Here is a 71037-nt window from a genome sequence, read left to right as displayed (position 1 = left end):
CTGGTGTTGCAGTTCAGAACATGGGCTGTGGAGCTGCTGTTTCAGTTGGTTTTCTGCCATTAAAATGCCCTGGGCTGCCCTGAGAGGGCAATTTTCAGCAGGGAATGGTGATTTGGAGGCCCTTGCATTACCGAGGGTGGCTTGGCAGAGCCCAACTTTCAGAAGTTTCCTCCAGAGGATGTGTTTTCAGCAATCAGGCCTTTCCCAGGTACTTCAGAAGTGGATATCAATTTCTGCTGGTGTCCTTGGCTTCAGAGTGAAGAGATTTATTGAAATTTCGACACAGGCTTCAGAGTGAAAAGATTTATTGAGACTTCAACAGAAATTTTGCTTCAGGAAGCAACCATGCTCTGAGATTCACCCAGTCTCATGGAGGGCAGGAGCTGTGGCAGTGGCATCAGGAGCACGGTCACTTTGGGTTCCCTGTCGTGCCAGAGATCCTGAATCCAGCATTGCTCCAGCCAGGGCTGCAGCTCCCTCCTCTGCACCCCATAACCCTCAGTCCCATCCTAACCTGCCATGTGCAGTGCTGAAATGTCACTGTCCCCAAGAGGAGGGAGCCTGGGCAGGTACTTTTGCTCTCCTGGGACACTGACCCAGCTGTAGGACAGCGGGAACACACCAGGGTGGAAGGACAAGGCCGGATGTGGGAGAGCACCCAGCCCTGGAGGGAACGCTCTCCTCTGAGAGTGGAAGGGGAGTGTTAACGCCTTGTCTGGGACGCTGTGGTTTCATTTACAGCTTTGTTTGTGCATCTGTTCGTGTTCTGAGACAGGCACAGATGGAGCTGGATGGTAGGGGGGGCTGTAGCCCCTCTTTTGGGAGTTCTCAGCGCTGCCTTCAGCTCTAACTCATCCCCCCCAGGCTGGGGCTGCCATTCCGCTGTCAGGCGGGTGCAGTTCAGCCCTGCTGCCCCAGAGTGAACCAGGTCAGTGTTTCTTTGGGACCAAAATCAAGGATGCAGGATCAGAAGCACACAACTCTTACAGCCTAAAAGATCTCACAACCTTTAATACCGGGGACAAATTTATCAGGGCCGTTTGAACAGAGAAGGCAACAGGACAGGGAGGAGTCTCCAGTCCCATCTGCATCCCTACAGGAGCTGGGAGCCTTTGTCATCCCTTATCATCCTCAGCCCCTCCCGACAGTGCATGGCAGCCTGGCAGCTTCCCTCGGGTTCTGCCTGAGCCTGGCATGAGGCATCACCCCCAGTAACACCCTGGGAGCTCAGGGATGCCACGGCCAAAGCTCCCAGGAGGGGACAAAGCGTGGCAGCCGGGGGGGAGGAACGCAACAAGCAACAAGAACACGATTTTTAATGAGTGCAGTATGTGGCCCGGGTCTGCAGGAAATCTGTTTGCAATCATCCTGTACTAAAGACAAATGACAAGCTGTTTTCCAGGCACAAACCTCTGCCTCTCTTCTCCAGAATGCCAAGACAATTATTTGTGGCATTATTATTTTTTCCCCTCGCTTGCTCTCCTTTTCTCCAAGGGTCTCCCACACACGTGGAAACTCGAGGCACTGACAGTGGCAGGAGTCAACCAACCCAGTGCTGCACTAAGAAATATCAACAAGCTGCAAGGCAAGGAGGAGAGCAGGGCCTCCCCACTGCTCAGCAATGCTTTGATTCAAACTGAAGTGAAAGAAGGCAAGGCAGGGAAATTTGCAGTCTCCAAGCAGCCCCATCTGTTGTCACCTTGCCCTGTTTTTGTGGCACAGAACATTGTACATCCCCAGGGCTCCCCGGGCCCCACACGCTGTGCAGGGTGCTGACGAGGGGGTGTTAGAGCTGACAGGTTGAGGAGCAAAAGATGAGCAAGAGAGAGCAAAACAGGCATTTAATTTTCTGAGCAATTGCTCTTCATCTGGCTTTACACACCCCTGCAGAGCAGCAGCCTTGCTCCCCCCATCAGGGCCTGCGTCAGGTCTGTGTCCAGTCTCCACCTTGAACAGTCAGATCTGTGAATTCAGCTTCCATTTGCTGTGGCTGGAGGAAGCCCTCCTGTGAGGGGTGAAAACTGGGGGAGTGCAGGAGTCAGGAGTGAAGGGAACCCGAGTGCCCCACACCCACGAGACGTGGCCAAAAGGGACGGTGGACACACAGCCCAGGGCTTGCTGAGGATCAAGGGCTCTCGTGGGCATCTCTGAACACCAGCAGCAGCTTTTCCTTGCCTGCACAGTCTCCTTCTTACTCCTGATAAATCCACAGCCGCCCACCCACTCAGGAATCAAAAATCTGAAGTGATGCAATGCTCTTCCTTTGAACAGTGCTGTGTGCAAGGGTTGAGATTAAAGCCAGCTGAAATAACTGCATCATTCCCTTCCTGCCTTCTTTCCACCTCTAGATGTTCATTTAAGCACAGAGGAAGACAAAACCTTTTAACCTGTAATATCCTGAGAGTGAGAATTGTTAACACTGCTCAGAAAAAGGAAAGAAAGACATGGAAATGCTGCACCTGACACACAGCTCTGAAAGCAACTCCCAAGTGATGGGATGGGAATAGTGGAGTGGCATAAAGCAGGTGGATGGCAGCATAGACACCCAGGTAAACAGACAGACCAGGCTCTGTGTCTCCAGCTGCAAGCAGGCAATTGACTCTCGAAGAAACAAAAAGCAGTAATTCAAATTACCTTGGAGAATGGAAGTTTCTGTCAATAGAAAGAGCTGATTCTGTGATTCTGTGAGGCACAGTGAGATCTGGTGTGGATTCCTCACCTCGGTCACGGCAGCCCAGCTCCCTCCTGGAGCCACGGCTTCGTTTGGCGTTCTGAGATGCACAACTCGCTGCTGGCTGGACATCACCAGCTCTTCCAAAGTTGATTGACATCACCCATCTGGGCCAGAATCTCAAAGGAATGTTGCCTCCTTGGAGACAGGGAGCAGATTGCTTGTCACAGCGCTCCTGGAGGGGATGGGGATGGTTTGAAAACCTGACCACGAGTGACACAAGAGAAGCAGCTGGTGGCTGGGCACTTACAAATAGGATCCTAACCCTTGCAAAAACCTGGATTAGGCATTTGAGGGGCTCTGCAATCGACATCATCTGTTGCAAATGTCACCACAAAGCAATATCTTCTCTGCTTTCAGCTTTTGACACCAGAACCTGCGTGCCCACCTCACTGACTGCAGTGCAAGGGTCTGTTTTCACCCTCACCCCCGTGAAAACAACAGGGCTGCTTGCAAGAAAAGCCTTTGAACACTGTGATTTCACCCATTTACAATGCAGGGAACCTGTGGGTATCTCAGATGAAGGCTTAACCCCAAATAATGCGATTGTTTCTTTCCCCAAATTACTGATTTACACAGAGGAAGGGAAATTTACATCGAGAGAGAAAATAGGAACAGGTTATTGGGGGTGGGAGGGAGAAGGGAAGGCAAGCTAGGCACAGAACAGGCCAGCTATTTTTCCTCCTTTCTTTCAAAAATTCCTGCCAATATGCTCGCTGTGCCATCTGGCACCCGTGATAAATTTGCCTGTGTGTAATTGCAAGCTGCAGAGAATTTTAGAGGGGTTGGAAATTTCTCTGTCTAGGTTCTTGTGTAGCCATTATCATTTTAATCGTTGAATACAGGAAAGGGAAATTTTCTTTTCTCGTACTCTCCTGAAATGAGAAAAAGCTCTTCAGTCACTCGCTGTCCTCCTCACTTCAGTTTGTTTCATTTGAGTAGCAAAGCCAAGGTGATGTGAATCCCCTCCCCATCCTCCATGAATATTTCATGTAATTTCAAAACTGTAATTTCAGTGAGGCAGAGAACATAACATTAATCCATTGCTAAACAAATCCCCCCACCATTACAATTCCCCATTTGTAAATGAGGGGAGAATTTTAAACTTTGAATTTACATTTCAACTTCTCTCCCTTTCTTTTGCTCCGCATTTTCTTTACACGTTTTTCTTTACATTTTGACTGATGAACTTCATCAAGCAGCCTCACTCCTAATTCTAACTATTTAAGCTACTTTCTGCTATTCATGTATTATTTTTGCATTTCATTTTGCACATGAGACTTTCTTTCCTCAGTGAAGTAAAGCAGAAGCAGAGAACAAGGATTCAAAGGAGGCCTCGCCAAATCCTTTTCCATATGGATGCTTGCTGAGATTTTTTTCCTTGCTAGAATTTACCCAGATAAAAGATAAAGACTTTATTAACCATTAGGTCAGCTGAAAGAGGTAGATGGGGTGCAATTTAGGGATTTTTGTGCCCTGGAGAAGAGCTGGACCTCACAAAGCTCTTCCACACCCAGCAGCTGCCTGGGGATGCTCCATTTCCCACTGTTTGGCCACCATCCCCCTGAGCTCATCCCGCAGCTCCACGTGCTGCCTGTCCCCATCCCAGCACACCTCCAGTGCTGGAGTTAGGTGGATGCTGGTGAACAGATTAGTTCTGCACCACCTGCCAGTCTGTGCCATGCCAGAAAAACCCTCCCTGAGCCGGCTCTGGATGCCTTCCAGGGCTGGTGGGCAAAAGGGCAGGACAGCAGGGGGACTGGGGCACCCCAGGACACAGGCACAGCCAAACCAGGCCCTGCTGCCCTCCAGGCACGGGAGAGCTCTTGTGCTGTTCCACTGACCCCGTTCCCTCGGAAATTCCCTGCCCAAATCCACAGGGATGCTGCCCTGTCACATGGTCCCTCTGCTCCTTTCTGTGTGCGGAGCTAAACCAAGGCTGGTCTCAGGGTGTTCCTTGGTGGTGCCACGTGTGCAGCTCCTGGGCTGGAGCAGGGACGTGGATCAGAGCAGTGAGACAGGGAAAATTCAGCCTGAACATGCAGAGTTCGTGAGGAAAAACTCCACTGTGCAGTGACTGAGCCCTGGAACAGAGCCCAGAGAGGCTGTGAAGTCTCCTCCCTGGGGATATTCCTGTGCCCTGTGCTCTGGGATGGCCCTGCTGGAGCAGGGAGGTGGCACCAGTGACCCACTGTGGTCCCCTCCAACCTGACCCATCCTGGGATTCTGTGAGTGAGCTAGAGTGGGGCAGAAGTTGTGTTTAGACTGTCCAAAAAGAACAATTAAATGTATTTAGTGTAAATAATGGGATATCCTGGGAGGGGGGATGTGTGAGTGACAGCTCTATGACAAATCCTGTCCCACCAGCAGGTCACAGCCAGCCTCCCACCTCTGCCTGCCTGGGCTCCTCTGGCAGCTCTTTAGGCTATTCCAGAGAAGATGAGCTCGTTTAAATAGCAGATCCCAGCTAAATGAATGTGTTTTAATTGAAGGTCATCAAGCAGTGACCACACCAGCAGCTCAGCCACAGCCAAAGGGCAGTGGGGACTGGGTGGCAGATGGTGGGGACACTTTCCAGCCTTCACAGTCAGTGCCAGAAGAAGACCTGTGTCCAACAGAGTCAGTCCCAGCTGCTCAGGGAGGTGCTTCAGATCCAGGGCTGCTTTTACTCAAATCCTTCCCCCAATATCTGCATCAACCCTTTCCTGCTTTCTCAGTGTTAATGTACAGAGAAACAAATGCTGAACACCTTCCTATGGAATAATTTTGATGTTGAGGAGGAAAAAAACTCGAGAAGGGGGGAGGGCTGCGTTTTCCAGGCAAGCAAAGGCTGTGTTGTGAGCCCTGGAGAAGGTGAGGAGGCAGAGAGAGAGAAAAAGGAGTGAGAATTGCATGAGGTCCACAGCTGTGCAAAGGCCTGTGCCCATGGGCAGTGCAGGGAGCTCCCATTCCTGGGCTGCCTCTGTGGAATCTGTTTGAAGTGGAAGCATCTCCTCTGCTCCTGATCTCTCCCAGCAAACCCTGAGCCTCGGGGAACATGCTCAGAAATCATCACACAACCTCTGTGGGGAAAAAGTCAGTATCTAGTTCAAACAATGTCACCGTCTCCCTGCTGATAAAACAGCCACAGAAGTCAGGAGTGGTTTAACAACCTCCTTTCTCCGAAGTTCCCGACCATCAAATTTCAAGGGTTGCTCCTTTGATCTCAGAAGCACCAGAAAGATGTTTTTCTTTTTTTTTTCCCCTTCCTTTCCCATTTTTATTTAAATTTCACTAGCACGCTGTGGCTCAGTACCTAACCCAGCATAGCCCAGAAGACTTCTGCTACTCTGGTTAGGTTTTGTGTCTAGTCCCTAATTATTCTGGTCTTGCAGAAGGGAGAAGGGGAAGGGAAGGTGGGAAGGAAGTTTGAGCATCTCACTAAGTGAAAAGGAGAAAGCTCAGAGGGGAAAAAAAGAAAATGGTACAGTTTGTAATTGTTTTTGTTCTTCAGTCACTCAGGAAATAAATTGCTGTAGGGGAAAAAAAAGAAGAAAAAGAGGCTTTGAACATCCAAAGCAGAAGAGAGCCAATAAAGGCACTGCATTGCTTTCAAAAGCAACTCCTTTTCCTCAGCCTATTTCCACTCCTTCTCATTAGTTCAGATGACTCTCGGAACGCTAATTCATTAGGCTCTTCCAGGATTATTTCCCTTCAAACAGCTGCTGAGAAAATAGAAATAATCTCCATGTCGCTGTTGGACCCCCTGATAGCGGCTGCCAGCAAAACCTCTCCTGTGGGGAGTGCCAGGGCCCAGCCCTGGGGGGCTGTTTGATGTTCAGGAGAACAGAGGGAACGAGGGCAGGAAACCTGGTTTGGGCTCAGTTTTGTGGCTGGGATTTATTTCATTTCTAATTGGTGATTTCAGGGAGAATCCATCCCTGGCTGAGAGCGAGGAACGGGCTCTGCCGACAGCGCTGGGAAAGATTTCTGGAGGGGGAGGTTTAAATGGATCCTAAGCAATGGGGGGGTTCCCTTCCTTTTTTTCCCCCCCTTTGAAAAGCATCTCAGGAACTGTGAGTGGCGTTTTGGTACCTGGGAATGGCCCTTTCCCAGTGGCTCCTTCCCAGTCCCTCTTGATCTCTTGATAACCAGGGAGAGGTCTCTGCATCCACCTTTAATGCAAAGCAGGAGAAGAGTGGGGATTTAAAACACCCCTTTTTAAGCCTTTTTCTTTCTGAAAACAGGGTCAAAAAGGCTTTCTTGCAACCCAGCATAGAGCAGTGAGGGCGACTGGAGCTGCAGTGGGTTTCTTACCTCATACGACAGCAGCACGTTTCATGGGAAGAAAAGGGACAGGGAAAACCATAAATCAGCTCCGTTTTCTTGCAGTTTGTTGCTGGTCTGTAGAGAAACCCTCAGTCCTGGCAGCAACACTGAAGAAATGAGGTGATTTGTTCAATAGGTATTTTTAATTCAAGGGGACATGGCCCGTGGTGGGATCCAGCCATGGTTTTCCTCAGCCAGGCTCTTCCTGCCTCAGTTCCACCACCTGTGGATGAAAGCAGGAGGGGAAACACGATCTTGTGAGTTAGCAGAGGCATGGATGAGGCACTTGGAACAGGAAAAGTGCTGCTCATGGATTTCCTTTTACACCTGCTGGGTTCTCCGTATGCAGCAGCCCAGGAACCCCCAGGGCTGGGTGACACGGGTGGCTCAGCAAAAGGGACTAAAATCTTGTGTTCCCAGGGGGGATGGGAATCATTCCTCTGCAACCAGTTTTCACTTTTCCACTCCATTTTCTTGCCTTCTCCCTGGTGAGATCATCCAAACCCAAGCCCCACGTGAGGATCTCGTGGCCGTGCAAATGCCAGGAGCTTCTCATCCCACACTTGCCAGCCCTTCACAGGGTAGCTGGTGCACCAGAGCTGCTCCCAGCTCTTTTCTGGCTGTGGCAGAACACAAGACAAATTATCAAGGATCCAAAATAGCACAAAAGGTGACACTTGATATTCATTAGCCAGCCAGATATTCCATTATGATCCCACATATCTTCTGCCTATTTAAAGAAGCAGAAACACACACGTTCATATTCCCAAGCTTTTCCAGGCTTTTCTGGTCATAACCCAATGACCAGAGGATCCAAGAACTGGAATATCTTCCTTCCTTCCTCCCTTCCACTGTCCATTCGTCCCCCCTCTTCCCAAAAAGATAAAAATAACCCACCATGTGAGCTGCAATTTGCTGTGAGGTTTCCAGCAGCTCTGGGATGTGTGGAAGGCAGCCAGGTAGCCTAGCAACAGGGTGCAGCTATTTGAGGCTGGTCCAGACAAAAAGGAGAGGAGGATTGATTTTCCTGGGGGTGGGAGCAGTAGGAGCAGGATGGGAAGAGCTCTCCATCCATGCCCAAAAATCAGGATTAACCCAGGGTTGCTGCTGCATTTCTGGCTCCATCCTGCTGCCAGTTTTCTGTGGAACAGAGGGATTTTCAGCTTGTTCTCATGAGTGTTGGGTGCTGATGTACCACAGGCACTCAAGGGGTGGGAAGCAAGACCTGAAGGGTGTCAGGACTGGGCAGGAGAGGGTTACACCTGCAGAAAAGTGCCTGTGTTGTCACAGCATCTTGTTACAGTCCCTGTGTGCTCTGTGCCACCAGGACGCTCTCTAATCCCATCCCTCACACACACAGAGCAAAGATTCAGTGATGACCAGAGGGAACCTTCTGCAATTTATGGTCCTTGCAGGATGGAAAAAAATCCATGGGGCTTTTGCTGGAAGCTTCAGTGGTGCTTCATCCTGGAGTGGCTCCCTGATGGGGCCACCTTTTCAGCCCCTGCCTGCCTCTCAAACCACTCCTGGCCCTTCTTCCAAATGCTCTGCTCTTCCAACCTGCCCTCCCCCTCAGCCTGGGCACGGGAGGAAGGCTGGAGCCTTTCCTCTGACCCTCACCTGGAGGCAGCTCCTTGATCTCCCCAGTTCTCTCTCTTGTGCCATTTTTTGAGGAGGAACAATGAGATCTCCCTCAGTTCATGAGACATTCTGTGAGCCAGACATGAGGAACACCTCTCAAAATGCAAATCATGGCTGTGATTTATTTAACAGCTTCTCCACCCCAGTCCTCAGCCTCTTCATTACCAAGACTGGCAACTGTGCTGGATGCAATTCCTGAAATGAGCCCCAGCTCCCCCTCGAAGGGAGAGCAAAGCCCGGCCCCAGGGGAGGAATTTTGGCACGTTAGCAAAGGGATGGCCCGGTTCAAAGGAGGCACCTTTGTCCCAGGGTGTGGATCTGCGCCCAGGAGAGCAGAGCTGGTGTTGACAGAGCCCTTCCCTTGCACTGCACAAACCACAGCCCAGATCTGCTCCAGGAGGGAGGGAGGGACGTGGACAAAGCAGCACAAACCATGACCTGGCCCAGGATTCCAAACCAAGGAGTTTGATCCCTTTTCTAGGCAGACTGGGCCATTTATCATATTTTCTGTCTGTTAAAACAGCCTGGCTGAGGGGGAGGCTTCACTACCCAGATCAATAAGGGGCTTTCTTCCCTCCCTGTCCTTACCAGTTTTATTCTCATTTAAATGCAAATCCACTACCTGTGAATGAGTCTGAAATAAAAAGGCCAAGAGGAGTCCATGGACAAGGTACAGGCAGCCGATTCCCTAATTCCAGTGCTATTAATAACCCTCCCTGTCAGCCAGGGCACTTCGGAGCTGAATCCCAGTGAACAGGATGAGAAGTCTTTTAAATGATCCGTACACTCCCCACCAGGGACTCCCTGGCATTGATCCGCAAAGATGGGCATTTCATTTCCATAATTTGTCTCAGGTTTCCCTCCAAGTTCTCTGGATGTGTTTGCAGGCAGCTCTCATCCGTATTCCAGAACGCTTTTCAGCCCAGAGAGGAGAATTTGAAGTGGGTTTATATTTGTGTGTGCATGTGTTTTGTGAGTGGCTTCAGCCCAAATCTCTCAGTGCAGGCTGCTGGTTCAGAGATAACTAGAAATTGCATTGGGATGAAGTTCTTTTCTCCACATTATTGTTACTACAGCCAAGCAGATCCTTGTGGACAGGTGGCATCCCCTGGGACAAGTGAGTGACACAGAGACTCAGCACTCATCTTCCTTTCTCTCCTTCCTCCTCATGTCCTTCTCTCTGCCACTGGTGAATAAAAACACTGCAGTTCTCCACAGAAATATCCAGCCCTGTGCCCTCCTCTTGTGAGCAACGCTCTGAACAAGCAAACTCACCTCTTCTGACCTGTAGAACAGCCTCACATATTTCACAGGAAGACCCCAAAAAAGCACTGAAGCAAACAACCCTTCAGTCTGTTTCACCCTGACTTCACATCAGATTTTAGGTCTGAAATGTCATCAAGTTAAGCATATAATGGTAAAACCAGGTCCCAAGGCAGCAGAGCATTTAAGCATGAGCTTCCATTTAAGCATCTGAGGAATCTCTCTGGCTGTGTGCAGAAATAAGGGTTTTGGTGAGGAAAAATTACATTGTTCTTGCCAGGCTGGGGAGTCGGTAGCCCAAAACGTTACTGTGTAAACTAACCAAGATAATTCAGGTTAAATCAGCTTCAAACCTTTATAGGGGAAATTATTCAAGTACAGACTCAACTGCAGCGACTGTATTAGCACTTCGCTCCTGCCAATAGGTCTGAAAGTGCCCAAAATCCAGGTGTTTCATCTTTTACTCTTTGTGCCAACATCGACACCGAGTGTTGTCCCCTCTACATCCCCCTGGACCTGCTGGCTGTTCGATTTCGCTGCAGCAGATCCCTGAGTAAATTTGCACCTTGATTCCCAGGGGATGGAGACTGAGATGCATTTCAGCGTTTTGCCTTTTCCATATTTATTGCTCCAGTAATCTGGAGAGTCCCTGCAAGGCTGGCCTGGCAGTTTGGTTCAGTCAGTGAAGATTTCGAGGCTCTCTGCCTCAGCCCCTCCCAAAAAAGAGACCAGAGCTGCCTGGGTGGCCCAGGGGGATTTTCCTGACCCTTTCTACATCACCAGCATCACAGGGAGCTGAGAGAAACCCCAGTGGTTCCTTCATCCCAGCCCCTTCCCTGTGAGGGCTCTGAAGAGCTGTGCTGGGTTTCAACAGAGCCTCATGGAGCTTCTGTCCTCATCTCACCCCCAGCACAAAGGCATTGCACCTGGAGGGGTTCCACATTCCCACTGCAGCCTCCACCACGCCAGATCTGCTTTCTGGCTGTGTTTCCTAAGCCCTTTTGAGCAGTGTTGCTTCCCCCTCCTCCTGCCTCAGCCCTTCGGTCACTCAGAGCCCCACGGCCGGCTCAGGTCCCTGACACACATTGGCCACCGGCTACAAATAAAGGCACCAGCTTTGCTCCTCTGGAAGGGATTAATGTGCTTCCAGAAGAATGTCAAATCCACGAGCCGCTCCCTTTGTTCTGCTGCACTTCACGCACATGTGCTTTTGTAGGGCTTTATTAAAAAAAAAAAAAAAGAGAATTAAAATCAAAAACCAAACAAACCAGCAGGGGAGGGGGAGGAAAAGAGCCATATTGCTCTGCTGTTGCCTGGAATTCTCTCTCCTCGACTTTCTGGAGGGTGGAGAGAAGGCAGCAGTGTCAGAGCAGCAGTGGATTCTGTGGCTGGTGCAGCCCTCAGCGAGCCTGAGTCAGATGTTAATAATTATTTAGCACTTGAGTGTGCAGAGAAAGGAGCTGGGGGTGGTGGTGGGGGGGGAATTGAGTTTACATGCACCACTACAGTGGCCTTTAAAAGTCTTAGCATGAAAAATGCATGGCTGTCCATGCATTATTTATTCAGCAATGAATAGAATTTCCCCGAGATCAGACTCGCAGGTCAAGGCTGACAAATTTGGCAGAATGAAGCCTCGTGTCTGTCAGGCCAACAGCAGACATGGAGGGAATGGGGCTGCAGGAAGGCACGGCAGCTTTGCTGTGGAAATCTGGCTGCGGAGGGACAGGCAGGGTTTATCCCAACCAGCACTCCCTTGCCAGCCTGTGCTTGGCAGGAGAGTTTTGTTTTTCCATTCATTGAGGATTCACGTTGGAATCCCTCCCTTTTCCCACAACGAAAAGCCTTTTAGTGCTAGGTATCTGTGGCAGGATCTCGTTGCTTTGATCCACTGGGCACCATTTGTTTCAGCTTTTCTTGTGTTTACTCTGTCATCAGCTTGAATACAACCTTGAGGCTCTCAGCTGACAAATGCCCCCAAAATTCTCTCCATCTCTCTCATTTTGCCTTTCCAATTGTAATTCCTGTTTGAAAATAATTTTGTGCAGTCTCTAGCCCAGCTGCCTCCAGAATACCAATGAAGCACATCTGAGGCAGCAGCTCTGTTTTTGCTGGCTGCCCTGATCCTGGTTTGGAGACTCTTCAAACACTTGTTCCCCTCCCCACACACTCATGAATGCTCTCATCCCTCCTGGAAATCCAGTGCCCCACAGACCAAGCTTCCAAGCATGGGGGGAGAGCTGGACCTTGGAATGTGGGGATGGTTCTGCACGCAGAGCACCCAGCTCTGAGCTCCAGCCCAGCATTGCCAAACCCCCTTAGCTCATAGTTGGCCACTCTGTGGGCTCTCACTCTGGAAAGACACATCAGAAACGCTTGGAATTTTCTCCCAACTCAGTTTTTCATCCAGCTTAGCAGCTGATTAGGAACGAGCACATTTAACTCGTGTGAAGGTCTCTTTACAGAGTCATTTTTTAACCCTTTTTCCTTTGAGCTCTGCTGGGGAGACCCTTGATGTAGGAGAGCTCAGCTACAGGTTCAGAAGTCTAATAAACACCTACTCTTCTCTCAGTGATGGAACAGATGTGCAATCACAGTATTTCCTTGCCTGCTTGGAGTTTTGAGGGAGAATTGCCTCTCTTGGAGCTGCTCCAGGGTGTCTTTCCCAGCAGGACCCCACTGGATGGGGCAGAGACACCCTGCCACCCCAGCAGGACCCAGTGGAGGAAAATGTTCTGGGGATGTGAGGAGAGAAAGGAGTGTGGAAGGGTGTGATTTGGATGGAAATCATCACAATTTCCACAGCAAGAGCCAAGCAGGGCAGCGAAGCTGAGAAGGCAAGTGGGGAGTGAAAGGGAGATAAGGAAATCTAGGGGCAGAAAGGCTGAGGAATGCTGCTTGGAGCTGGGGATGCTGCTGCTCCTCAGGCTGTCCCCAGGAGGGACAGAGGGCTCGGGGGCCAGGTTTGTCACAGGAAGGGACAGCAAACATCCTGTGTCCTGCCACTGTGCCCACTCCCTTGTGCACAGGGGGCTGTATCGTGAGCACTCCAAAAGGAAATGTAAAGTAAGGGTGTGTGGAACAGTCCCTGCACACTCTGAAGAAGTGCAGAGTTTATTAGCTTGGTACACTGCTATTCCTGTGCAGGGCCAGTGAAATCTCCCCCACCATCACCCCTCTCACAAGTGCCATAAGTGCATAATAGACATCCTACAAGTGCAGGAGCATCTCAGGAGCAATCTACTCTGGAGCTTGCTTGAAAATTGCTGTTTGCTGTAACGGTACCCAGGGGAGCGCTGCTCTCTAATATTTGTTTAAAGCAGACTGGTAAAAGTAAAATAATGCCCTGACTCACTTCTCTAGGCAGGCTGTTCCCCAGAACATCGGGCAAAATTGAATTGCTGAAGGAATAGCAGCAAATGGCTCCGCTCTGGAGTGAGGGATCCTAATCCAATCGAAACGTGCCGTAGAGGAGCAGAGCCTTTGGAGGAGGCAAATAACAGTTGGCATTTGGCAGGATGCTGATAGAGAGGCTGCCTGCCTAAACATGAGCTGAATCTTAGCTTGTTTTGCTGCCTGCTTAGGATCTGGGCTTTAAAACACACTCATGGGCTTATGAGAACCTCAGGAGAGGGAGAAAAATGAACAGGGACATTGTGGGAGTCCCAGGTTCTAAATGCCAGTGGGAAAACACAGGGTGGAGTCACTTGACTTGCAGGGATTTCTGTGATGGAGCTGGCAGGGGAAGGAGGAATATGGGATTTCCTGAGAAGAGCCAGAGGCACTGAGTGGCCCATACACAGAGCAGTGCGTTCCTACACTTCAGTGGGTGGATGAGGTGATGGAAGGGTTGCTCCACTACTCACACCTCCCAGAGAAGGGCTAGGGGAGCCTGGGCAGTCCCTGCTGCCCTTCACCTACCTCCCACCTGTGTCCAGAAAATAATAACCCCCCCATGCCTAAAATACCCTGTGTCACGCTGAGACTGCTGCTCTTCCACTTCCACAGTCCCTCTGAGGGAGGTGACCCAGCTCCTGCCCAGCAGTGGCTGCTCCTGGCCATGAGTCAGCCTCTCCTTTCATCCAGCTGCACACAGACCTCTCACCGAGACCTGATCAGGTCTCCCCTCTCTGATGTCGCATCCACCCTCTCTGATATCACATCCACCCTCTCTGATACCATGTCCACCCTCACTGATATCATTCCACTCTCTCTGATACCATGTCCACCCTCTCTGATACCATGTCCACCCTCACTGATATCTTCCACTCTCTCTGATATCATGTCCACCCTCACTGATATCATTCCACTCTCTCTGATACCATGTCCACCCTCACTGATATCATTCCACTCTCTCTGATACCATGTCCACCCTCACTGATATCATTCCACTCTCTCTGATATCATGCCTACCCTCTCTTGTCTCATGTTTACCCTCTCTGATCCCAAGTGCTGCCTTCTCACAAAGGCCCCTCAGCCCCTCTCTGCCTTTGGAACAGCAGCAGGACTCATCCCTGGCAATTTCCCCATAACCGTGTGTGCCTCTCAGCCTTAATGTTTGCGAAGTGCTCGGGGATCCCAGCAGGGAAATTGCATTCCAGTGAAATATGGAACTACACAGATCGCTACAACCTGGCTGGGAATCGCCCAGTGACCTGAGAGGCTTTTTGTTCCTCCCCAGCCTCCTGGTTTCTCTGTACAAACCACGGATCACTGGGCACAGAATCATCTGCAGTTCAGTTGTAAGGAATATCCCCACGCCGCTTCCAGGCAGGAGGAGAGGCCAGATAACAGAATGTAAGGCAAAATCTTTTCGTTGCTCTGGTTGTATTTATCATCAAATCAACTCCCATTTACAGATGCAAAGAGAGAACTAAAATGGCTCTCTTTTGAAAATATTTGTTGGTGGAAATGGTTCTGGGCATGGTTATTGCTGCTGCACTCTGCCGTGTTCGTTGTCACCCGAACGTTTCTGTGCCGCTGCCGTGGCTGTTCAGGGCTCTTTCCATAATTCACTTTTGACACGCTTTTGCTGGGCTGCTGCTTTTGCAGTGGGCTTTTCCTCCTTGCTTTTCATCATTTGGGTGCTGTACTGCTTTCTCTGCATTCTCATCATCCCAGAACAATCACCCCAGAGCAGGTACACATCCATCCTGAATGCAGAACTTCTGCACATTCCAGGCAGCTGTAGGCTCAGGAATTCTCAATTTATCCTTAGGGAATTCAACCATTTCAGTGGTGCACACTGGGTTCTTTCAGGGCTGGGTGTTTTTTAGGTTATGCTGGATCACAAAGCCCAGAAAACCAACTTCTTTTGGGAAAGATTTCTTACGACACTTTCTAAATACTAAGTTCCATATGAAGATCTCCAAATGTACATTACTAAACGAGGTTTGTGACACTCCTTGGAGGTGTATAAATATAATTATTACCACTTTATTGGCAGGGAATTGAAATAATGAGTGGGAGAAGTGACCTATCTGAGGTCGTTCTGGAACTACCTTGAAGAGGACTTGATAACATGAAATCAAATATAGCTCTGACCTCCCAACCCTCAGTTCATTAATTTTAACCCTGAATGATGAATCCTCCTTATCCAGACGGCTGTCCGTGGATGTGCCACCACTGGGGGCTTTTTCCTGAGGATCAGAAAGTCTGGGAGCCATGTCGAGCCTGGCTGGAGTCCTGTGCCTTGGCTACTTAATGGTTCTAAGCACAAAAATCAGTTTCCTCTATTTGAAAGTGTAATTTCTAATGTAAAGAACACCAAAAACGTTTCTTTCATCAATTTAGTGAGATGTGAATGTTGTGTCTCTGCTGCCCTGGGATCTCTGAGAGCTGGGGTTACCTGCTCAGGTAACCCCAGAGTTTTCCTTTGAACTCTGCAGAGCTGAGAGCTTGTTTGTGTTACCACAGCCAGAGTGAGTTAGTGCACTTTAATTCCAGAACCATTCCTTTCGTGTCCACCTCATCCTAACCTTTAATTATGTCTTCATGCTCCCTCTGTGATTGCCCACAAATTCAGTTTCGTGGCCCAAATCAAAGGCAAAGGCACAGAACTGTGTTAAGGTCAATTATCTCGTGCTGCAGTTCTGCAAAGTGAGCAGCTTCTGGTAAACTCTGTTATTAAACAGGAGCTTATTCCATGCTGAAGTTGCCCTAATTGTGCTTTTTTCCTCAAAGTAACACTGACAGGTCATCAGGATCCCAGAGGATTGCAGCCTTGGAGGCAACAAGGCTGCCCAACCCCATTGATCAGGGTTGGGAATTCACCAGAAAGGACTAGTTGATGGTTTTATCTGCTTTACAGCCAGTTCTTCTGCAGGGTCTCACAGCTGAGCCTATCAAAGGTCTGCAATATTAATTAAGCCATCTAATACCCTGTCAAATTAGTGAGCATTTCCCAAATGAAAATGGAGCCCCCAAAGTCCAGTTTGTCCAAAGCCGCTCTGCACATCCTTGGCCAAGGATCATAAAAGCCAAGGGAGGGGAAAAGCCTGTGAGAACAGCAAGTCACTCCCCTTTTAAAGTAGGATTATCCTCCAAGAATAACGGGCTGGACTGTAGGCAGCTGGGGTTTTTAAAACTCATTAAACAAAAAATTAATTAAAAGCCTTTGGGTGATTTTTCTGTGCTGCCAAGTGGGAAATCAGCCTGGACCCTTGTTTTATATCTAGAAAAATGCCATAGAAACAAAAAAAACCCACCTCTTCATAAACGTGGGGAACTGTTGGAAAGTTCTAGATCTGTGAAAGACAAATTCTCCCTTCTACCCAGCAGCAGAGATTTCAGCAACCAGCAGGGGATTCCTGGATTGCATTTCTGAATTGCTTTTCTGAATTGCACCACGTTTCCATGAGATCCCCAAGGAAGAGCAGAACTGAGAGAGAACCTTGTGTTGAACACAACAACCCCAACAAGCCCCAGTCATGAGGAAGTTTGTGTGCACACTGGATCTTGGGGGAATGAGTGGTCAGGGAGGTGCTGGACCAGCCAAGTGATGGTTTCTGTCTGAACTGGGATCAGTTTGCACCTATTACAGATATTCCTCATCCCTGCCATGTTTCCAGCTCGGTGGTTGGAGTTCCAGATGATTTTCCTGCATGTTAAAATCTCTTGCTGTGTGTGGCCAGGCAGTGGGGTTTATTTATCAGCTGGAAGCACCTGCAGGGAACAGCTGCATTTCCCATTCTGCTGTGCTGGGAAGGATCCCTCAGATTTATTCTTTTTAATAAACATCACACAGATGGGAAAAGATCCACATGGAAAATGCTGCTGTTTTCATTTACACAGCCCAGTGCAGCGACTTTTAAGAGAGAGATAAGGAAATTGTACCACTGTGTCAAAATCCACTTGGTAACGAAATCAGAAAATAATCACAGTTTAAGGGAGAACTGCATCAAATTCCAGGAATAAAGGGCACCTTTTCATGAGCTGGAGGTCTCTGAATAATCCATTATCTGGAATCTGCAGAGGAATCAATAGGAGGGCCATTGCTGGGTTTCCTTTATACTTACTGGAATTCAATTTCGTTTTGTATTCTCCTTTGACATTAAAATATTGATGTTTACATCACTGCTACACCTCGCTGCCAAAACTGGGAATGGGAAGACAGTGGACTGCAGATAACATGTAAATTAGGGGAAAAATAAGTTCCCTTCTGGGAGATTTATGGCTCCCAGTGGTTTGTACTGCTTGGAAAAGGAATCTCCTCTTTTTACAGCTCAGGATGCGAATCTGGTCAGGATTTCAGACCATGGCTGAAAGAGCCTTGCACTTTCTCTTTAATTTCCTTGCAGTCAATGTTTCTGGTCAGGATAATCCTTGAATTTACAGGGTTGGAAAATGTCATCTTTCTGACAGAATGGTTCAATTTCTGCGTGATACTCATCAAACCTCCCTGCCAGTGTCCCCAGGTACCTCAGAGTGGTCTGAGCCTGGATTCAGCTCCCACCTTTCCAAGAGACAGCCTGGGATAGTGAAAGGTGCCTCTGCCCATGGCAGGGGGTGGAACAGGATGATTTTTGGGGTCCCTCCAAACCCAAACCATTCCATGATTCCATGACCTACAGTCAGCACCCAGGTCATCACTTCCTGACCCTAAACCTGAGCAGCTCTGGGTATACAGCACATCAGTTCACCTCATCCTGATATAAAGCCAGGATTTCCTGACTATCTCGATCACTTGTCACAATGGTAAAGTGCCCTGGTTAAAAAAAAAAAAAATTATTTCTAATTTAATCCTTGCTAAATTCAACGGGTAACTCAATACCTTTACCTGTTAAAGGATCCTCTTGTATCAAATGTTCTCCCTGTGTAGGTACTCACAAACTGTGATTAAATTGTCTCTTAATCTTCTTTCAATGAGCTTAATTGAACATTGTAATATCAGTTGAATCTCCCAAAAAAGGCCACCTCTTGATTACTGATTTGCCAAAGAACCTTAAAGCCACAGGAGCAAGGGAAGTGTCCCAATTCCTCCCTCTTCTTTTTTATCTCTGGCCTCTACTAAATAAAACCAAAACACATGGCAAGGAATCTGTCTGGTTTCCAAGGCAGGTTGATGATCTGAGGAGTCAAAACATTGGAAGTCTCCCATGGTGCCAAGGTTGGCACTGAATTCAGAATGAATCAGAGTAATGAAAGAAATGGAATAAATTCTGGGAATTGTGGATAGGAAATATCCTCCAAGATCTCTGGGAAGAGCCATTAAACACTAACTGGTTCTCTGTTAGCACTTTCACACATTGTAATGGCTTTTCCCTCTTTAGGGCTGGTTTAAGGGGTCTCTGTCTCCCTTCCCAGTGGCAGGAGAGCTCCTGTCAGGCTCCCTCTCCTCTCTGAGTGGGAGAATCTTTCCTGAGTGCCTCTGGAACCCGAGCAGGAATCCCTCCCCTGGGATTCCCTGGGCCAGGGACGCTGCCCTGGCTGTGTCAGAGCAGGGCTGTGAGCCTGCAGCAAACAGAGCTGGAATTGCAGTTTAATCCTGAGTTTTGTGATGTGGCAAGAGCTCACACCTGGTATTTTATGTTCCATTTCCTCAAGGACTCACAGGTGCTTTTTCTCCTTTTTTTTTTCTTCCTTTTCCCTCTGAGGTCTTTGCAGAAGTCTCTCTTTTTCTGTTTGCACTTGTGACTACAAGGCATCAAATGCTGGGTGTTGCTGCCTCTGTAATTCCAGGATAAACACACGATGGGATCAAATGCAAACATCAGGAGAGGTTTTATTCCCCAGAGAGCCACCAAAGCTCAGCAGAACACAGCTCCCTGACAGTTTTGTCAGGTGTTTTATTGACACCTTACAAAGAGGAGCTCCAGCCCAGCAGCCTGCTGACCTCTTCCACTGATAATCAATCCCACATCCCGCTGCTCAAAGCACAGAATCCCAGGATTGGTGAGGTTGGAAAAGAGCTCCGAGGTCAGCAAGTCCAATCTGTGACTGATCCCCACCTTGTCCCCAGCCCAGAGCTCTGAGTGCCACCTCCAGCCCTTCCTTGGGCACCTCCAGGGATGGGCACTCCAAACCTCCCTGGGCAGCCCCTTCCAAACCTTTCCATGAAAAAATTCTTCCTGAAGAAGAATCAACAATTCAGGAAAGGCCCCAGCCTGGCTGCAGGGCTGGGAGCTCACTGTGCATGAACACAGCTGCTGCAGACATCATCCTGCCCTCTTAGAAGTGGTTTATTTTTATTCTAAATTTAAATTTTTTTCAAATTTTCTATTTCAAATTTCACAGCAATGCTGTGGGACGCAACCAGTACCAAATAAATCAGGAACCTGGGAGCAATGCTGAGCTGAAACTTGACTTTCAGCTTTGCTTTGCTGTCTCTTCCTGTTTTTTCACTCACTTCGCCGAGGTGTCAAAAGTGAAAACGTCAGCGGATGTGTGAAGTCACACCCGTCCTTACACGGGTGTGTCTGACTGGGAATTGACAGTTCACTGGGAATCTGCTTCCCTGTGAGTCCCTGCACCTCCACCCTGCTGCTTCCCTGTGAATCCCTGCACTTCCATCCTGCTGCTTCCCTGTGAGTCCCTGCACTTCCATCCTCCTGTTTTCCCGTGAATCCCTGCACTTCCACCCTGCTGCTTCCCCATGAATCCCTGCACTTCTACCCTGCTGCTTCCCTGTGAATCCCTGCACTTCCATCCTCCTGTTTCTCTGTGAATCCCTGCACTTCCATCCTGCTCCTTCCCTGTGAGTCCCTGCACTTCCATCCCGCTGCTTCAGCCACGGGAAGGATTGGAAATGGGACCATAAATACTGTCTGCGTGACAGCAGACAGAAAACACTCCTGTCCCTGTCACTGAGCCTCTGTGTGTTCCCAGGGATTGCTGCCATGAGGATGTTTTCCTAATCCTCCAGGTGTGCTGGGTTTGGAGTTCTCAGTTCCACAGAGCATTACCTGGAGTAGCCAACCCATGGAGTTATTGGTGTTTTCCCATCTTCACTCCTCCCTAAACCTCTCACAGAAATCCATCCCCAAAAACAGCCTCTTGCTCTTCCACTCAGCTTCCCTGTACTGCCAGGGGCCTTGCTGTGGGCCAGCAGCAAAAGAAAGATTCCATTCTGTTTCATTGGCATGTTCTGAATGGAAAAGCCTTGATGGAAAGAGGGCAGCAGCCCGTGGAATTGCAGGTCTCTAGGTCCTACACCTGTGCAGCCCCAGGTGGCTTTGAGGGCAGCCTGGGCCTTACAGCTGGAAAAAAACCAGCTGTAGACATTGAAAAGTCAGAGATGTGCTGGTCTGAAAAGCTTAAGAATATTTAGGATAAATTCAGGAACGTGTCACTGCACACTGGTGTCTTTTTTTTCTTGCTGACACGTTTCTCATTGCCTGTTTATCTTCTAATGAGCAAACTGGGTGGAATAAGCCATTGTTTCCAGCAGCCTGGTGTACAGTTCTTGGGACAATGGCCTGGAAACTCGGTACAATGCTGTTTATCTGCTATTTCCCATTCTCTGGCAGACAAAGAAAGATTCCTGGAAAGGATTGCTGGTGGAGTTCAGTAAATTGTTGCCATTTTTGGGGGTATTTTAAACTCTGAATCAGCCCCGCTGTGCCTTGCTAGGCTGTTGAGGCTCCACTACTCACCCTTACCTCTGGAAATAAATATTAATTATTTATATCCCAGCTGCCTTAAATTACAGCAGTTGAGAAAGTGAGGGGGGAAAAGCAGGATTCCTAAGGGAAGGGCTGAGGAGGTTCCTTTACACTGCAAGTGTCCTTCAGGAAATGAGGATTTGATTCTGCTGCTCTTAAGGGAAACACTTCATCACGAGCTTAAATGGTTTCCTTGATTTTCTGACTGAGGTGGAGAAACAGGTGGGAGGAAAGAAAACAGCGCCGAGGAGTCCAAAATAATAAAATAAAAAAGGAAAAAAAAACCAAAACAACCAAAAAAAAGGATGACACACAGAAGAAATACTGGGCTGCAAGGAGAAATAAAACATTAGGTATTAAATTGGGAGGGGGAAAGGGAGAATTCAGAGGTAGTTGAAGGAAAATAAGAGCAGCACAGGCCAAAAACCACTAGGAATCAAAGACAATATATCCCTGTCTTAAACATGAATTAATATTCTGGTGAGTGAGGAGAAGTTATTTGTACTCCACAGCCCATTTCATGTTTTCCTGATATGCACCCGGAATGCTTCTGATTGTTATTGTTATTATTGCTTTAGTTCCGAGGAGTCGCTGCTTTCTGGGGGAGGACTGACACAGCAGAGCTGTCCCGTCCCTTTCTCCTCCGTGCTGTGCCTCTGCAGGATGAACGGGAATGAAACCAGAGCCTGGATTTCAGCCCCAGTGCTCTCATTTCAGCCCCAGGGCTCTCATTTCAGCCCCAGTGCTCTCGCCCCAGCCCCAGTGCTCTCGCCCCAGCCCCAGTGCTCTCACCCCAGCCCCAGTGCTCTCATTTCAGCCCCAGGGCTCTCATTTCAGCCCCAGGGCTCTCATTTCAGCCCCAGTGCTCTCGCCCCAGCCCCAGTGCTCTCGCCCCAGCCCCAGTGCTCTCACCCCAGCCCCAGTGCTCTCATTTCAGCCCCAGTGCTCTCACCCCAGCCCCAGTGCTCTCATTTCAGCCCCAGTGCTCTCATTTCAGCCCCAGTGCTCTCACCCCAGCCCCAGGGCTCTCACCCCAGCCCCAGGGCTCTCACTTCAGCCCCAGGGCTCTCATTTCAGCCCCACTGCTCTCACCCCAGCCCCAGGGCTCTCACCCCAGCCCTGGGAGGTGCGGAGTCCCCCAGGTGTGGTACGAGAGGTGCCAGGGCTCTGGTGCCTTTCCGATGCTGCTCCTGCCAGTGCCACTGTTGTCACCTAACCCGAGGTGGATGTCACAGCCCTGTCTGAGAGCAGGATGAGCTGCAGTTTGCTGCTCTGTTCTGCAGGGCAGCAGCAGCAGCAGCGAACGTCACCTGTGCAAGCCCCACGAGCAGGAGCAGCAAACGCAGGAGCGGAGCTCTGGTGCCTTCTGTTCCCACACATTCCCAGGGCAGCACATGCTGTGGGGTGGTGGAAGTGGCACAGATGGAGTGTCCAGGGCTGTAGCAAGGGAGGAGGAGAGAAAACACCTGGTGAGGGAATCATTATACGAGTGCAGAGTGGTTTGGGTTGGAAGGGACCTTAAAGATCTTCTCATTCCATCTCCTGCCATGGGCAGGGACACCTTCCACCAGCCCAGGTGGCTCAGAGCTCCATCCAGCCTGGCCTTGGACACTTCCAGGGATGGGGCAGCCCCAGCTTCTCTGGGCACCCTGTTCCAGGGCCTCCGCACCCTCACAGGGAAGAATTTCTTGCCAAAATCCCATCTATCCCTGCCCTCTGGCACTGGGAAGCCATTCCCCCTTGTCCTGTTGCTCCAGGCCCTTGTAAAGTCTCTCTCCATGTTTCCTGTAGCTCCCTCAGTCCCTGCAAGGCCACAATGGGGTCACCTCAAAGCTTCTCTTCTCCAGGCTGAACAATCCCAGCTCTCCCAGCCTTTCCTCCCAGCAGAGCTGCTCCATCCCTCGGATCATCCTGCAGCCTCCTCTGGACTCTCTCCAGCAGCTCCAGGTCCTTCCTGTGCTGGGGACAGCAGGTCCCTGCTCCCAGAGCAAGGACAAGGGGCTGTGGGAGCTGCTGAGGAGCAGAGGGGATATGCAAGCTCCAGATGGGAGAGCAGAGCTCATTTTGGGAGCTGAGAAGCGGAGCAGGGCCCGGGGCAGCAGCACAGGGGGGTGAGTGGGGGCAGTGCCCTGTGGAAGGAGGGGTTTTGTGATCCTCCCATTCCCAGGCTGGAAGCTGGGGGATCCAGGCGGTGGAACAGTGAGGGATCCCATCCAGCCCCTCCTCCAGGACTCCTGCACCTCCCAGGCTGCAGAGCCATGGGCAAAGGCAGGGAAGGGCACAGGGACACGGGGCAGTGCAGGGCCAGAGACCTGCATTCCAGCATCAGCCTGGACCTCCTGAACATCAAAACTCACCTGGGAAAGCAGCAAATCCAAAGTATAAGGAGCTGATCCAAAAGTCTGAAGCAGCTCTCCCATCTCAGAACACCAGTCAGGGCACACAAACTCACACAGGGCTCTTTGCCCCGGGGAAGGAACAGAGAAGGACGAAGGAAAATGTTCCTCTCAGCCTTGCACACAGCCAAGAATTTAATTACTTGCCATCTTTTGAGCCTGTCCCATGCATTGCACCCTCAGGGGCTTGCTGATTTCTTTCCTTATTGAAACAGATCCCAATCACTTTGTTTGGATGATTTAACTCCTTGGCTGGCCCAGATGCCTCATTGCTTCTGCCAAGAGGCTGCTGCATCCTAAAATTCATGTTCATGACAGAAGATTCCTGGTGATACAGATGATTTGACTCAAAGAACCAGAGAAGCTGGGAAATAAGGAGGACCCAGCAACAGAAAAGAGCAGTGCTGGATGGATTGCAGAGCTGGAGGGCGGCCTGTCCATGGATGTCTCTCCTGCTGTAAAACAGAAAGTCATGTCCAGGGCTGTTTCCCTTCCATTCCTGAGGATTTGTGCTCATCCTTGCACAGCTGAGCACTGCCAGCAGTGACAACCTGCCCCTGGCAGCACGAGGAGTGGCTCTGGAATGCCAGGGACGTGGGTAAAGGGGCACAGATAATCTTTGGTAGGAGAGCAGATCCGGGAGATATTTGGTGGTGCAGAAATCTGGGGCTGTCCCCAAAGGAAGGACGTGGAATTCCAGCTCCTCTGCTGCTGCCTGTTGGAATTCAGGTGATCCCGTGTGGCTCAGAGACCCTCAGTCCTCACAGGGACATTGCTTGGCTCCAGTCATTGAGCAGTTCATGGCCAGCAGTCCCCACTGCAAACTCTGCACGACTGCACATTTGTCCTGGCTTTGGGTTAAAAAGCAGAAGCTTCAGCTCTGCCCAAAGAAAGGAACCACCTGGCGAATTTTTCTTTGGGACCCATTAGTGAGCTCTTTCCAAGTGATGTTTTGGGTGGATTAGTTCCCAGCTAATGTCCTAATTAGTGTGAAATTGTCTTTCTCTGGCCCTCCCAGCTTGGTCCTGGCTGTCCTTACATTCATCCTCTGCTCACTCAGTGCAGAGTTTTCATTACAGTTCTGGCTTGGGCTCCAGGTTTTGCTGGAATATGAGAAGGGAGACAACAAAACTGATATCCATGGGCCAGGGAACATATGTGACCCCTGCATTTGTCACAGCTGCTTGGAGAAGAGGCTGCTGTTTGCTTCGTAACAGTGGCAATCTCCTGCACACGTGGCCAAAGCATTCCACCAGCACAGGGAAGAATAATTGGATAGCCCCTTTTTTAAACTGTATGTAACCAACCATGTCAAATTTATCACTAAATGTCACATTTTATCATAATCTAATCACCAGAGAGCAAGAAAAACGAGCAGACTTGTCTCCATCAATAAACAAGTGATTATTCAGACAATAACCAGGCTTATTTTCTTTATTTCTGTAAATGTTTGAAGTCTTATGAAGACGTTCTGGAGAAAGGATTATTATTTATTTTGGCATCCAGACAGTTCAGCAATGGGAGGTTTAGAAAAGCTGAGGATGTTGATTTAGAAAGGATCCTAAAAGTCTTACTCATTTCCATTCTGCAGGAGGAATCTGGGACATCAGATTATTTATCAGATTAAAAATGCTCTGCCTGTTCCATCTCGTAGCACGCAGGTCCTGTGCAGAATGGCATCCCTGGAAAGCCAGGGACGAGGAAAGAGCCAAAACTTTCACTTTAGCTTTTAGTTTAAGATCACACAGCTGCCAACTGGCCCTTCTTCCACGAACCATTTTTGGAAGTTACGTGGCACCAAATGCTGATGCTGCCAAAGGCAACCCCTCCACTGACAAGGGGAAAAATTGATTTGATCAGCATCAGAAAGAAAAATAAAATTTTAAACTATGGCCCCAACTCTCCAGGATGTTTAAACACGAGGTAAGTCCTGGCTTGTCCCCGGGGGGGTGACAAAGTGCAGCTCTGGTGGCTGAGCAAATCTGCGGCCACGTGGCACCTCTGCTCTGGTGTTTCACACCAACACCTGTCCCCAGCCAAGGCACTGAGCTGTCTGAGCCTCTTATGGGAAAACAGAGATGTCAGGGAAGGAAAAGCATGTTCCCCATGACCCGTGTGCCCTCAGAGCTGTTCCTCACGCCCCCAGACTCCAGGGAACCTCTGGTGGGCATCAGGCAGCTCCAGGGGCGGGAGGAAGAAGCGTTGGAGGAAGGGTTTTTGTGGCAGTAAGAGTAATCCATCAGCTGGGGTGAGTGATGGGAGAGAAGGACTCCTTTTTCTGGCTCCAGTGGAAATACCAGTGGCAGCAGTCCAGGGAAAATTGGCCAAATTTGGCTAGCAGAGTGCTGGCAGGGCACTCCTGGGTTAATCAGAGAAGCAGGGAATAGCTGGGGTTGGAAGGGACCTTAAAGATTATTTCTCTCTTCAGCCACAGAGAGTTACCAGTCTGAGAGCATTTCCCCTCCATTTCCTTGGAAACACCCAGGGGAATCCCACGAGACAGGAATTTCTCCAGTGTGTGTTCAGGGTGCCAGACTGAAATCCCTGAGCAGGAATGGCTTCAGTGCTTCCTCCTCTCTTCACAAGTTCTCGCTTTCCTGCCCTGAATTTTGAAGCCTCTCTAGACACAAGGTCCCAGCCTTTGTGATGGGGAAAAGCCCAAACGACTCCTCCCTGTCCCTGCTCTGTTTTATCCTGTTTCAAATCTAAGAAGTCCTCAGCAACAAAAAATTTTGCTCTTTTCAGTGCTGCTCTGACATAACAAGAAAACTGCTCCGTGTATCTCCTCCTTTTCTGTGACTCTGGTTTTCCCGGAAGCACTTGAGCTGGAAAATAGAGCCATTAGTCCTTAAAAAAAGGTTAAATAAGAACTGAGGGAAATTGAAATCTGGGTCTAGAACAGGGTCTAGATCCATGGCTTGGCTCTGTAGCTGCTGGAGGTCTTTGAAAAAGACCTCTAACCCATTTAAAACATTCATTTTAAGGCTTCTGGTACCTGACATTTCTGTGATAGCATCGCTGCAGAATATCTTCTAAACAGCTGCTGGCAGCTCAAGGGGTCTTGGTGATCTAAATGCTTCTTTTGTGCAACAGATCTGCAAACAGCAAATGCTCTGGATTATTTTGCACCTCCTAAAACCCAGCTGGTGGGAAGAGGGGAGGGGGAAGTGATGACAGAAGAGGGGACAGGAGAGAAGAACCTCTCTGTGCCTGTCCCAAGAAGCAGAGCCTGCACCTCACCTGGGCCAGCAGAACCAAGACCAAGAGGGTTTCTGTTCTCCTCTTTTTAATTCCTTCATGCAAAATGAGCTGAATGTGCATTTGATCTTGCCAGGGAACAATGCTTTTTTAAAAGGCAGACAGTGCTTTCTTCTTGCCTTTTTCAATTAAGTTTACAACTATTTTCTACTGCATTTACAAACTGCTTCAAAAGCTCTCTCGGAATTCATTCACCCCAGAGTCGTTTGGCTGTAGTACAAACCAAGAAATCAAGAAAAAACAGTGCAGTGAAAAAATAATTTAAAAAAACCCCAACAACTTGCAGGTTAATAAGATTTCAGACGGTAGAAAAAAGCAATAGCTCAGAGCTGTTGTGTGAGAGACTTTGGGCCCATTTATTTCTGTTCTCTCCCTTCTTTTTTTAATGCATCAGAGCTGAATTAGCCCTGGAAGAATTTAGAGCCCTTTTGGTTTGCTGAGTCTTTAATGCCCCGAGTGGTCCTGTGATCTGTTAATTACCTCATGGCATGCACAGCTCTCTAGGGCTGCTTCCCTACAAGAATTCTTTGTCAGGATCAGATTGGATCTGGTGTCCCCTTCTCTGTGTGGTTTGAAGAGTCCTCAGCTCCACGCAGGGAGTGCAAAATCCTCCGCCCCTGCCAGGATTCACTCAGCCCTTTGCAGGGTGGGGCACTGGGTGAAGGAAATGATCAAACGGGAGCTCCAGGCTCCCATCCTTAACCACCCTGAGAGCTGCAGGAGGATGGTTCCCACTTTGCATCCCGTTTTTGACATTCCCTCTCTTTGTGAGGGCAGTTCTGGTGCTGGGCTCTGCAGGGCTGAGCAGCCTGGAACAGCTGAGCTGAGGCAGGAAAACATCTCAGCCTGTTCCTGCCTGGCCCAGAGGGACTGTCTGGAGCAAAGGGAGGTTTGGGATGAGGGGTTTTTCCATAATGGACAGAGGCAGTCGGTGAAAATGTGAGGGGCTGGAGCGTGTCCAGGGCAGGGAACGGAGCTGGGAAGGGGCTGGAGCCCCAGGAGCGGCTGAGGGAGCTGGGAAGGGGCTCAGGCTGGAGCAAAGGAGGCTCAGGGGGGACCTTGTGGCTCTGCACAAGTCCCTGACAGGAGGGGGCAGCCGGGGGGGTCGGGCTCTGCTGGCAGGGAACAGGGACAGGAGGAGAGGGAACGGCCTCAGGCTGGGCCAGGGCAGGCTCAGGGTGGGCAGCAGCAGGAATTTCCCCATGGAAAGGGTGCTCAGGCCTTGGCAGGGGCTGCCCAGGGAGGTTTGGAGTGCCCATTCCTGGAGGTGCCCAAGGAAGGGCTGGACAAGCCCAGGCTGTGTCCTGCCCATCCCTCTCCATCAGTGGGGTTAACTGGGATAGACAGAGGATGTTTGGGGCATCTCCCAGTTAAGAGAAGCACAAATCCTTTTAAATATCCTGGTTCTCATCCTGATATTTATCAGGGCTCACCCAAACTCTGCAAGGCAGAACAGGCTGGAACAAAAGGCAACCACATTAAAAAACCCTCTCTCTTTTTCCTAACCCCCTCCCCCTCCGCTGGGAGTGGGTGGAAGCGCGAAACTTTCCGGCACTTGGAAAAAAGGGAGAACGGTGATGTGAAAAGGAGAGTGTCAAAGAAACATCCTCCATCCCCAGCTCCTCCCCCGACTTTGTACCCCCTTCCACCGCCTCCTTCCCGCAGTGGAATCGCTGAGAACTTTCAGACTTAAAAAAAAAAAAAAAAAAAAAAAAAAAGAAAAAGAGCTGTTCTTCGAAAAAGAAAAGGAAAAAAAAAAAGGTAGTAGGAGGTTTTCCTGCAGAATTTCCCACAAATGCCGGGGCTGCACATCCTGGTTTGCCTTGGTAAAGAGGAGGAAGAGGAGGCTCCATAAACTGGGAATTGTCACACCTCAGCTTGAGAGTCCCGTGGCTGCAGCAAACAGATCAAGGTCAGAGGAATTGTGTCATTTCAGGCCTCATCAACGATCCTTTAAGTGCATTTTCCCTCTGGAGTGCCAGAGGCTTAACCTTGAACAGTAATGCAATTAATATGGGATCCAAGCGTTTGCTCTGCTACCTTGTGTCGGTGTTTTCACAAAATGCAGGTGCTGAGAGCAGAGAATAAAAGACTTTAACGAACGGGAGGAATGATTGCTCTTTATTCTAAACCTCTCTAAGTTAAATCATTTCCTTTCAGTTTTCTTAGCTCCCGAGAAGGAAAATTGCTGAAAATGGACAAAACTATTAAAGAGAGTTATAGCTGGCACAAAGGGACCTTGCGGGGCAGGAATGATGGGGCTGTGTTAGGAAAACAGATCTGAGTGCAGCCCGGTTTGGGTTTACATTATGATTTGCAAAAGCTGCAGGTGACTGCAGGAAAGCAGACAGGGGAAAAAATCAATGGTGTGAATTATTAAAAACCAGAGGGCCAGTTCCTCCATTAATATGCATTCACTTGGTCCTCAGCATTGCTGGGATACACAGAGAACTACAAGGGGCTTTAGCAAGACAGTTCTGAAGGGAGAGAGAAGAATGAGAGCAAAACAATCTCATTGTAATTTGGGATGAGCACGGAATTTGTTAGCTGGGAGTAAATCATCCTTACTCTTACAACAAGCTGAAAATTTCCTTCAGCCACTCTGCTTCATCACATACTTTGTGTGTGGCACCAAAAACAATGTGAAAAATGTTTTAGGAAACTAAAAATAAATCCTTTGTGCGATTTGCCACTAAACCCTGCAGCAAGGTGTCTCAGCATCAGGCAGGAATCAAAGAAAAGCACTCGAAACACCTGAAATTACTTAAAAACTGTTGTTCTATAGCTGAAAATCAGCCAGGAAGAAATCTGGGGGGTTTCAGTCAATGGAGGATTTTCTCAACACATCCAAGAGGTGCCCTCAGGGAACGTCCCTGGGTGGGGACCTGGCAGGGTGGCAGGGGAAGGGGAGCTCCTCAGGAAGCTGAGACTGTCCCCTTCCCACTGGTGTGGAGACACTGGGATGCTCTGTGCAAAGAGTTCAGCTCCCCCTTGGCAGCAGGGCTGATTGTGGCTGCTCAGGACCTGAGAACTGTGGCCTTCCAGGACCTGAAGGGAACCCACAGGAAAGATGGAGAGAGACTTTACAAGGGCCTGGAGCGCCAGGAGAAGGGGGAATGGCTTCAGACTGGCAGAGGGTAGGATTAGATTGGATATTAGGGGGAAGTTTTTTGGTGTGAGGGAGATGAGGCCCTGGCACAGGGTGCCCAGAGAAGCTGTGGCTGCCCCTGGATCCCTGGCAGTGTCCAAGGCCAGGCTGGATGGGGTTTGGAGCACCCTGGAGCAGTGGAAGGTGTCCCTGGAGGGTGGCACTGGATGGGCTTTAAGGTCCCTTCCAACCCAAACCATCCCGGGAGTCTCTGAAATGACGGCATTTGCAGAACGGGGCACTCCTGCCCCACAGGCACCCAAAGGAGAAGGACTGGTCCCTGTTTCCCATAAAACTCTTGATGGGCTTCACCTCCAAACACAGGGAACTCCCCAGGAGCTGCCAGGTTGGGCTCAGATCAGAAAACAGCACTGAGCACTGCTGGAGGGTGCAAGGACTGTCCCCAAAAACCCCTGGGCAGCAGCACTGCCCTGCCCTGCCCTGCCCTCCCTGTGCCTCAGCCACCACCACCCTTGGGCTGCAGACGGGTTTGGAGCTGGGATTAGTTTGGGATGAGCTGGGATTAGTTTGGGACGCGTTTGGCACCCTCTGCATGCAGGGGGATCAGACAGGAACATCCTCCTTTTCCTCCTCAGGTGCCCCCAGCCAGGCCAGGCTGTGGAGGAGCTGCTCCTGTTTATAGGACAGGCTCATTACATTGGTAATTAATTCGACAGTGCCTCCGTGTCTGCTCTTATCTGCGAGGAGCACACAGGCCGAGCAGGGAGCCATTAACACCTCTCTGTCTTAGGGCAGCAACAAAAGCTCCCCTTTGAGGTGAGGTTCCCTCACCTCCTGCCAGCCAGACTTCACAGGCAGTGTGAAATTATGGGGGTTAAATGGGATTTTTTTTTCAATTCTGGAGCCAAGCCTTGTTCTTGTGGCTGGTGCTGGCATTCCCAGTCCAAGTGGGTGAGATCCTGGGGTGAAAGATAAGTGAGGAATCCCTCTCCTTCAGCTTCTTGCTGTGAGCAGCCCTCAGAACTAAAGGGATGCACGTGGTAGCCTGGGTTAAATGGGGATGGAAATGGTTATTTCATGTCTCACAAATATTAAAAAAGTAAGTGAAAACTAAGAAAATCCAGCCTCAGGTGAGAGCATTCAGCAGGATACCCCTGGTCTTCTCCAGGGAAAGGACAGCAAGGCTGGGCCTGGTTTTAGGAAAACCCCTGGTGGGACACCCAACCTCCCTCCAGGGCAGTTAACCCTGGGGGCAGGAGGGTTTGGATTAGGCACAGACGCTGAGTTTGTGTTTTCTCATTCCCACATGTCTGAAGTGGCCAGAAGGGACTGGGACTGAAAGGGCCCCTTTTTGGGGCTGTTTTAAACTCCTGGTCCAGGGAGAGGAGAAGGAACAGACTTACAAAACAAGGGGAAGGCAGAAGTGATTTCTGTCGGAGCAAATGGAACCGTGCAGCAGCAGGGGAGGAAAATAAACTGGAAAGGAAAAAAAAAGGAAGAAAATAAACCAAAACAGACGGAACATTTATTCTCAATTCCAGCGTTCTTCTTTCCAGCGGAAGCTGAATTGAGTGGTCTTCAAACAGCCCAAAGAAATAGAATTCAAAATGAAATTTTCTATCCCCTGCTGGCACCCTGTGGAGGCGACTGCTGTGGCTGGAGGGGCTGTGCCAGCCACCCTCTCCTGCTCCTGCTCCCACCAGCCCTTCCTAAGGCTCTTTCAGCCCCTGGGAGCCACAATCCCTCTGGCATCACGAGCCTCGACCTTTCCCTTTAACCTCGAGGTGTGTTTCTTCATCAGGAACCCCGGTGGCATCAGGCTGCTTTCCTAAAACCGGGTTTATTTCTCTCAGCAGGCAATTCCCCAGCGAAATCTGCATCCCAGGTACTCAGGGATGCCAGACCAGCAGCCTTCCCACGCCACATCCCTCCCTCCCATCCCTGTGCCCAATTACAGGCTGTGAAACGCTCTCCCTGACAGTAATTAGGTTGTCTCTTGTAGTCCCTGCTCAAGTGATTACAGCGAGATCCTCCCTCCTGTGAGCGGTGGAGTGACCCTCGGCAGATGCAGATGAAAGCACCCCCTGCGCGCTTTGAGGGTTGATTGGCACTGTCCGGTTTTAAATGTGCACCAAAGCTCAAGCCCGTGGTACTCGATGCACTCACTGTCCCCACGGCGGGACCCTCCCGGCCCTGCTCGGAGCAGCAGAGGGAAAAAAAAAAAAAAGAAGAAAAAGGGGAAAAAACCACCAAAAATGAGCACATCCTCATTTAAATGTCTGTAATCCCAGCGGAGCCAGCAAATCTGACTCAAAGCAAAGGCTGTGGGGTCACCAGCGTTCCTGGTGCCTCGCTCACAGATCGACACCTTTGGGTCCCCATTTCAGGATTTGTGAACTCGGGTTAAGGACAGGGAGAACCTCTTCCTAAAGGCAGAATCACAGCAGAGATGGGGCTGAATCCAAAGCTGGGGTTAAATGCCCACACAGGAGACCCAAATGTGTGACTGGGTCCGTGCCCTGATCCCTGTGCTGACTCCGGGCTGTGCCAGCCTCGCTGCTGGGTGGAATTCCAGAGGTATTCATTCCATGGGCTGTACCTCACACATGGGGAGCCTCACACATCTCACCTGGAATTCCCCCCACCCATCCAGGTTGCCCAGTTTAACTTCTCAGCCTCAAGGGCACAGAAAGCAGAGCCCAGACAGCTCCCAAATAAAGGGAAGGGGTTGGGTGGGCCAGAATTTCTTGAATTATGTCTTTAATAATCGTTAGATTTCTTCCTGTCTTGGGATTTCCTGATCCTTCTCCTCCATGGGGAGCTCTGGGCACAGTGGCTGCTCCCAGATTCCACATCCAGGCAGGGCTGCCCTGCTCTGTAATCCCTGCTCAGGCTGTGCTGACCGTGGCTCTGAGATGTGAAGCTGTGAACACCACCCTGGTTGTTCTCCAGTCCCATTCCTTCTTCTTCCATCCAAATAAACCTCCCCCCTACCTCCACTCTCCTGCATTTTTCTGTCTCATATCAATTTTAAAGGGTACAATTTAGGTACCAGGTACAATTGTACCCAGGTACAATTTCATTACCTGTGGCAGAACTGAGGCAGATTTAACCACAGATTCCCAGGACAGCCTTTCCTCCCCATGGAGCTGTGGGGTTTGTTCATGGATCTCCCTGAGGGGCTGGTTGTGGTGGGGTTGGAGATGGAGTTAGGAAATCCACGAGTCTGAGCATTACAGAGCCTTTTCTCAAAGATGTGCACACTTCAAAGGGAGGGAGAAAGGGAAGGAGGGGAAATTATTAAATCAGGCTGTTAAACACAGTGCTGCAGCTCAGCCCTGGTTGGTGATGCAGGAGGGACTGTCCTGCCCCACAGGTTTCCACACAAGTCCCAGGATGGAATTTCAGCAATTCCAGACCCTTTCTGTACTGCAGAGATTGGCAATGAGGATTTCCCAATGCTCTGCGTTGGTAGCAACCCATGGCTCATTCACTTGCCTTGGACAGAAAGGATGAAATAACCCAGGGAACAACTGGGAAGGGAACAGGGACTGGAAATGCAGAGGATGCGCTGAGTTGGGAGGTGAAAAGCTGCCATTCCCCTCAAATAATTGTGTTCTGTGCATTTTAATCAGGTGCAGTATTGGCTGTGCTGGCAGGGTGATGACCAAGGGAAATAGTCCTGGATTTTCTGGCAGGTGGATTTGGGCTGTTTGTCCCTTGAAGTGATAATAACGGGATAGATAAGAGATACATGAATGTATTTACACAAAATATAGGAATTTTCCTTTCTCAATCCCCTGCCCCATCCCTGGAAGTGTCCAAGGTCAGGGGCTTGGAGCACCCTGGGCTAGTGGAAGGTGTCCCTGCCCATGGCAGGGGGGTGGAATGAGATGATCTTTGGGGTCCCTCCCAACCCAAACCATGCTGGGATTCTGGGATTCTGTTATTAATATGTGCCCACACAGAAATCAACAGCTTCTCCACCATGTACCTGCCAAAATATCACTGGAAATAAAAGGGCTGAAGAGCCAGGCATCCCTTTTCCACAGGCAGTCATGGCTGTGCTGTGCAGATTGGATGCAGCAGGGAAAAGCAATAAACCTGGAGCTGAGTAAGGCATGGAGTCGATTTTTCTCCCCTTCTTTGTTTATTTAGGTTGAGGAGCTTACAGTGGCATGTCTTAGTTGGGTTTTATTTTAAGGAAAAGCTTCATTGGTATTTTTTTAAGCATGGCCAAGGCACAGAAGGGAGCAGATCGTGGGGTGGGCTGCAGAGAAGGGTGACAGCGTGCACAGATTAATGCAATTTGTGTGAGCCAGAGACTTTAACATCTTAATTACTCATCTGAAGGTCTCAGTGATTATGCCAATTGATCAAATCCACCAGAAAAATGCCTTCTCAAGGGATGACACGGAGCAAGGAGGGAATGCTGCATCTTTAAACATGAAGTGACTGCAGCCCCTCGGTGAACTGAGCCTGAGTCAGCTCGGCTGAGCTGGAGCCCCGCGGGACCCCTCTGCTGCTGACAGAGCCTTTTCCTCTGCAGAAATCCTAAACCCACTTCTCTCCCTCTGCTGGGCTCCGCCAGACCTTCTGCCCGAGGATGAGATGGGGGAAAATGGGTCCTCTGGAATTACTCAAGGCACCTAAAAATCTGCTCAAATGAGTTTGTGCCACCTGAAGCCAGCTCGGAGCCTTCGGCACCAGACAGCCGAGGCTGTGTTTGATTCCTTGTCCCCAAATCACTGCTCACGGGTTCCCTACGGATCCACTCTCATGGCAGGGATAAGGAACAGCCCTGGCACCCCCAGGGCCGGGTCACCATCATCAGCTGGGGGGACGTGGCTCATTTACACCCCTGTGTGGGTGAGGCAGCTGGAATTTGCTCAAAGTCAAAGGGAAAAGTGTTGGAAATGCTTCAAATATTCCTGGGAAAATACAAGTTCAGCTTCGGCTTCATACATGAATTTATGAAAACGTATCTGAAAGAGATGGTGGGGTTTTTTCTCACTGTTTAGGTACTTTCATTCCTACTGCCATCATTTCAAAATCCCCTTCACCTTTATTCTCTTTCTTCCCTCAGCATTTATTCTTGTAAATTCCCAAAGATTCTTCAGCTCTACCACAAAAATCCTATTTTTAGCTTTTTTAGCTGGAGAAATCTTATTCCTCCCCCCTGCAACAATTCCTTTTTTTTTTTTTTTTTATTGATGGTAGGCAGAAGTTGTTTTTCCAGCAAGCCAAAACTCCATAATTCACCCAGTAATTCTGCTGGCTGCTGTAAAAGTAGCCCCATCTTCCCAGTGGATTGAGCTGTCTTGCACACCAGCCCAGCCACTCCGGACTGCTGCCAAATGCTATATTTACATTTCCAAACTAAAATCTGTTTCTAATACATTTTTATGGGGAGTTTTGACCCTTTATATTTATTGTTAATGAGCTTTCATCTCTATAATAGCCTTTCATCCCAAAGGATCCTGAAGAGTAATTGTAATAACCTGGCATACAAAATATACACAGAAATCAATTTACCCACCACTGAAATGTGGCCATGGCTGGAGGGGCTGGCAGGGAGGTGTCAGCAGAGCCCTGAGCTGCTGCTGCCCCCCAAGTGACAGGGACAGCTCCTGGCCTGGGCTGGCTCTGCTCCAGGTGAGCTGGAGGCACCCCCAGCCCTGCAGAGCAGAGGGTAGAGAAGGAATCTGGTGACTGCAAGGCTTGGGAGCTTGGATTTTGGGACTCCAAGGCCATGGGGAGGCACACAGTGACCCAGCAGGGACACGGCACTGGTGGAGCCCCAGCTCCAGCCCCAGCAGGGACTGGGATCTGCTGGAATTGCTGCTGGCATCGCCCCGTTTGCCTCAGCAAATCCTCCCTCTGCGCTGTGCAGCCCCTGGAGCAGCCCTCTGCCATGGGGCTGTGGGCTCCAGGGCTTGCTGTGACCTCACAGCCCCAGCAGGGTGGTTCTTGGTAGCCCCTGGCAGTGTGAGGGGCTGATTCTGGCCACTTGTGCTGGAGCACGCTGTCCTTCCACAGCCTGTGAGGATGGGGGGACGGGGCAGTGAGGGATAATGCCACCATCTCTCACTGAGTGCACGGCAGCCCACACGGGCGGTTTGTCCAAAACTGCTCGCGTGGGCTCAGTATTTCCTTAGGGGCTGCTGTTTGCAGGTTCCCAGTCCTGCTGCCCCCAGGGGGGCCCACACTCCGTGTCAGAGCAGGGGAAGCCCCAGGGCTGCTGGTTCTGACCTGTGCAGAGCCCCGGGTGGAGGCAGATCCAGCACGTGGATCAAGACCAGGCGATCCCATCGGGGCAGGGCAGGGCACTGGCCGTGCCAGGATGAACTGTGGAACCTGCTGCTAAGAGGCTTTTCCATGTCCTCTCGCTCTGTTTTCCCCATCACCATCTGCCCGCTGCAGCACAAATCCTGCACTAATCCTGCCCAGCCTCCCCCAGCGACAGCGGCTCAGCTGCACTTCCCACCTTCCTGTGCTTCCCGTGGATTATTTTCCATGAGGAAGCAACCCACAACCTCTCAAATGGCTTGTCACCCACCCTCCCCAGTGAAGGAACATTTTAAATCAAAAGGATTTTAGCCTCTTTTGCCCCTCAAAGGGCACCAGTGCAGGTGAGAAGGGGAACTGAGTGCCAGAGACCCCAACGCTGCTGGGCAGTCCTGCAGTGGGATCCCTGCAGTGCCCCTGCCACTGCTGGCATTTTAAAAAACAAAGGCCAAAAGGGATGGAAGGAAAGAGCCTTTCCATCCCCCATCTCCTCCCGTAAGTCATTTTCCCTGGCCTATTTTACAGGAACTGAAAATCTATTAGAGGAATGGCTTAATCCGGTTTGACTGTAATAATTAGGGTGCTTTAAAAACCCCTGACTAATCGTATAAAATGTGATTGTGGACAGCTCAGTGCACGACCCTTACACTTATCACTGGAGGTATTATTACAAACCAGAAACAGCTGGTAAGCACGGGGGAGGATGAAGGGAGTAAAAAATCACATGCAAAGGGACAGGGACTGTTCCTTCTCTGATCTCAGGGCAGCGCCTTGAGGTGTCTTTGGAATCCAAAGCACAAAGTCATCTCCCAGACCCCGGACAGACACAGCGGTTTTTGCCACTGTGCCCTGCCAGCCCTGTGGGCACCTCTTTTCCTTGCCCTGGTTTTGCAGGCAGTCCAAGAGGATTGGAGTCAGTGCTGGAGCGAGTATCCTCAGGGCACTGCAGATGCTGGGAGAGGTTTTTCCAAAACAAGACAGTCTGGATCAGGCAAGGAGGATGCAGTGCTTCAGGGTCACTGGGTTACAGAGAAAAGCAACTCTGGTTCCACGCCTTGGCTGGTGCCAATCTCCTTTTCTCTCGCTCTCTATCTTTCTCAAGCTCCAGCAGCCAGAGTTTCTTCCTTCTCTTCCCAGGGCTGAGCACAGCTGAGTTCCCACCATGGCATCACCACACCTTTGGTGAAGGTTTTTTTCCCCCACCTGTTCTGCCCAGAGTTGCTGCCTGCTCAGGATGCCCTGGTCCCTGCCAGCTGAGCTCGTTCCTGTGCTGGCACTTCTCCTTCCACCCTTCCCACCACCCCAGCAGGGCAGACAAACAGCCCAGGCACCCATCCCTGCAGGACTGACAACTCTGCCAGGCCCAGGGGCCCACAAGGCAATTTTGGTGGGGAGTTCAAACTCTGCTATAAGGGAGATCGCCCAAAGAGATTCCTGCTGCAGCAGGGTCAGGCACAGAGGAGGTTGGAGCTGATGGACTTGGCCACCACAGAAATGCTGGGAGTGGCACAGGGAAGGCTCTTGTTCCTCAGACCACCCAGGGCTGAGCCCTCACCCTCACCCAGACACAGCTCATGAAAACACCGCTCTCCAGAGCCCCTCGAGAGCTTCAGGCCGCAGAGAGCCGACAGCCCTGATGAGCCGGGGCTATCACCACCACGCTCCTTAATCAGAGCTGAAAACTCATGATCAACCTTGAAGGAGGCTTCTAAAGACTGAAATAATAAGATGATGCACTACAATTCCAATTTTCTCCCTGTTCCTGTGATTAAAATACATGGCTGAATCTTGGAAGCTCAACAGCAGAAGCTGTAATAACAATATTCACATGGAACTTGCAGCAAGAGTTGAGTTGTTTGGTTTCTTTTGCTTTCCCCCTGCGTCTTTCTTGGGGTTGTTTTTCATTCTGCTCTATACAGATTTTGATCTTTTCCTTATTAAATAGGAATGGTTATCCCCACTGGCTCACTTATCTAGTAATAGCTAGAACCCTTTTAATTCAAGTGATTTGATTCCGGGGTTTTTCTGATTCAAATAAACATGCAGGCAGAGTATTACTGGGGAACTGGCAATAGAATTCCACGGTTAAATTATCCCGTGACTCAATCCTGCACAGCACCGGATCCTTTTTAATACATTTCACAAGTACTCAGTGCTGACCTCCAACACCAGAGTGGTTTCTCTCCTGTGGTAGCTCAATTTCACAACTCTGAATACACTTTTTAATTTTTTTTTTCGGAAGGAATGCTATCCAAAGGTTCTATAAAATGTTCTTTAGCCTTTGGGAATGAGTCAATTTAATGCCAAGCTATCATTCCATTTCAAAGAGCCGAAGGATTTGAGGCAACACAATCTGCTTTCTGAAGCATGTGAGATGCATACAGTTGTGGCTTTGTTACAAACCAAGGGGCAGAGTTTGGGTACAGAGCTCAACTTTCCCAAAGTTCATCTGCGGCCCTTGGTTTGTCAGCTGGATTTCCCTGCAGAGCTCCTTTGTTTAACCCCCCCATTCCAAGGAATCCCTGCACCAGGAAAGGGAGACATTGCTGCCAGGAAAAGTTCCTGAAATCCATTGGTTTTAAAGTGGGAAGAAAGTGAGGTCCATTGTAAAGCCAGTAAAAAATGAGCTTGGGTTTAATTACTATTTTCCTACTGGAAATGGGTGAGAACATTGGGAATAAAAGCTGGGCATTAAAAGGGGAAAAAAAGAAGCTCTGAAAGTGCCTCTTGAAATCCAGAGTCACCTTGGGGCTGGTGCAGGGGTGCAGCACCACACACATCCCTCCACCTCCCAGCCCAGGGCACGAGGCACAAGAAAATCCACAGGAGCCATGGAGACGCTCAGTCACATCGAACTTTATTTTAATCCCGTCAGAAAAGTTCAAGAATTACACCAAAAAATACTTCAGTCTCTTCTACCTACTGACAAAAAATACACCACAAAATTATAAACTGTTCAGTGGTTTTGCTGGAGTTCGGGTTGGTGGAGGGGGTGGTTTGTACATTTTGAGTGAGAAATGAATTTACAGGTGGAGAGGGAAGGGAGGAGAGGGAGTCAGACGATGGCATTTGGCACTACAGTTTTAGCTACACTATACAGTTATTTCTCATGATGCCTGCAGGACTGAGGAGTTCTGCCCTCACACACTGCCCACTGTCTCTGACATGGAGGACAAAACTGCCCAATGCGAGGGAAGAAGGGGCCAGTTCCTAATTTCCATTCCAGTCTAGCCAAAAATCTGAAAAAGCAGCTCAGTCCAAGGTGAACCTTGCCCTGCGTGTGCACTCTGCTCCTGCTGCTCGGCTCTCCCTGCTCTTGCAGCTCTGAAAAAAGAGAATCCTTGGGGTTTTTCTAAATCCCACCAGCCTGCACTAATCTCAGGTGCCATTTGTGCGGAGAAGGATGTGTTACACTGGGCAGGACTGGATTAAGCTTGGGGTCTGCTCTGGGTTTGCAAGCAGAGATTTGATTTGTACGTCTCTCTAGAGACCTGGAATGACTGGAAATGCTGAAGGAGCTGAAGCTGAAGGAGGGAAGCAGCAGCATCCCATTTCATGGGAAAATTAGGGGCTGAAAAGTTAGAGGCTCAATACTGTCAGCACTTTTGAGAGGCTCCTCAGATCATAATGGCATTTCTTTGTGTTTTTGTGACCCTCAGGAGAGAGTTTTAAAGGATGAAGCCTCATGGAAATTGCCAAAGCTCATGCAGGGAGTCTGCTAGAAGCAGAAGTAGAGCCCTGAACTCCTGACTCTGAGTCCTGTGCTCAAAAGTTTATTCAAGATTCCACTACAGCAACCTCTGTCTGCTCCCATCCTGCTCCATCTCCAAACAGGAGCCTGGATTTCAGCCTCAGAGCCTGACCAGGATCAGCAACAGTCTGGTGGCTCCTTAGGAATGCCAGGAACTTTCTGGATTTCCCTGGGGCACTGTGCAGGGTTTGCATTTGCCTGTGAGCATGTTTGGGGCAGGAGGGGATGCTCGTATTTCTCTGTCAGTGAATGAACACTGACACTGGATTCAATCTGACAGCAAAATATCCCCCCTTTGGCAAACCAAACAACATCACAATGTCTTTGTACTGGGTTCTCTCTACCCCCTCTTGAAAGGATTCCAGCTCTTCCTTCACTGCATGTGGAGCCTCTGACACAGCTTTCCAGCACTGACAAAACTTGGTGAGATTCTCTTTGCTGCTTATATCCTCTCTGGCTGTTTACCTAATTTGCTTTTTTTGTTTTTTAATTTATTTTTCTAACAAATAGTTAAGCAATGATTTAAAAATATTTTTACATCGTTAAGGTACAGTCAACATCAAACATGCCTTTGTACAAGAGCTCGACTCGGTTACAAATCAACGAGAACAACGCACGAAAAGAAATATCCATGAAGCTGATCCTGCACTCGGGATGGATTTCCTCCTGCCCCGCTGGGAGCAGGGCACGCTCAGCAACGCGGTGTTGTCCCCCCGCCCTCCCGCTCCACCCGTTCCCTTTAATGACCTTCTGTCTTGGCAGCCTTGTTGTCGTGGCTGGCCGAGCCCGAGGGCAGCCAGGGGGACACGGCCCGGGAGCTGGTCTGCTTGGCCATGCTGTAGTGGCTGATGACGGTGTAGAACCTGCCCCGGGAGTTGGAATCCTGTGCCGAGTAGTAGGCGTCCAGCGAGGCGGGGATGCAGCGCTTGTGCTGGGAGGGGAAAGCAAGAGAAGCAGAGTGATGCCATCGGGTTTCACAGGCTCCTGCTCGCACTCAGATCGCCCCTCGGTGCCCTGGGAATGCACCAAGCCGGGCTTGGCCTTCCAAACCTGTTGCTATTGGCAACCCCGGTGGCAGACCCAGGGTCTCAGGCGGGATGGGAGCAGGGCTGAGGAGGGAGGGTGGGACTGGTTCACTGCGGCACCGACACACGCAGGGAACGGGGCAGGGCTGGGGCCAGGGGCAGGGCTGGCTGAGCAGCTCTGCTCATGGGCCGAGGCCAGAATTAATCCCCAGACAGGCAGAGGCAGAAAAAGCTGCTTTGTGCTGCTCTGTTCAGAGTGTTACCCTGACCTGTGGGATGAGCACCTGGCTGGGGATGCCCGGAGGCACGGCCCAATGAATGGGTCAGCTCTTTTCACAAGATCATGTTTGGATTTGATTCTGAAATCCATGATTCTATGAAGGGACCTCAAAGCCCACCTCATTCCAAGCCCCTGCCGTGGGTAGGGACACCTTCCACTAGCCCAGGCTGCTCCAAGCCCCGTCCAACCTGGTGTTGGACAATTCCAGGCATGGGGTAGCCACAACTTCTCCAGGAAACCTGTGCCAGGGCCTCACTCCCCTCACAGGGAAGAATTTCTTCCCAATATCCCATCTAAACCTGTTCTCTGTCACTTTGAAGCCATTTCCCCTTGTCCTGTCACTCCAGGCCCTTGTAAAGTCTCTCTGCATCTTTCTTGTAGCTCCTTCAGGCACTGGGAGGCCACATTTAAGTCATCCCAAAGCCTTTTCTTTTCCAGTCTGAGCAATCCCAATTCTCCCTCTTTATATAACCTAAGAGAATAATTCATAATGATTAATACACCAACATCTCTTACTCTATTTTCCAACTTACAGATTATCCCCAGTGAGGACAAGACTCCTGTGAGCTTATGACTTTATTCACAGTCAGAAATCAGTGAATTATTTTGCAAACTTTTTTTTTTTAATCTCAGCAGACCAGGCAAACAGCTCAGTGAATATTCAATATAAAATCACTGGGCAGTGGGGTTTTAGCAATTGTTAAACGGTTTTGTTCTTGACAGAGGCTCAAGTGAACTACTTGGGCAAATTTGGATTTCTTTCACAAAGGACACGAGTGCCAGCACTGCAGCAGTTTGCTTTGCATTACAATTACAATGTATGCCAGTAAACCTCAGTTACTTGGGAGTGTGGGAAGCAAATGCGGGATCCCAGCTGCAATAAATCCATTCACAAATATGAGGGATTGTTGCTGAACATCTGTCTGTAGTGTTCACCAAATGCTAATCCCAACAATTACACTGTAACAGTAGCTGATGGAAGCAGATGCACGTCCACATTTCCCATAACACTTTTTCCATTTCAACACATTCCTGCCAAATGTTCTGTTTGGCCTGGTCAAAAAAAAAAAAAAAAAGCAGCCTGGGCTGTAACCATGCAGGCAATTAGAGCCTGTCATTAGCTCAGGCAATTCATCCTTCTCAAGTTCCTTACCTTATAAACAAATCCATCTGGGCAACTGTGGTCATAAGTGAAGGCTTTGTACACCACAAGGAACACTATGCAGGCAAGGAATGCAAGAGCCAGGCTTATGAGGATAGTGACCTAGGAAAGAGGGATAATGTTACTGTACGTATGTTAAAATGGCATTATGAGCAACCTCGTAATTAAATGACTTATAGGAACAGACATTCTAACAGACTGCAGCCTTCACTCCACCGTGCAGTACTTAACTAAGCATGGTAATTGGCTGAATGCTGGATCCAATACCCTGCATTCCCACATCATTCCCATCCCCCCCAGGACTTTCAGCAGGGCACATTCCTCTGTTTAACCCCTTGCAAATGTATGGATTTTGCTGTCGTATTTGGTGTCCTCGGAGCATTTGTGTTCCCATGCTCTCAGCTCTGGCCCAGCAGGACCCAGCAGCAGCCAGAACGCACATCTGGGGTCTGCTGTGTGTGGATAAAGGGCCCTGTGAGCACGGCAGATCCCACTTTTCTGGGAGCAGAGGCAGGTGAGCAGGGAGGGGAGTGAGGCCTTTGCAGCACCTTTGTAGCATCCCTTTGTGCCTCCTGAGCAATTCCACCAGGATAAACTGGGTCTTGCCAGAGAAAGGGAATCCTTCTCTATTTCTCCAAGCTGTAAAAGGACAATATCCTGACTACTGACAAAACCCCACAGCACATCCAGGAGCAGATGCTGCTGTTGGAGGTACCAGACACAATTCCCTCTTTGGGGCTCAAATATTCCCCCTCTCCTCCTTCCCCAGCAGGTCACCTTGCTGCACATTTCTGTTTCTTTGCTGTAGCTCCCTTCTCTCCAGCTTTTCCAGGTCCCTCCTAAATAGTTCATCCAACAGCAGGTTTTCTGTCCCTACTCCATGTCTGGACTGAGGCTCTGACCATTGATTTTTGCTGAGCTGTGTATTTCTGAGCAAGGATCTGTAAAACACTCCCACCCTCCCCTTTCCCAAAGCTTTCTTGGTCCCGTAATTCCACAAATGCAGCATAAATGGCTCTGGATTCCAACTGCCTAAATGAGAGCGGGCTGCACCAGGATTCTGCAGGATCTATGCATCCTGTCTACAGAAGATGTAACTTGCAGGAGAGGTGATGGCAGAAAGTGGGAAAACACTGGTAATTCCTACAGCAGAGGAGACAGGCTTGTCAGGAACAGCAGTTCGTGAACAGCAAGCTGGTTATAGCTCAGAATTAATCAATATAGTCTTATTTTTACAACAGTAATATTATGGAATATTTGTAATATTTTATCAGGAAATGTATACTAATTGCTTAATATTGGTTCACATGGAAATCTGCTCTCATTCTCCCCTTCAATCATTCCAGCAGCTGCAGTTCTGGGAGGAGTGGGATTTGCAATCCTGCACAGACTCCACGGGCCACTGGAATTGCTGGCAGGGCAGGAAAAGCCTTCCCAGCAATCCCACAGGAAGGTGAAGTGCCTGGTGAGGGTGTTCCTACACAGCACGTTGGGATTATTCCTGGAAGACTCAGAGCTACAATTCTGGCGGTTAAGACAAAGGAGTGAAGGCAAATCTGTATCCCTGGTGTCAAATCTTACCCATCACATCCAAAACTCAGGGAAGACAGGGCTGTGGATACTCTAGCAGGAGAGATTCCTAATTAATTGTTAAATTTGAGTATTTTAGAATAAAATGTAAAAAGGTTTGACTGGGGCTAAGAGGCTTTGCCAAGGACAGAGAGTTCACTGAAGCCCCGACCTGCCTTTTAACATTCCTGCTTGAATTAACCTCTCCTTGGGCCCTAATCTGCTGCAAAATGGGTCAATTAAGGCAAGGGCAGCAGCAGAGGGAGCAGCATTTACTGCTGGATCTGAGAGAAAACTGTAAGGGACTCCTGGAGTGCTGGAGAGGGATCTGGCACAAAAGGAGTGCAGTTGTACAAATCGCACCAGTCGGACCAAGAAAATTTGGGATCCACCTCCTCTCAGCGCCCACAGGGGTGAACAGAAATATTTCAGAGCAGCTTTATGGCAGCCCTTGGGTTCCCAACTTGGGGAAGTGTGTCCCTTTTCATGGTGATAAAGAGGAAGAAGGCTCAGCTGGATTCAAGGGAGACGCAAATGGAATTTGACACGATTTCTGTCACCAAAAGGAGTTGTATTTCACATGAAAAAAAATTTTTTTAAGTCACTTTGAAATAGTAAAAAGGAGAGACTTCCTGGATTAAATACGCTCTACTTTTTCCAGCAGGAGACCTGGGAAAAACAAATCCCTCCCCATAAAGAGCCATCACAATCTTGGTGACAGGTCAGTGTGGAGGAGCATTTTCCCCTGTAGAACACATGTCCATCAACTCTTCCTCATTTAAAAGGGGAGCCTGCTAAGCCTGGTACTTTCTGTAATTCCAGTGTAGGTACTAAAACCACGATGACAATGATAAAAGTGTCCTTTGAGGTTAATTTGAAGGCACTAGAGCAAAATGTACATCTTGTTCTACCAAAGCCAATGCTGAGGGGCAGCCCTAGCTAGAAAGTCAGAAATAAGAAGTGTTCAGCTCTCCAGTCTGGCAACTCTGCCCCAAATTAAATGTACAATGAAGAAAGAGACTCAGCCTTCAGAAGAAGAAAGAACTGAGCTGTGGAGTGAGAATGAATGGCTCTTCACGGCTGTTCTGCTAAATCCCAAGTGCATGCACAGCCTATGGAAATGACCATTAGAACTGCAATTTGAGGGGTTCCTTTCCTCTTGTCTGCCCACTGAGTCCCTAAAAAGAATAAATTCCCCTCTGCTCTGTCACTCTGCTCGGGCAAAGTGCTGACATCCAATTCATTATGGCCCAGGAGCAGGTCCCTGTGCTGAGCTCTCCCCTCCCTCCAGGGTGTAACTGAGCCCATTTTCACCCTCCTGCCTCTCCTGCACTTGCAGAATTACAGCGTGACAATATTACACCTGCTGATAAATGGTGTAAAATTGCTCTGGATAAAATGTCATGTAAGATGTTAAAACCCAGAGGAAAGGGAAGAAAAATCCACCCCCAGATATTCTGTCATGCCAGAGCTAAGATCCACCTCTCCAACTATTCCAGAGCATACAAAACTTCATTAACATTCAAACACCAAAGAATCACAGAGCTGCAATACCTAATAAACCTCCACTTTTTTTTTTATGATTAACACGAACCTTGGCAGTCTCTAAGCAATATAAACACTCACAGAGGGGAAATAAAATTTAGTGAGCAGATAAAACCTAGAAGTGCTGCAGGCATGAATCTGTCACATGTGACTGCTCGAGTGGGTGAAAGAAGGGGGGGGGGGTTTGCCTGCCCTCTCCTCAAAATCTCACAGGATTCCCAAAGGCTCCCTTAAGAAGAAACAGAGAAGAGAGAACATCATTACCACACCAAAACACTCCCCATCCTCCAAAAAATGTGGGAAGAGGCCCTTAACATCCGTGAAGGATGATGTCAAGCTCCCATCAACAGCAGCACACTTGGGGTGGCTCCTCCCTTTGCCCACAGATGAAGAGCACTTTTTGCATTTTCACACAGCACAGATGAATAAAAGGATCCATCCTCATCAGGCAACGGGACATCAGGTGCCAGCAGGTTTTGTGCCAGGGAGAGGATGTCTAATTGCAGTGGTGTTCCAGCTAACCTGGCTTTCATGCAGCCCACAGAAGCATCCTCCCTGCTCTGATTTCATCAGCTGCCCAGGATTTCCTTTTTCATCAAAAATTCTCTTTTTCCCTCTCTTGCTCCAGTATAAAGCCCTATTTAAAAGGCAACCAGAGAACAATGGCACATCCAAACAGCAGGGCATTTACTTTGCAGCTTTTTCCATTGCAAGGTTTTTACAGTTTTAGTCTTTATTTATATAATATATAACCATAGAATGGTTTAGGTTGGAAGGGACCTCAAAGATCATCTCATTCCATGGGGAAGGACACCCTCCACTAGCCCAGACTGCCCCAAGTGTCCAACCTGGCCTTGGACACTGCCAGGGATGGGGCAGCCACAGCTTCTCTGGGCAACGTGTGCCAGGGCCTCCCCACCCTCACAGGGAAGAATTTCTTACCAACATCCAACTGCAATTTCCCCTCTTTCAGCGTGGGTGGCACTTCTTTGATATCAGGCATGAGTTTATTTCTAGACCTGGTAAATCAGTGTTTGACTCTGGACACTTTTCTCCCTGCTTATATACACTTAAAACAGGAGCAGAGCCAAGAAGATGCCAACCAGGAAAAGCCTTGCTGCCTACAGGAAAAGCATCCAGGCTCAGAGAAGAGATAAAGACCATTTACCATGGAAAAATCCCTGCAAAATTCAGCGCCATTTTCTTACTCTCTGCAGCTGTAATGTGAATTAGGGGCCTCAGAAGCCTCTGTCTATTCCGGCACTGCAGTCCAAGCCTCTTCACAAAATCCCAGTTTAGCAGGAAAAGTTCCCACTGCTGCTCCCATGTCTGGTTCTACAAGATACCTTCAGTGTTGCTGGGCTTTGGGAAATTTTGTGACCTTTAACAGGCAATTCAGCTAAAGTTGTTCTCTTGGTTTTAATCTTCTCTTTGTAGAAGAAGAAAGGCAAAGAACAAGGCAAAATTTGTTATGAACAAAATTGGCAGAAATTCTGTCAAGGTTATTTCAGAGAAGAGCTTAAGAGCTGTGCTTGGAGAGGCAGCAAAGCTTTTCCTATAGTTTATGGCAATTCCATTACACCTGGAAACCAACCAATCCCCTGACAACCCAGTTAACTTGCAGAAAAAAAATCACAAAATCATCTAAGGGCATCCAAATACATCCATGCACTCATGAATCCATTATAAAGATTTCTGCTTGACAATGAAAAATTCAGGAGGGCAATTTTTTTCCCCTTCATCCCATAACTTCTTCCAGCTGATAATGAGATGGAAGATTGACACCATCAGATCTCCACATGAACAGTACAATTAAAGTGAAAGACTCAGGAGCACTTTGCAGCTCCTGGATCCAGATATCCTGGCTGCCTCCCTGTATTCCAGGATGGAATCCAAGTGCAAACCACCCAAATCCAGGTTGTTATTGCAAGAAAACTCAGCTGTGTTGGCAGTGAGGGAGCCACAGGCTGACAGGACACTCAGATGGATGAAGCAGGGGATGAGGTACCCCCCAAATACACACCAGGAGGAGCTGCCCCACTGTTCAAACTCTGTCAAAGAACTGTTGTGGCGCCTTGCCCAGCACCCAGACACCCTGATCTACCCTGACAGTGAAAATGATCTGACTGCACTTCTTCAAAAATGACATTTCACTCCCCACCGTTAAAAATAGTTTTGTAATAAGTTGCTGATTTTGCTGATCTTCTCTCAACAGCTTCGCCTCCGAAATTTTGAAAGGCTAACTGCAAAAAAAAGTGACACAATTGGGTCTTCAGATTTGCTTAGTACTGCTCAAGAAGATGTAGGATTTGTTCTTCATTATTACAGCACAGCTTTGTTCCAGATGGTGTCCAGATTCTTAAGAAGCATTGTTTAGGAGATGCTTTGTAAGAGGGAAATGTCCTTAGTCATGTATCTACATTTTCAGGGCTATGGGAAAATATTCCTTAGTGCTGCGAGGTTTCTTAATGAAGTTTTAGGGTGGGTGGCGTTTTTTGGTCCTTTATCTTAGAATGCAGAACCATAATGCATAACCAACTTGGCCCCAGTTCTCGTAAGAACAGTGAACACCATCCATGCAGATGGGATCATCCTGGGGTCCAGAAACTTCTCACATCTGCTCCTGGGCTGATCCCCCGGCGTGGGCAGCAGGGCAGGGGGGGATTGTGCCCCTCTGCCCTGCTCAGGTGGGACCTCACCTGCAGAGCTGCCCCAGCCCTGGGGCCCTGCACAGGAAGGAGCTGGAGCTGCTGGAGAGAGTCCAGGGAAGGCACCAGGATGATCCGAGGGATGGAGCAGCTCTGCTGGGAGGAAAGGCTGCGAGAGCTGGCATTGTTCAGCCTGGAGAGGAGAAGCTTTGGGGTGACCCCATTGTGGCCTTCCAGTGCCTAAATGAGCTAAAAGATGGAGAGAGACTTTGGGCAAGGGCCTGGAGCAACAGGACAAGGGGGAATGGATTCAAACTGAAGGAATTCTTCCCTGTGAGGGTGGGCAGGCCCCGGCACAGGGTACCCAGAGAATCTGTGGCTGCCACATCCCTGGAAGTGTCCAAGGGCAGGTTGGATGGGGCTTGGAGCGACCTGGGATAGTGGAAGGTGTCCCTGCCCATGTGAGGAGGAGGAATTGAATGATCTTTAAGATCCCTTCCAGCCCAAACCATTCTAGGATTCTCTGCTCCACTATTGCAGGGGTTCCTCTCAGCCCATGCAGCCCAGCAATCAAAGTCCAAAACACTCACAGAGTCCAGAGAGGCTCATTTATCCAAGTACCCCAAAGCCTCAGAGGAATCCACTTGAAACAGCAGTGGCTGTCTCTGAGCCAATTTCCCCTCCCAGCCATGTCCCCATGGGCTCTACCCATCTCTGCACACCCCAGCCCACTGCGACAACACCAGAGAACCTTTCCAAGTTTGCAAATCTTAAAAAGAATCATCTCTTTTCCAGGATAGCCACCAGCAATTCCTCTGCTCTGCGCCTCCTAAAGCTGTGAGAGCAGCATGAGTGTGGAAGGAGCACACCGTGTTTCTAAGCAATTTGTCAAATAATTAAATTATGCACACAATAACTAGCTGGCTCAATTATATTAGCCAGTCTCCATCATGTAATATAATTTCTAGTGGCTGTTTAGGCCCTAATAGCCTCAGATCTTTTTAACAGTGTCTGGTGCCAGCTGCAGGCTGCGTGACATCTCCCTGTGCCAAGTCAAACCCCTTGGATGGAAAATTCATGGCTCCGTTTCCAAGCCCCTGTTCCTTATGGAAGTTCTAAATGCCATTTTAAATAAGGCTGCTTCACCAATGAGCATCAGTGAATTTCCATTTAGGTAAATAAAAAGCTCTGCTGGATTTGCTTTCTCTTTTCTGCCATTTAATGCCATAAAAAAATTCCTTCATCAAGCAGGCTGGCGTAGTGAGATGGAGTGATGTTGTTTCTAGCACCACCACAGAAATACACGGCCATTCTGGCACACCAGGCAGGTGTTTTAAGGTGTGTTCCCCCACTCCTACAAGAATATTTTCTTTCTCTTCCAACTGTCAGAAGCCTTCCCACTGGGACTAGGAGATCCTTCAGGTCCCTCCCAGCCCAGGCCATTCAATGGTTCTGTGTCTGTTACCTCCAAAACAAAAGAAGCAAAGCCCCCAAATTAAACAAGTGGAGTGACTCAAGAACGACTCAGAAAGGAGCTTCCCTTCCCAACCCCACACCCTGAGAACACCTGACAGCCCATTTCAGGAGCTGAGCAGCACTGGAAGAGGCTTCCTTGCAGATGCCTAATTTGAGGTGTTTTTTCAATTAGTGGGACTGCAGCAGACAGAAACATCCTCTCCAAGCCTTCCTGATGTGCAGCCATTCCCCACTGCCCTGGCAGAGCCTTGGCTGTGACATTTCCTCTGGTCACTCCATGTGGGACATGGCACTGGGTGCCTCAGCTCATCACAGGCCCTTTTTAAATGCATTAACAGGGATACAAGATAAATCAAGCCATCAATAAACTGTCTCCTTGCCTGCCCTTTGCCTGCCAAGACTCAACCGTTGCACAGTCTCATGAATGCAAAATCTTCCCCTCTCACTCTTCCCTGATGTTGGATTTGGTGCAGGGAAGGCTTTGGGAGCCCTGACCAAGAACGGACTCAGGGATTGGCTCATGGCAACACACCTGGGAATTGCAGGTTGTGTTCCCTGCTCTGCTAGTGCCTTTTCCTGACACCTGACATCCCCCCAAGCCCAGCTCCAGAGCTCACTCCCCACTCACAGACACCCCAGCGAGAGCCACCCAAAGCTGCAAGCATCTGAATTCCCCAAATCGTGGCTTTTCCTGGGAAAAAACCACCCAAAGGCCACCACCATCCCACAGCCAAGGATCAGGCTGGCTCTAGGGAAAAGCTGAAGTGCATTTCCGATGTGAAATTATCTTCTTCCAAAGGTCAGGCTTGCGTGAATCAAAACACCTCTGGTTCAGTGCACCCTTGTGCCTGAAAAAAAGTCACTTGGAAGTTTGTTCCTCCAAGAATGCCAACAAATTCACCTGTATTTCAGCATTTATGTCTCCCATCAAGAGCAGGAAATAATATTTCTGCATTCATGGTCCAGTACACCCATTTCTCCTTAAAAACTTATTATGTGGGTGCTTCATAGGAGAACAAAGTGAGGACTTGGTGAGCAGAGTGTCCCCTGGGTAACTTAAGAATTAAAAGCCTTTCCATTTTGAATTAGAAAGATGAAGCTTTATTGCTGCAAATGACTTACAAGAGCTACTCTTTTAACAGCAAACAACAGAAATGAATAATCGAGGTGATTATGCTGCCTTCAAAGGCATGAGGCCAGTTCCATTAGCTGTGGATCTGACCCAACAGGCTTTAATACATCTGCAAGTACCAACAAGAGGCAGCTCAGCTCTGTTTAACATTCAATCACAGCCTGTGCTGCTTTAGAAAGACAGAGTGAAACATTGCATGGAAAAATATGTGTGAGTGAAGCATTGCGCTTCCTTGATTATTATTTTTCTTTAGCATTCAGTGGTTTGGCTACGAGACTCCAAATGCACTTCACGACAGGCAATAAACTTTGCTTTGGTTTCATTCAGCTGAAAATTCTTTCCTTCTCCTCCATCCTGCTTGGTCTCTTTTGCTACAGTGGCCACACCAGCATTAAATCTTTCATTTCACCTCAAATGCTGACAGGAAAATTGCCCAACACACAGATTTCCTGTGGGGTGGCACAGGTAAGTGCACAGTGGTGTTGGAGACAGAGGTGCAGTGTAAGAAATCCTCCAGACCCAATGGGAACTACAATTACATCCTGCAATTAGCACCAGGGGCATTGCCATGTGGTCACTCATGGAAATATTTTCAAGCATTTTGCTCCAAAGCTAAGGGTCAGTTGAGGTTTCTGCCCTGTAAATCCTTTCTTCCTTCAATATACCCTGGTTTGGAGAATAAAGTTTCAGCAGGTGTACCCCACAAATACTTAGACATGTGAATATTCTCTGTGACTTCTACTTTTGGAGATTTTCTGCATAACAATTCACTTTCTTCTTCTCTCCAAAAATCAATGAAATGAAAAAAAACCAAACCAAAACCGAACAAATCTCTTCAGCTGATTACTCTGTTAGTGCTCACAGATGGCAAAAATAAAATAAGAGTCGAGAGGCTTTTCCTGACTTTGCAAAAGAGTGTGTGTGTGTGTGTGTGTGTGTGTGTAAAACTAACATAAAACAAGAATGCACTGTAAGGAATGGTCCATTTCCTATTAAAAAAACATATTTGGGGTTTTTTTCCTTGCTTTATTAGGTGATCCCTAAGCCAGTTGTATAGAGCACTCAGTTAAATCAAAATAGATTTTTCTTGTGTGTTTTAGACATGGACATGACATCCTTGGTCCCATGGCTGTACAAAAAAAATTAAGGAATTGGCTGGGAGTTCTTACAAAACCCCCAGACTCCTACCCAGCCTTGGGGAAGGGTAGGGAAGGGGAAACCTTGCAGGGTTTATAGCTCCATACCTGGGGATGTGATCAGACAGATCTGTTCCCTGGCAGCTGAGCCACAAATCCCCACTCAGTTCATCCTCACAGCTCCTGATTGTCACTGATGATCACAAACGGCTCCATCAATCAGCCTCGTGCAGCCTGGGAGAGCCACTGGGACAGATGTGACCTGTCCTCTTCTCTTCCCATTACAGCCAGAGCAGGAGAAGGATTTCTGAGCTCAGGCAGAAAGATGAGGAGCAACATTTCTCACTTGCTTGCATACACACCACGAGTGAGAGCCTGAAGCCACAGAGGCGTGAGTTTGCAGCAAGGCCAGGCAGGGCTGGGCAGTGGTTTTTGGGAAAAGAGAACCGGTGACCTTCTGCATTGCATTGGAAAATATTCAGCCTCCAAAGAGAAGGCTTTGGCTCCAGACTCAATCAGTCCACCACAGCCTGGAGAACACTTAGGTGCAGTGAGAGCTGCCTGACACCCCTGCAGGAACTTGCCCACTGCACCCACAGGGAAAGGAGATTGCTTGGTGACAGCTGAGAACTCCCTAAGGGAGGGAATATTCCCCCAAATCACTCCCTGGGGACTGAAATCAACCCCTTCATACTGACACCTCTCCAAGCCCCTCTCTGAGTGCAAAGTTCAAAAGAAAATCACGGTACCAGCCCCAATGCTGGTGCCAGTGCCTGCTCCCCTGTGCCTGCCACACTTCTGCTTTTCCTCTGCTTTGTCCCTTGCTCTCCTGGATCCTCAAAACAACGTCTCAGCCCCAGCAGCAATTCCCAACAGTGAGAGAAATCCCTGTGTACAGCCCGTGTTCCTGCCCCGAGCACCACTCCCATTAGTCAGGGTAATGGGATCCTTCAGCAGCCACCCCACAGCTCCCGGTAACCGATGGGATGGAGCCGTTGCCATGGTAACGCTGGGACTGTTAGGATTAAAAACAGTAAGGAAACCGGTCCTGCTCACACTCAGAGAAGTCCTTTCTCCAAGAGTTACTCCTGCCCCACGGGAACTGAACAATTAAAGGAGACTTTGAATTTATTTACCTGTGAATGGGCACATTGAAAAGCCCCAGCCGCTTTTTTGGGGTTTCTTTGCAGGTTAGAGGAAGAACTGTCAGCATAAAGCAAGAGCCTACAGGTGAAAGCAGAACATCCCACGGGGGAGTTTGCAGGATCCACGGAATGGGCAGGGAGTTTGGGAAGCAGAAGCAGGAATGGCACATTTGGGGCTCTGTGTGTGCAGCAAAGTGTGAATTCCCTGGGGATTTGATGGCTCACCTTCCAGTGGGGGAAGCAGGGGAGCATCTTCCATTTAGCAAAGCTGTCACCAACAGGAAATGAATCCCTGGCCCTGGCCCAGCAAAATCTTTCTTAATTATGAGCCAAGTGTTTCAGATATTGGCTTGGGTTTGATCATGAACAATTCTTGCATCAAGCTCTGTTTTGCAGGGTGTGGCTGGACACAAAGCAACTTTGTTCTAAATCTTTCACATTAGGTCAGAGGAAAATAATTTTTCCAGTATGAGCATTTCAACAACAGAAGCATTTGAATGGGTTCCACTACATTTTGAGGACCTGATGGAAAGCATGGGCAATAATTACATCCACTGGTCCCTGGATCTGTGTTTCAGGGCAGTTTCAGGGCAGAGGGAGGAGAGGGGTGATCTAATGATAAGAAATAATTGTCATTGCACACTCAACAGGGAGAGATGACACAGCCTGTGACTCTGAAAATGCCTCTTGCCAAACTGTAGCAGAAGAATGAAGTTCCCAGTCTTCTTCAGTGAAGCAGCGATCAATACTTGCAGATGATTTCTCCAGGTAGATAAATTGCTTGCAAAAAACATCTTAAATATCTTGACTTCTCCCCCATACACCCACTCCCAACTTGTTCTGTTAAAGACAAGTACAGAGTTTAATTATTCCAACGCTGAAAACACCAGCTTTTTAAAGAAAAGTCAGATAACTATGGGAGATAACTATCACCCAGCTAATAGTCAATAAATCATTGTCTCCCTGAAAATAATGAACAGTTCTGTGGCAGTGGTGAGAAAGGGCTCAGACTGGTGTAACAAAGAGACCAGTTTGTGTAAAACCAGTAAGGGACCAGCAGTTACAGGTGTTCACCCAATGCTCTGTAAACCTACACGGAAAGGTCACTCCAGCACCTCTTCTGATGCTATTTAATAAATTAATGCTTCTGGATGGTTTCTGTGCTATCTGGACCGGTTGGAAGAGAAAAGGAGTCACTGGAAACCCTGTTCTCTGGAAGTAACAAGACTTCATTTGATGGGGAATCTGCTTAAAAAGCAAAAAGGACTCAACCTCTTTTCAGTACTGATAGAAATAAGGGCAGGATGATTACTCACATATGAGAGATTGTTTTTAAAAGCTGGAAGATGGGGTATCACTGGTGAGAAGGAGCAGGAAGCCCCAGATGCAAAGGGTGAGAGCTGTCACCCCACAGAGGAATCAGAGACACATTTACAGACCCTCTCTAATGCACCTCAGTGTAGTCACAGGATGGCAAAGGCCAGGAACAGGAGCTCCCTTCAAAGCACTGCAAATGAAAGGCAAACAGCAGCCACCCCTCCCCTCCAGCATGGGAAACCTCAGCCCACAGAGTTACTGCAAAACAAGATCTCTGCAGATCAAAAACTTCCTAGAGGAACACACTCCAAAGGTATAAGCAGTCTGGAGAAGGCAAGGTCTATAAATCATCGCCTGTCAGCTTAGAAAAATTTCTCTTTGCTTCTCTGTGGAGGAGTAAAACGAGAAGAGAAATTTCTTTTCTGTATGGATGGCTCAACCATAAGGCTATTTGAACATCATTTTCTTGTAAGCCATCGACACAGAACAATTTAAACAGTTGTTATAAAGGATGTATGGGCTGACTCATCCAGCTGAAGAATCAGCCTAATTGGTCAAACTTCCAGGACACCGTGTGCTGAGCTGGAGAGAATCATAATCTCATCTATTAGGGGATGTGACAAGTTGCAGGAGCTATCTCAGATTCCTGGAAGAGCTGGTGTGAAAGAAGAACCGTTGCCTAGGGACAGTCTCTTCTTTAGGATAATTAAAGAGCTCAGATCTGGGCTATTCTGGATGGATGAAAAATATGCAAGCATAAGCTTAAATTCTGGCTTGGGCTTGTTCATGTGAGAAAGTTGTCTAATAATTCATTAGTTTGTTCAATAAAAGATACCCAAAAGGCAGGGAAAAGGGCATCTGTGGACTTGGCTGCAGGTTCACATGGTCTCAAAATTTCCTCCAGACATCCTGCTCTTCTGCATCACAGGATCACAGAATCTCCTCAGTTGAAGGGATGATCCAAGTCCAGCTCCTGGTCCTGCCCAGACCCCCCAACAACCCCACCCTGGGCATCCCTGGCAGCGCTGTCCAAACGCTCCTGGAGCTCTGGCAGCCTCGGGGCCATGCCCATTCCCTGGGGAGCCTGGGCAGTGCCCAGCACCCTCTGGGGGAAGAACCTTTCCTGATATCCAACCTTTCCCTACTATCTACTTTGTACCCAACAGGAGGGGGCAGCCAGGGGGGCTCAGCCTCTTCTCCCGGGGAAGAGGGACAGGATGGAAGGAAATGGCCTCAAGCTGTGCCAGGGGAGGCTCAGGCTGGACAGCAGGAGGAATTTCTCCACGGAAAGGGTGCTCAGGCCTTGGCAGGGGCTGCCCAGGGAGGTTTGGAGTGCCCATCCCTGGAGGTGCCCAAGGAAGGGCTGGAGGTGGCACTCAGAGCTCTGGGCTGGGGACGAGGTGAAGATGGGGCACAGGTTGGACTCGATGGGCTGGGAGGACTTTTCCACCCTCAAAAGTGCAAAAGAAAACATGATGAACACAATTATATCACATTTTTAAAGCTTTTAAAAATGTAGCCAAGCTGAGATCATGAAAGTTAAGTATTTACTGTGATTTGCTCTTACAAAAAACAAATGTAAAATGATTTCATCAGTACCAGATAATAGGCCAGCATATAACCAGAGGGCAGGGTTTTTAATAACTTCACTAAAAATATGCACTGGGACAAAAATGTGGTGCAATAAAAAAGTACAAAAGGTAATAAATATTACCTATTAGCTCATTTTTGTCAGGAAATAATACTACCAAATTAATGGGATACATGGAAGCCTTATGAAAAGCAAGCAGGGAGAGGCTTAGAGTCCTATCCAGTATTTGACCAGAGGCTGCCTGATGAATAAGTTGACATTGAAGTGCAGAGAATGAAAATCATCTGGAATGCAGGGAAAGGAAATAGCTCAAAAATGAAACTGTGATGTTGCCAGGCTCTATAGGAAGAAGCCCAGCTCCCACCTCTGCCAGGGCTCCCAGCTGGAGCTGGTGAGAGCGATGGGAAAACTGCACCAAAAACAGGACTGGGAGAGGAAAAAATGCATGAAAGGAAAGGTTTGAATGCAACAGCAACTTGGGTGCTTGAAGAATGGGAAAACCAAGATACTCTGTAGAAGGAGTAAATGAAATAGGATTTATCCATGAGCTATACATGAACTCAGTGTGTAAGGATGAGATGTTCTTGACTGCTTTTTTAAAATAACAAAGCCAGATCTTTCAGTGGTTTTACACTGCCTTTCACATCCTTTGGGGCTGCAGGATCCAGTGTTAAATACCCAGGGAGGCACCACCATTTACAACATCAGCAAGGCCATTTCCTGCGGGTTAAAGCCAACACATGAGTCCAGGAGACTGAATTTATTGCTGGTTCTCAGGCACATCGTGTCTGGTTCTGATTTGTGTGTTGCTCTCACTGGAACATGTCTGCTGTGGCTTCCAAGACTGGGATTTAACTGTGGTTAATTCACTGTTCCCTTTAGTAGTGGGACAATGGAGAGTTACCACTGGTGGTAAACAGATACTACACACAATAAGCTCAGTGAAAAATTCAGTAAACATCAATGGCAGGCAAGTAATTTTAGATCAAACTGATGTCCACTGAAAAAAACCCCCAAGAACCATATACATTTATTTATACAACTCTTTAAGAGTAAAGTATGCTTTGGAAGGAGCAGGACTGTAACCAAGCACTGCCCACTTTTTCTGTTTTCTACTCAAATCATTGATATTTCCTCTGACTTTGAAAATGAGCAGTCAGATCTCACATTTCTATCACTGCCATGCTCTGTGGTGTAGAAAAAGCACCAGGTCTTCCCAGTGAAAAGGGAGAGAAAACGGGCAGCTACACACTTGGGAGTCTAATTTTAGGAGGAACTGAGCCATTCTAATGTGCTGCAGTCAACAGGAACCGAGGGCACTCAATAAATCATGAGTTTCTTTCCATGTTTGAGTAGAGCCTGTTGAAAATTTCCCAAGAAAACCTTTTCCATCACAAAATTCCAATTCCTGTGAAGCAAAACTGCATACAGGACAGGATATGCTTGGATACTTCTCTAAAACCTCTTTTTCTATGCATTTTGAAGTGGATTTTAATCTGTAGTAATATAATAATGTATTTTTAATATTAAAAGGGTTGTCTGGCTATGAGACAAAAGGAGTTTTAAATGGCTAAACAAAATGTTTCAATCCATCTTCCCTGGGATTTTTAAAATTCTTTTTAAACACCAATGTTTGAGAAGAAAAAGGATTCAAACTTGGTTTATTTTCGATTTGGGTTAGAACATATTTTCATCATTTTCCTGGGAAAGAAAAGCATTTCCTACTTTAGCTGTAAGCCAAAGAAGGTATTTTCATGCCTGTCCTAAAAAAAATCTTTACACTCATGCAGATAAACCTCTCTTTGACCCTGGTGAGGAGTGGAGTGGTAAATTTGTTATGTCTTTCCTGTCACTTTGATTCGGTTACTTTAAAATGAATGGCATTTGCATCAGAAGGCAGCAAAATAACCATTTCTTACCTTTAGTCTTTCTGTTACCCCATCAGTGAAACTGACTGTGAATTCAGCAATTTTGGGCACTCTGAGTTTTCCTTTGTTCTTCTGGTCAGGCTGATACTCTGTTCTTGTTTTCACAATTACCTGGAAAATAACAACACTTTTAAGAGTTCTGCCCACAGCACAGATTTTGGGGTTGTTACCAAAGCTTTTCTATATAAACCATCCCCTGGACATACACAAGCACCGTAAACATAAAAGTGTTCATAAAAATGAACACAAAGCCATCATCCCATCCCCTCAGGAATAAGAGAGGCAGATAAATAGGCAGATACACAGAACTAGGACAGCGAGCCTTAGAATAGCTGACAGCAAAGTGTTTGACACCCACTTTTGTTTAGGACTAGGCATTTAATTTTTGTATCATGCTCAACAGGCAGAAGAACAGCCCATCCTAAAGAAGAGTGTCACTAATTAAAAGCTCTGTCCAAACAAGTTCTGCTGAAGCCAATTTAAATTGAGGCCATTTGGTGTCTCATTCATTCAGGCTCCAAATTATCAATATTTATCTTGTATTATCACCTTGGCTTTCCCTCTAAGATCTGTGTCTGACTAATCCTACTAATCTTATAAAATGAGGTGGTTTACACCAGTGCAGAAGACCCTTCCACTTTTTGGGTCCACATTCTGAGCTGCAGCCTGGTGGAAATGAAAAACTCCAGGGGTGGAGGCTGCTGCAGATGAGAGTGACAAGAGTGATCCTAAAGCTCTTAGTTAGAAACAAAACCGTGGTGAAGGATTGGAACAGATTAAGTGATGCACAAGGTTGAGTTCCCAGCTAATCACGGACTTATTTCCAAATGAAGACAGCAAAGTCTGCTTTGGACCAAAGAGAGCACCAGGTATTTAATCCTCCTGCATTTAATGCATGTGATGATCAGAGGGAGAGAAAAGCAGTGAGGAGTCATAAGCCAATTTTCTGGATTCAAATGCAAATCATTAAATACTGATGAATATTTACATCCTTCAGTGAATCCCTCTCAATAGCGTTTATTACAGGAGCATTTGCAATATTAATACTTGGGGAGAAGAAGGGACAAAAAGCCACTCAAGTACATTTCTGTGAGCATTTGGGAGCTCAGGATTTCTGATGACACAACGCAGAGGATGGGAAATGACCCACGGGGACAAGCTTGATTGGGCAGGTTTGGGGTGAATCCTGACCCTGCTCTGAACCCACTGTTGAACCAAACCCCATTTTGCCCACTCCGTCCAGCACACTGTGGGCAAAATAAAGCAAAGCTCCCTCTGCAGCCAAGACAAAGTGGCCCAGGTCAGCTGTGAGTTTCAAACAAGCAAAAACCTAATTTTCTCCCTCAAAAGGAGGCAAGTGCACCCAGCCTCGTGCAGCTGGCCAGCCTTCAGTCTTCTCCCTGGCCTTTTGTAAACCCAGTACAGTAAATTATAGAGGATCAGCCAGCAGCACCTGCCAGCCAGTGTTTAGAAATTGCTCTCTTTCTGTTTTCAGACAATATCCAATTCTCCCAAATTCATGCTTCCTGCTTGATATACATCTTAGCTGCAGACAATTTTTTTTAATTTACATGAGGGCTTTTCCACAAACTCCAACGCTTGGTCTTAATGAAAGACCATGAAGCCAGAATATAAGAAAAAAATCAAATTAAAACCCTTCCTTGTTTCTAGCTATAATTGAATTTTCTTCATCATCAACACCAATTTTGTTATGGTCATTTTTAACTGTTACATTTCACCAATAAGCAGGAAAGTTTGAATCATGCTGCCCACAGGGATACAGAGTGAGCCTGAAAATGAACCCTTCCTTCACCAGGCATCAGGTTCAGGTCCAGTAGCAATTCTATCACATCTGGGAATAAATAAGCAGGCTCAGGCCCCAGTCAGATCAGAAGGTACTTGAAACACAATCTGCTGATCGTGCCAGCAGTGTAGTGAGTGTGCACAGAGCCAGAGTCACCCTGGGCAGTGTTTTGCAGAGAAATTTGCAGAGGTATCAAAAAGCTTTGGTAGAAGAGGGAAGAAGTACCTTTGCTAAAGGCCTTTTAGTATGGCAAAAGTTAAAACCCTGCTCTCCAGAAGTGTCTTTGTCAGACACCCGGTGGAATTACTCAGCAGAAGAAAGACAGGGCAGGCAGTGAAGTCTCCTTTTGAAAGGAGAGCACAGAAATCAAATGACAAAGGTCAAACAGAAAACTGAAAACCTGTGGTGGGGGAGCACCATGGCAGCAACGATCAAAATGCAATTTTGCTGAGGGCATGGGGTGTAGTTGAGAAGAACAGAGCTCCCTCTTGCTCAGTCCCCCACAGGCTAAATAAATCAGTCTGAGCATGGATCCCACTCTTGCAGAGTTAAAAGTGCAAATTTAGGAAAATAATCAATCTTCTAAAGAAACCTTACTGCAGTTTTAGCTTTTGTCTTCTTTTGTTTTTCTTCTTCTGTTTTCATTTTCCAGCTTTCTGATTTGAGTTAGGTGGGAAAGATTTGCCTTCCCCCACTCCCTGCCATCACTCCTTTTTCACTTTCTTTTTCCATTTTGTCAGTGAGAAAAAAAAAATCCTGGCAGTGAAGTCTTCCAGAAATTCTACCCAAATTGCTGTTGAACGTCAAGTAATAAAAGCCTCCTGACTTCGAAGTCGGGGCAATGATCAGCGCTCATTTATCAGCGCCTGCCCTCGAGCAGCTCCATCCGAGCGCAGATCCCACTGTTTCCATGCAAACAAGGAACATCCATCTCACACCACGACAGCTTTCCTGGGACAGCTGCTGCCGTTTATTACAACCCACAGCAACAGAATGATCCCCCTCTCCTTGTCTGTTCTGCAGCGGTGCTGGCTTGGGAATTGTCGTTCTTGAATGAAATCAGGGACAGGGAGGGGAAAACTGGGGTCCTGGGGAAGCTGCAATTCAAAGCAAACTGAAATGAAGGAAATGCCATCTCCTCGTTCCCTCCTCTGGGATGCTGGCACGTTGGAAAAGGGGGAACTTCCAGATGGATTTAGCTCAGGGAATCTCCCTGCAGGTTATCTTGCTCCTGTGATCCGTTCTTAAAGTTTTCACACCATTTCCCAGAGATACGACACCTTAAAAGTTGCAGGAACTGAGCTGTTCATTGCATATGCAGTAAAGGGAACACCAATAAATTACCTGGGACTTTCTTCATTTTACTTCCAAAATAAAGCTGGTCTTTGAAAGTTGCTTCCGAGATGCGGTTTGCAGAGTGATTGTGAGAATATCAGAGGAGAGAAAAGGGCTTCTGTGGACCAGCAAAAAGACACATCTAATTATGGGAACCCACACCGCAGTCCTTGTTGCTTCCTCCTTAACCAGGTTTGTTTAGAATTTGAGCCAATTAACCACCAATTCAGCAAAGCACTTAAACATGCAAGTAGTCCTATTAACATCAGCAGGATGAGCCGGATATTTCAAGTTAAGTGTGCATTTAAGTGCTTTGGCCCATCGGAGCTGGCTTCAGGCTCCTTCCCACAGCCAGCTCCACCTCCGGTGCTTGGGGATCCTGGGGAATTCTCCAGCAAGTGTTCAGGGCACTCTGCACACAGCATGACCCCAGGATCCCATATTACTCATGGAGGAGTAGGGGAAAAGACAAAAAAAGAATCTCAGTAATGTGCTGAGTCCCACTTGGTGGCTGAGTCAGGAGTTCAGATCCCGGTTGGTTCCCTTCTTACAATGCACGGCGTTTTCTCAGACTTTCATTAAGGAGAGAGAATTGGAGCTCCAGCAGATTCTCCATAAAAGTATTTGGGGTTAGGGACTAGCAAAGGATGACTGGGGTGGGAAGGCAGTCAGACAACCTATGGAAAATGTCAGCTATCTGCAGAATTGTGCCCCTCAGCCATCCCAGGTCAGTAGACGTAGTAACTTTTCATGTCTGGAAAGGTTTTGACATTCTGTTCTCTTCCTTGGAGCTTCTGGTTCCTCATTCCAGTCCTTCAAATGCTTCTGAAGAGCTCAGAGAAGGCTGCAGGGAACGGCCTGTGGAAATTGTGAAACCCCACCACAACAGGACCACAAGCCACATCCATCATCCTGCTCCACACAAGATGTTTCTAACGATGCTGTTTGTGAATACATTTATTGAGTCCTAAACCTAAATGCTCTTATTATTCCAGGCTTAATGCTAGTGCCACGACTGGGATCAATAAGAAATCTTTCCTCAGCTTTAATGAATGCAGGACCATGCACCCTCTCTGTAGTGATGCTTTGGAAAATTGTAGGTGTGCTGAGGTGAGAAACAACAGATGAGAGTCTGCCTACACCAGCAGGAAATCCATCATCGACAACCTTGAGAAGGTAAACAGTAGGAGAGTGCTGGGAAATCCAGGGATTGGGGCTGCTGAAAGGGAAAAGAAAGCAAGCTTCTAACCAAGTGGGCTATATTAAAAGCATTTGCTGTGAGGAGGAAGGAGCAGAGTAGATGTGAAATGTGACAAATTGAAAAATATCCCATTAAGCATGGAACCTTGAAAAGGATTTTCCAGCAAAGGGATGAAGTAAGTGTTTCAGAAAATGAACTGATATGAATTCTGAGCCTTGTCTCCAACTGGCTAAATGTAACATCGTTTATTGCCACTTTATATTTGCGTTCGAGCTCTATGGTTTTCCCTGAAGAAATGAGTAATAATATTTAACATAACTGGCATTGTGAAAACTTTAAATTATTCATTTGGAAAAGGACATGCAGCCCTGCTGTAATTCCCACTCCACTGCCACGGTGCATGTAATATATTGTGGTTCAGGTGCTGCAAAGCGCAAACCATAAAAATTTAAAATACTACTTCCTGGGATTATTAATAATGAAGAGTCTCTCAGTCGGAGTGGCTGTCAGATTGACAGAAAAGATAAACAAAATGTGTTGCTGCTACCAAGGAGAAAGGTTCCTTCCAAGTTCAAAGCTGGACTTTGTAGTCCCACAGAATGGTTGTAACACCCCCACCAGTTTCCAGGAGGATTAGTCATGCTCACTTTTAAATGAAAATGAGACTCAGCTTCCTTCCTTTCCACATCTTTCTCCATTCCTTGCAGAGACAGAAGGGAAAATATCAACTTCTCACTGGCACCAGTGTCATGGTTTCCTTTGCTTTTGTTACCCAGCAAAGCATCGGCAGCTGAGCAGGACCTCAGGGTGCAGCAGGGACCAGGTGACAGCACCTAAAGCTGGGACTAAACCTGCTGAGACTGGGGCAGGCTCTCCTCTCGTGTGCTCCAAGCCAAGCAATGGCCAGAATCCACCACCTGCCTGCATACACAATTCTCCAGCCTAATCCTCACCCAGAGCCAGCTCCAAAGAGCAAATGAGATGTGCACATTGCCAACAGCAGCTGAAGTTAAAATACTTAGCACTAAAAGAATATAGGAAGAGATAGGAAAATCATGTTTCAGGGCTTAAAACAGTCTCTCGCCTTGCAGGCTTAGGATGAAACATTGACAGGCACGAGCAGCTCCATGCAGCATCTCCTGTACTTCCCCCTGACTGCTGTCCTGGCTACTGCCAGAAACTGGATAATGTGGACATATCTCAGACTACCTGGCAATGCCCATGCTGCAAATTCCCGGATTTTGAGAGAATTAGGTCTTTAAAGCTTCCCCAAATGATTATGGCTATGTCCCACCCTACAGGCATGGCAGCTGTGCTTCCAAATCTACAGGATGGACCCATCTCAGCAAGCAGACTTCCCAAAGGTTAGTACTAAAATTGGCATCTGCGATGTAGGTAACGGCATTCTAGTCATTATTTGAATACATAAAATGCCTGAAATATCAAGCAGCAAAAATAAAATTTAAAAAATGAAAATTTTAAGAAAAAGATGCCCTAGGATCAAATCCATAGTCCCTGGACAAAGCCAGGGTCAGTACTCCGCTATTTTTTTACCCCATATCTGCTCATCTAACGGGTGTTGTGCTGGAAATGAGTTTCACAGAGGGTGGTAGGAAAAAGTGGTCTCCTGAATCAGTGCCAGGAAGATATTCCAGGCATAAGGAACATCGCAAAAGGACAAAGACAGCAAATGTAATCAGCCCTGGCATCACCAGTGAAAGGCAGCACAGAATGCAAAGGCTGCACTGGGAGCTGAAAGCAGCTGAGAAGGGCAAGGCACAGCCCCAAGAACAAAAGTAGCCTGGAATTTATTAAGCCAAGTCTTCCTACAAATCCCTAGGTGCCCATAACCCACAGGAGATGGGGTGAGAAAAACTGATTTCAGTAGGTTCATCCAGGAGAGGGCTTAGCAAAGCAGACAAAACAATCAATCACTCAGCTGTAGGGAGGGCAAATTGGCCAGGGTGAATTAGCAGAGCTCCACTGATTTCCCTTCAGCCAAGATTCCTGCCTGGTTCTCCTTTCTAGACCAGTAAGGAACTGGTATGAGGGGTTCACTTGACCCTCTTGCTGAAATCACTTCCCCCCTCAGCACTGGGCTTCCACGGTAGAAAAAAGAACAGGCTCAGCCAAGCCTCCATACCCTAACACACTTCCCTGTGTCCATTCCTGCTGCTTCTGCAGGATGCAGCTCCGAGGAATTGCAGTGCAGACATAGCTGGGCTTAAGAGAGGTAATGGAGCTCACAAAACCAGGCAGCTTTAAAGCCCCTAATTCAGGCACTGATGGCAGAGCAGTTAAGGAGGGAGATTTCTGCCCAGGCTACACAAATCCTGGGATGTTGAGAGTGAAGCTCTGCAGCAGCACTACATTCTCTGGATGATGGGAGGCTGCTGGAAGCTGCTCCAGGTCCCTGTGGGCACCCTGGGAACAGCCCTAGTGGAGGGGCTGGTGTTCAAGAGGAAGGCCAGCACAGAGTGACATCCCAACAGGAGCAGGAACTGCCAAGGACACAAGCAGGGCTGTCCAAAACATGCAAACAGCATCAAGGAGGTTTCCCCAAACGCTGCTCTGCCCGAGTGTGATGCTGCAAGGATTGATTACAGCCTAATGAGCAGGGGTGGTGCTCAGGTCTAATACGGATCCAGAGGACAAAGTGATTGCCCAGTGTAGGAAGGGGATGAGAAGAAGGCTCACACTGGTGTTGGTGGGGACAAGGGAGAGTATCCCAAGTGGAGAAAGGGAAGGATGGGGAAAGGCAAGACAGCCTGCCTGTTCCTTTTTATTTGTTATTCGCTTCATTTTATCCATCTTTTCTTTCCCTTTCCATCCTTCTCCTCCCTCTTCCTCTTCCTCCCTCCTCCTGCCTCATCACTATCCCTGCCCCGTCCCTCCTTTTGCCATTTGCTCCATCCCACCAGCCTCACCAGCGGATGAGCAGGAGCTGCCTGTCCTCGGCTGCATCTGGAGCTCCCACAGCTTCCCAGGCTGGGAATGCCAAGCTGCCTCTGGCCCCAGCATGTGCAGCAGCTCCCCAAGAGCAGCTCCACGCTGCCCTGACAGCTCGTGCCTTCAGGCTGTACAGAGGGCAGGCTGACACTGGTATCCAGGACAGAGCTCCAAGCAGTCCCCGAGGTACAGGAGCACTCATCCAGCTACTCTTAATTATTCCTGCTCAACTGGCCAGGACCAAACGTTATTTTCTGTTAAACCAACAGGGACAGGCTGTGCACACCAGGGACCCCCCTGATTTCCAGGAACTCTGTATAAATGCATGGCCTCAGCCACTCAGAGAGAGATGTGGCCAGGGGCACAGGGTGGGAAAAGCATTTGGAAAGAGCTGTTAGATCTAATTTTTTTGCTTTCTTGGGTTGGTGGCAGGAATTTGCCACTAGAGAAATTAATTCTCGAGCCTCCTGATGCATTCAAAATAAAGAACAATGGACCACATGATAAGCCTTCTGCAGCCTTCACCACAAAAGAGATGCCGGATGTTTTTTTCAGCCTGACAAGAGCTTTCATGCACTTTTGTGTTATGTAAAATTAGGATTTTACTGCCAGAACAGAGGTATTTCCTGCTGGATTATACTGAAGCGAGCCAAGAGACCAAGGGGTCCCCAGTTGTTGGTCTCATTTAAAATTTCAGTGAACAGAATGGTCCATGAAAAGCTGCACATCTTTCAGCATTATCATTGCAGAGACACAATCACAGCTGAAGCTGTTTGTCTATGCCTTGGAAAACAAGGCAACAGAGCTCCTCTTTCCCCCTTTGGTTCTAAAAGATAAAAGACTTCTGCTGGGTGTTTTTTTTTTCTTTTTGAATCAGAAGAAATGAAATTCAGAGACATAAAAAGCCAGGTCAAGGGCTTGTCATTGTTGATGGGGCTATTATTGCTGTTCCATGGATGGATTTCACCAAAAAGGCCATGTAAAAATGATTTAAGAGCACCTGTCTCTGCCTTCTGCTCCAGCAAGGGAATAGGGGACAAGGGAAATGCTTGAAGGTTGTCAATAAATATAAATGCACAGCAGGCTTAGCACCTTAGGGGGACAATTCCTGCCTCGGGTATATTTGTCCCCCTGCAGACACACAAGTGCTGACAGAAGGACGAGAATGCTGATGCTGCAGGAGGAGCAGCATGAGGAGGGGACATCCTCCTTTGGTGGAAGAAGGAAAAAAACATTCCAGTGGTCTGCAATTTTAGAAAAGTTGCCAAATGGAAGCCTCCTGAAATCCTGCCTGCATTTTCCCAGCAGCAGCAAGGTGGAAGTCAGAGGGAGCTGCTAAGCTCTCGGTGCTTTGGAAAACAAGGCTGTTAGGAAAGCACCCCCAAAAGGACAGACAGTAAATTTGAGCACATCTTTAAGTGTTTTCCTTTCTCACCCCCCACTCCCCATATGATTTCTTCAAGGAACTATCTGAAAAGAGCTGGACTTCAGAGATTACTTCACAACAGCAAAAGCCTCATTTCTATAGTGTTTCTGTATCCTTTCTCCAAAAGAGGAGCCAGACACAGAAAACACTTGGGAAGAGAGGACAGAAGCTCTGGTGAAACACCTACATAGGTTATTGCTGAGACTCACTTTGAATGATTCTCAAGTGATTCAGCTACAGAAATGTCCTTAAAATGAAGAAAAAAACCCAGGTATTTTAGGTCCTTAAACCACAATTTTCAGTCTGTAGATTCCACAGGCTTTGTGGGCTGCTTTTAAGGATCCAACAAACAACAGGTTTGATGTTCTTCAACTTGCATGCAGGTATCTTAAGACTCAACTGAAAAAAAAAAACCCCTATAAATGAACAGAACTTGCAAATACACACCAGGTGACGGCATTATTGTAGTGGCAGCAGGTGGGCTGCCCTACACAAACCTTGTACACTCTTGGATCACTACCCAAAACTGTTACTACTCCTTCTTTACCAGACAGAGCAAGGACAGAGCCCTGAGCTGCACCCAAACCTACCTGCCCTGGTTTTGATGCACCCTGGATTGCCTTGACCCCAAGGTTAGATCCAGGTCAAAAGTTCACAGTTTCCTAAATGCAGATCCTCTCTGACAGCAGCCCAGAAAGGGGAATACTTAGCAGGGTTGGGGTTTTTTTAGGTTTCACTTACAGGAGGCTGCCAGGACAATGCGTCCGTGGAGTGCCGAGGGTGCGATGCAGGAGCTGGCCCGCAGCATTGCCTCCCAGTGGCTGCTGGCAGCGGGATCGGGGGGCAGGGCAGGAAACCCCCGAGGCTGGAGAGCCCCGCGGGGCTGACCCCCACACCCGACACCGCGGCTCGCCGGGCTCTGCTCGCTCCTGCAGCATCCCACGCACGAGGCACAGGAAGCACCCTGCCTTGTGATCTCATTCTCCCCGGCTAAAAATCAACTGCTCGCACGTTTTAGGAATAAACAGGGGGGAAAAGTCAGTTTTAGGCGTTTTCGTAACCAAATCTCCTGAGAGCAAGGCAAATCCAAACAAGAATACACCCTGAAACACTTGAAATCCATGTCCACTCCTCCTCAGGGGCACAGCCTGCCTGAATTCAGCAGCAGCTTTGCTTTCTCAAGTACAAAGCTGTAATTTGCCCCTCTCACTTAACCTCTGCCCAAGCTTTTCACCCGAAGCTCAGCTCCTTATTAGCAGCTCTTTAAACAGCCCCTCTACCCCGGGGTGAACTCACCCCAACAGAACCCCTTCTACAGAAAGCAAAGGAAACGGGTCATGAATTATTTTGCTTTTATCATAAATAACCTCTCCTCCTGGTGAAGGGATTTCCAGCCCGTTAACTCCGGGCCTGTGCATGGAGGAGATGAACCACAGCCTGCAGAAATCAATTGCTCTGACTAATGAGTTCTGAATCACACTCAGCACGCCCGGAGATACATCCCACACTTCCAGCAAGGAAAAATATGGATGTCAGGAGATGCACTGGCAGTAATATATGCTAATGAAAGTAATGCAACCTAACAACACGTGAATTATTGATGTGGGCATGTTTAAACAGAAAAATCAGCAACGAATCACACCACACCGATCCACGCCAGTGTTTGTTCACCAACAGGCAGTTGGAACTGTGGTGGTCCTGAGAACGCTCATTAGCCCTCGATTAGCTTGAAAAGATCTTTGTTGGGTAATCCATGTCTCACCTGATCCACAAGTCATTTAAATTCCACATTGTCATGTGACACTGGGTGATCTCAAGGAGCCCCTTGTACTGCATCAGAGCGACTTTTACACACCTACAGTTTCCCGAGGTTTTCAGACATTTATGACAAATCATATTGCTTTGCCGAAATTATTTTGCTTAATCTTATTTATCAGAGTCACAGATAAGGGCTGGCTTAGCCTCTGATCCACAACAATTCACAGAAGTCTAACTCTCCTGAATGCAGCAAAGTTGCTCCTGATTGCCATGAGGCATACAGAGAACAGAACCAGCTCCTTTGTCTGGCACAGCTCTGGTTCCCAGGATGTCAAGGCAGTTGACTCAGCTCTATCCTAAAATAAACACAGCTTGTCTACCTAGACAGGTTTATCACATCCATCACCATGTTCTCCTAATGTATTTAGGGAAAATTCATTTTGTACCACGGTGAAAGCAGGATATATGTTCAATAATCATCAGTGTTAATTTTTGCTGTTATTCCATTATCTTCCGAGATCTAATCATTCTGTCTGTACTTTGGGGTGGGCTGGCTCCACCTCTGTGGTATCTGGGAACTACATTGCAGACAGGCTTTGTTTTGGTGAGGGCTGTTGGGGAATACGGATTTTTACAGTCTCATCATGTCCTCACCAGGTTATACTGATATGCATCATCCCCACAGGGATGTAGACAAAAGATTTCCTAGTTCACACTGCAGCCAAAAAATCCCAACACACCCCGCAGCCAATCGCACATTCCTGGGCGTTTTAGTGCTGCATTCAGGTGTGAGAGAGTTGAGAGGGCAGGGGAGAACAATGTCCCCTGCCCGGGGCCAAACGCGACCCTGGGCTGTCCCCCAAGGAACTCAGCCACTCTCCCCAGAGAAATCAGCATCCTCGGTGCCCAAATCAGCTTTGCAAAGCCACGGAGAAGAAAACGGAGCTTAACGGAGATAATTAAAACAGCTGCTTATTTCGGCAGAGTTATCACATTACCTCCTCTCAAAGCAGGCCATTAATCTTACTGATAATAACACATTGCACACTGCTCCTCAGTTTCCCCGGTGCTTGCAAGAGAAACACACCAAGCTTTTTCTCCCAGTTGTGTTTATGAATATTTGGAGCTCTTTTTTGAGGAGGGAAGGCACTGGGGGACTGCTGCGTGCTTATTTGCCATGTTAAAACAGGTAAACGCGCTTTGAAAGATAACCCTTTTTTATTTATTGAATAAATGTGCCACAATTCCCATCACCAGAGCCCAGTGACAACCAAGGGGCACGTACGTGTGCGCAACCATGCAGGAGCACATTCTGATTTTGTTTTACCTTTTCCGGAGCCGGGAACTGCAGGTGATTTACTTCCAAAGGTGTGATCAAAGGAACTGTCTGAAAACCATCTTCATTGGATGGTTGTTTGTTGTTCTTGTCGTTCAAATTACTCCCCAGCTTCACCATCCTTGCACCCGGCTTTCCACACCTAAAACCGGGGGAGATGAGCAATGTCACGGGAGCAGCGGGAAAGGAACGATTCCTACCTTGCCCTGCTCGGTTTGGGTCCAGGTGTCGGTCCCCTAGATTTTAGGGAATGTCACTTGGCTCCACCAAAGCATTTGCCTCATGCAGACACCCCACAAACAGCCTTCAAACCCCACAAACAGCCTTTAAACCCCTCGCTGTCAGCCCTAACACGACGGATCCCAAAGTGCCGGGAGAGTCACCAACACTGGTGGGAATGCCACCGATACGCCTGGGAATGCCACCAGCAACACGGGGAATGTCACCAGTACCACCGGGAGAGACAGCGGCACCACCGGGAATGTCACCAGCAGCACCGGGAGTGCCACCAGCACCGCCACCACCGCGGACACGCATTGGGACACGGGGACACTGGGACACGGCGCGTCTCCCACTCACCCCAGGAGGGGTTTTGATACCCCTCTCTCACTTTTGCACCCCCCCCCCCCCCCCCCTTGAGGGTTCACACCCCCTCCCCTGCACATCCCGGAGCACACAGACGTCCCCCAGCTCCCCGGGAGCGGCGGCGCTGGGGTTCGGGGCGCGGGTTCGGCGGGCACGGCTCCGTTACTTACTGCAGAGCAGGCGGCGAGAAGCGGCGGCGGGGCCGGTGTGGGTGCGCGGAGCCCGCGGTGTCCGCGGGGGGAGCGGTACTGAAGGGACAGCGCTGCGCTCGCTGCGGCTCCGCCGGCGACTGAGGCGGGCGGGGCGGCGGCTCCTTCCCCGCCCGCCCCGCGCTCAGCGCCGCCGCGGCCCCGCGCGCCCCCTGGCGGCCGCGCCTCGCGCCGCGGGCACAGCGCCCCCTGCAGGCCGCGGCGGGCGCTGAGGGAGGGGCCGCGTCCCCATGGCCGGGGACACACGCGCGACCCGCGACAACTCCGCGGCACTGCCCGGGCGCGGACGGCAGCGGGGTGGGGATAATCCAGCGCGGCTGTGTGGAGACACGAGCCCTGTTGTCACTCTCTGGGCCCTGGTGGCGTTGATCGCTGTGTCACTCACTGTGGTGTCACGCAATGAGGTGGGATCGTGGAATGGTTTGGGTTGGGAAGGACCTTAAAGGTCGCCCGGTTCCCCCTCTGCCATGGGCAGGGACAACTTCTGCTATCCCAGGTTGCTCCAAGCCCTGTCCGACCTGCCCTTGGACACTTCCAGGGGTCCAGGGGCAGCCACAGCTGCTCTGGGCACCGTGTGCCAGGGCCTGCCCATGGTCACAGGGAAGAATTCCTTCTGTATATCCCAACCCAAATTTC

General features: G+C 48.6%; 1 protein-coding gene across 1 annotated transcript; it reads right to left on the bottom strand.

Moving 5' to 3' along the window:
• Positions 1 to 38929: 38929 nt before the first annotated feature.
• Positions 38930 to 70500, bottom strand: NSG2 (neuronal vesicle trafficking associated 2). The gene is made up of 5 exons (XM_048319778.1): positions 70363 to 70500; positions 69599 to 69749; positions 57790 to 57909; positions 42303 to 42413; positions 38930 to 40775 (listed from the first exon to the last, which is right to left on the bottom strand). Exons 2-5 carry the CDS (start codon positions 69725 to 69727, stop codon positions 40584 to 40586), a joined length of 552 nt encoding a protein of 183 aa, XP_048175735.1. The 5' UTR covers positions 69728 to 69749; positions 70363 to 70500; the 3' UTR covers positions 38930 to 40583.
• Positions 70501 to 71037: the final 537 nt, after the last annotated feature.

Source organism: Corvus hawaiiensis, chromosome 15 (genome assembly GCF_020740725.1).
Source record: "Corvus hawaiiensis isolate bCorHaw1 chromosome 15, bCorHaw1.pri.cur, whole genome shotgun sequence".
Taxonomy (NCBI): domain Eukaryota; kingdom Metazoa; phylum Chordata; class Aves; order Passeriformes; family Corvidae; genus Corvus; species Corvus hawaiiensis.
The sequence above is the reverse complement of the archived record's forward strand: the minus strand, read 5'-3'. Positions and strand labels throughout refer to the sequence as shown.

Bases quoted from the DNA above. Each gene is read 5' to 3' on its own strand.
- NSG2 (XM_048319778.1), bottom strand. From the start codon at position 69,727: ATGGTGAAGCTGGGGAGTAATTTGAACGACAAGAACAACAAACAACCA. The intron at 42,414-57,789 runs GTAAGAAATGGT...CCTCTTTCCTAG, and splicing joins GGGTAACAGAAAGACTAAAG to GTCACTATCCTCATAAGCCT. The intron at 40,776-42,302 runs GTAAGGAACTTG...TTCCCCTCCCAG, and splicing joins CAGATGGATTTGTTTATAAG to CACAAGCGCTGCATCCCCGC.